Source organism: Mixophyes fleayi, chromosome 6 (assembly GCF_038048845.1).
Source record: "Mixophyes fleayi isolate aMixFle1 chromosome 6, aMixFle1.hap1, whole genome shotgun sequence".
NCBI lineage: Eukaryota > Metazoa > Chordata > Amphibia > Anura > Limnodynastidae > Mixophyes > Mixophyes fleayi.
In genome coordinates, this window is record NC_134407.1 from 167,245,141 (window position 1) to 167,316,776 (window position 71,636).

General features: G+C 43.2%; 3 protein-coding genes across 3 annotated transcripts; all 3 read right to left on the reverse strand.

Moving 5' to 3' along the window:
* Positions 1-13,485: 13,485 nt before the first annotated feature.
* On the reverse strand, positions 13,486-33,079 carry LOC142160467 (uncharacterized). The gene is made up of 2 exons (XM_075215350.1): positions 32,752-33,079; positions 13,486-14,808 (listed from the first exon to the last, which is right to left on the reverse strand). Exon 2 carries the CDS (start codon positions 14,588-14,590, stop codon positions 14,021-14,023), a length of 570 nt encoding a protein of 189 aa, XP_075071451.1. The 5' UTR covers positions 14,591-14,808; positions 32,752-33,079; the 3' UTR covers positions 13,486-14,020.
* Positions 29,058-30,308, reverse strand: LOC142160466 (uncharacterized). The gene has a single exon (XM_075215349.1). It carries the CDS (start codon positions 30,117-30,119, stop codon positions 29,550-29,552), a length of 570 nt encoding a protein of 189 aa, XP_075071450.1. The 5' UTR covers positions 30,120-30,308; the 3' UTR covers positions 29,058-29,549.
* Positions 33,080-51,811: 18,732 nt separating the features above from the next.
* On the reverse strand, positions 51,812-53,016 carry LOC142160468 (uncharacterized). The gene has a single exon (XM_075215351.1). The coding sequence runs from the start codon at positions 52,803-52,805 to the stop codon at positions 52,050-52,052; it is 756 nt and encodes a 251-aa protein (XP_075071452.1). The 5' UTR covers positions 52,806-53,016; the 3' UTR covers positions 51,812-52,049.
* Positions 53,017-71,636: the final 18,620 nt, after the last annotated feature.

Consider the following 71,636-nt stretch of genomic DNA (forward strand, 5'->3'; position numbering starts at 1 on the left):
TTTTTACTGTTTCCACCCTGTGTTGAAATATAGGAGCGCCACGCTTCGTCTCCTACACTGTGCAGCCTGTTTCCCTGGTGATCTAGTGCATATGTCCCCGCTAGACACCCTATAGGAATCACACAATATTCCCAAAATTGGATTAGATAGATATATATATATAAGGGTGTTTCAGCGCTGCTGACTGTAATCACATAACTATATCCTATACTATCACAATGAGAAAAAAATAAAATAAAATACTTATATGTGGGGGTAGATCCTTAGGTCACCTTGTTCTTCCCTCATCATCATCCTCATCACTGATGTCATATAATCACCACACAATATTAGTTCATCCCCACTGGAATCCACTGTTGCAGATTCTGTTTGTTATCGGTGGCAACAACTGTTTTCCTGATATAATTTGTAGGTCCTTTTGATGAACACCAGTTTTTCAACATGTTGCCTCCTACGATGATCATTCACAATATTTCCAGCTGTCGTAAACACTCTTTTCGACTACACCTTAAGTACACCATACCTAGTTTGTACCTGGGGCTCCAAATTGCCTTTTTATTCTCCCAGAATTCAAAGGCACTGTCTGAGAGTCTAATTTTTCGTTTAAGCCTGACCAGATTTCATAATAACCTTTCACATGCTGTACTGTGTTGACTCATCTACAGTGTGCAGGGCCTGATCAACCACTAGGCTGACCAGGCTGCAGCCTGGGGCACTGGGTCCCGGGGGGCGGGGCGCGGCGCTGCGGGTATTTTTTTTTTTTCATTTTTGACTTCCTATCTGCTGATCTGAGGAGAGGAGCGACGCTGGCACAACTACAGGTAAGTGAAGGGGGGGAACTGCCCTGCATATCTATAGGGAGGGTGGGGACTGCCCTGCATATCTATAGGGAGGGGGGGAACTGCCCTGCATATCTATAGGGAGGGGGGGGGAACTGCCCTGCATATCTATAGGGAGGGGGGGGGGAACTGCCCTGCATATCTATAGGGAGGGGGGGGAACTGCCCTGCATATCTATAGGGAGGGGGGGGAACTGCCCTGCATATCTATAGGGAGGGGGGGAACTGCCCTGCATATCTATAGGGAGGGGGGGAACTGCCCTGCATATCTATAGGGAGGGGGGGAACTGCCCTGCATATCTATAGGGAGGGGGGGGAACTGCCCTGCATATCTATAGGGAGGGGGGGAACTGCCCTGCATATCTATAGGGAGGGGGGGGGGAACTGCCCTGCATATCTATAGGGAGGGGGGGGAACTGCCCTGCATATCTATAGGGAGGGGAGGGGGAACTGCCCTGCATATCTATAGGGAGGGGAGGGGGAACTGCCCTGCATATCTATAGGGAGGGGGGGGGAACTGCCCTGCATATCTATAGGGAGGGGGGGGAACTGCCCTGCATATCTATAGGGAGGGGGGGGGGAACTGCCCTGCATATCTATAGAGAGGGGGGAACTGCCCTGCATATCTATAAGGAGGGGGGGAACTGCCCTGCATATCTATAGGGAGGGGGGGGGGGGAACTGCCCTGCATATCCATAGGGAGGGGGGGAACTTCCCTGCATATCTATAGGGAGGGGGGGGGGGGGAACTGCCCTGCATATCTATAGGGAGGGGGGGTGAACTGCCCTGCATATCTATAGGGAGGGGGGGGAACTGCCCTGCATATCTATAGGGAGGGGGGGGGGGAACTGCCCTGCATATCTATAGGGAGGGGGGGGGGAACTGCCCTGCATATCTATAGGGAGGGGGGGAACTGCCCTGCATATCTATAGGGAGGGGGGGGAACTGCCCTGCATATCTATAGGGAGGGGGGGGGGGGAACTGCCCTGCATATCTATAGGGAGGGGGGGGGAACTGCCCTGCATATCTATAGAGAGGGGGGAACTGCCCTGCATATCTATAAGGAGGGGGGGGAACTGCCCTGCATATCTATAAGGAGGGGGGGGAACTGCCCTGCATATCTACAAGGAGGGGGGGGGGAACTGCCCTGCATATCTATAAGGAGGGGGGAGCTTCCTTGCATATCTATAGGGAGGAGGGGGGGGGAACTGCCCTGCATATCTATAGGGAGGGGGGGGAACTGCCCTGCATATCTATAGGGAGGGGGGGGGGAACTGCCCTGCATATCTATAAGGAGGGGGGGGAACTGCCCTGCATATCTACAAGGAGGGGGGGGGAACTGCCCTGCATATCTATAAGGAGGGGGGAGCTTCCTTGCATATCTATAGGGAGGAGGGAACTGCCCTGCATATCTATAGGGAGGGGGGGGGAACTGCCCTGCATATCTATAGAGAGGGGGGAACTGCCCTGCATATCTATAAGGAGGGGGGGGGAACTGCCCTGCATATCTATAAGGAGGGGGGGGGAACTGCCCTGCATATCTACAAGGAGGGGGGGGGGGGAACTGCCCTGCATATCTATAAGGAGGGGGGAGCTTCCTTGCATATCTATAGGGAGGAGGGGGGGGGAACTGCCCTGCATATCTATAGGGAGGGGGGGGGGGAACTGCCCTGCATATCTATAGGGAGGGGGGAACTGCCCTGCATATCTATAAGGAGGGGGGGGAACTGCCCTGCATATCTATAAGGAGGGGGGGGGAACTGCCCTGCATATCTACAAGGAGGGGGGGGGAACTGCCCTGCATATCTATAAGGAGGGGGGAGCTTCCTTGCATATCTATAGGGAGGAGGGGGGGGGAACTGCCCTGCATATCTATAGGGAGGGGGGGGAACTGCCCTGCATATCTATAGGGAGGGGGGAACTGCCCTGCATATCTATAGGGAGGGGGGGGAACTGCCCTGCATATCTATAGGGAGGGGGGAACTGCCCTGCATATCTATAGGGAGGGGGGGAACTGCCCTGCATATCTATAGGGAGGGGGGGGTGAACTGCCCTGCATATCTATAGGGAGGGGGGGGAACTGCCCTGCATATCTATAGGGAGGGGGGGGGGAACTGCCCTGCATATCTATAGGGAGGGGGGGGGGGAACTGCCCTGCATATCTATAGGGAGGGGGGGAACTGCCCTGCATATCTATAGGGAGGGGGGGAACTGCCCTGCATATCTATAGGGAGGGGGGGGGGAACTGCCCTGCATATCTATAGGGAGGGGGGGGAACTGCCCTGCATATCTATAGAGAGGGGGGAACTGCCCTGCATATCTATAAGGAGGGGGGGGAACTGCCCTGCATATCTATAAGGAGGGGGGGGAACTGCCCTGCATATCTACAAGGAGGGGGGGGGAACTGCCCTGCATATCTACAAGGAGGGGGGAGCTTCCTTGCATATCTATAGGGAGGAGGGGGGGGGAACTGCCCTGCATATCTATAGGGAGGGGGGGGGAACTGCCCTGCATATCTATAGGGAGGGGGGAACTGCCCTGCATATCTATAGGGAGGGGGGGAACTGCCCTGCATATCTATAGGGAGGGGGGGAACTGCCCTGCATATCTATAGGGAGGGGGGAACTGCCCTGCATATCTATAGGGAGGGGGGGAACTGCCCTGCATATCTATAGGGGGGGGGGGGAACTGCCCTGCATATCTATAGGGAGGGGGGGAACTGCCCTGCATATCTATAGGGAGGGGGGGGGAACTGCCCTGCATATCTATAGGGAGGGGGGGGGACTGCCCTGCATATCTATAGGGAGGGGGGGGGGGAACTGCCCTGCATATCTATAGGGAGGGGGGGAACTGCCCTGCATATCTATAGGGAGGGGGGGGAACTGCCCTGCATATCTATAGGGAGGGGGGGGGAACTGCCCTGCATATCTATAGGGAGGGGGGGGAACTGCCCTGCATATCTATAGAGAGGGGGGAACTGCCCTGCATATCTATAGAGAGGGGGGAACTGCCCTGCATATCTATAAGGAGGGGGGGGGGACTGCCCTGCATATCTATAAGGAGGGGGGGGGAACTGCCCTGCATATCTATAAGGAGGGGGGGAACTTCCCTGCATATCTATAGGGAGTAGGGGGGGGGAACTGCCCTGCATATCTATAGGGAGGGGAGGGGGAACTGCCCTGCATATCTATAGGGAGGGGGGGGAACTGCCCTGCATATCTATAGGGAGGGGGGGAACTGCCCTGCATATCTATAGGGAGGGGGGAACTGCCCTGCATATCTATAGGGAGGGGCGGAACTGCCCTGCATATCTATAGGGAGGGGGGGAACTACCCTGCATATCTATAGGGAGGGGGGAACTACCTTGCATATCTATAGGGAGGGGGGAACTACCCTGCATATCTATAGGGAGGGGGGGACTACCCTGCATATCTATAGGGAGGGGGGGGGACTACCCTGCATATCTATAGGGAGGGAGAAGGGGGACTTGCATGCATATGTATAGTGAGGGAGAGGGGGACTGTCATACAAATCTATAGGGTGGGAGGGGGGGGGCTGCCATGAAAATCTATAGGGAGGGAGAGAGGTTGATATGTATGAAGGAGGGCAGAGGAGGGGGGCTGATATATGTAACTGGGGGAGTTTTGATGTGACGGGGGGGATAGCTACAGAGTGGAGGTAAGGAAAATAGCTGCAAGGGGGATGGATGCAGGGTGGGAGGTAAAGAAAATGGCTGCAGCAGGGGTTAAGGAAAATGGCTGTTGGGGGGTGTTGTGGTTAAGGAAAATGGCTGCAGGGGGTATTTAAAAAATAGAGCAGCTTTGGGGGGCAGAATCTCATGATTGTGTGGTGGTCACATGGGTGGTCTCAGCAATCACTAGAATACTAAATATTAGTGAGATGGGGCTGGTAGAGGTTTGTATTTGATTGACAACAAATATTCAGATGTTGCTTATATATGCCTGTCCAATGGGGTACTTTTAGCTGGCCATAATGGAGTGTTTTGTTTTAACTAAAGGGCCTAATCATTCAGGGTTTGCATTATAATACATTTTTGCATTTTCAAAACAGGACGCCAACTTTCCAGAAGCCAGCGAGAGGATAACAAAGTTGCAAGAGAGAAGAGCAAGAACATGTAAGAGACAGTGGCACAATCTGTCTAAATTTGAATGCTGGAGAATACACCTGATCATTCATATTCAGGAGTGTTCCTATACACCTATATATTCAGAGGAGGGGGGGGGGGCGCTGCGGCCGTATTAGCCTAGGGCGGCCAGAACCCTCAATCAGGCCCTGTCAGTGTGACTCCTAGAAAAGGTAAGATTTCTTCTGGCAGTAGTATTTTTAGGAGAAACTGAAGCTGGTGATGTGTCATGTGTAACTTGAACCGACAACTTGCTCACAAGGAGCTGTTTGCATCTGTGAAGATTTCGGTCAATGGGAAAAAAGACATTACATATGACTTAAACCTAGAATAAAACATGGTTGCCAAAATGAAGTGATCCGATTTCAAGATGCTGCAAATTCTTGGGTCCAGGCAAAGTGATTAAATAACTTTAACTACAAGGAAAACACATTTAGCATAGTTGCATAATTTTATCTCCTTCAGCTTCTGCTGCAGTCAATAGTTAACAGTATGCATAGATCATAGAAACAGCAGGTACCATGGAAACTGCAGCAGAAAAAACTGGTGTCCAGATGTAGTGTAGGCACAAGTAGTCACTGGATATCAGGCAAAAATGGTGAAGTGCAGATGTAGGTTACCATGTTTAGCAGATGACAGAAGAAGACACTGGAAGTCAGGTACAAATGGTGAAGTGCAGATGCTGGTTACCAAGTAGCAGATGACAGGAGCTACCAGATGATCTACGGGAGAATAAGGCAAAGGAGTGTCAGACAAGCCAGGGGTCAGATGCAGGCAGATCCATAATAATACCAGGGAATAAACGAGCACATTCAAATAAAGCTGGTGTCTTGGTCACAAGAGGAAATGCAGGGAGAAGTCAGGATCCAAATAACAGTTTCACAGGGAGACCAGCAGCAGCAAAACACTTGATGAACTGGCTCAGATTGCTAGGAAAGGCAGTCTTATAATGGCCAGAGACAGGTGTCTGGTATCTAGGAGTTATGATGAAGGCTTAACCCCTTGCAGGCAGGAACAGATGAAGGCAAAGCAGCATCCACAGAACAGATGCTACAGTGCAGCTGGAAGCAAATTGTGATACAGGAATTCCATTAGGGGAGTCAGTTGGAATTGGAAAACTACCAAGTTCCAAAGTAGCATCCTCAATTTCTATGTCTAAACAATCATCATTATTACTCATCCTCACATTTATATATGGTTGAGGAATTTTGGAAGGAGGCTGCTTTATAATTACAGTGTTATGATCTGAAATGTCAGACTCAAATATAGCAATCTTGGAAACCCTTAAATTCTCCTCTGTTTTTCAATGGGCATTCTAGTACATGTAACAATAATAGCATGACCTTTGTTATAAAACATGGCCATGGTCTGAGCCTTTTCATACCAGTGTGGATAGTGAATGGAGTATGTTAGCTATATTATCTTTTTAGACAAATCACCACATTCATCAGAAACGTTTCCCTTAATCCTTACATCAAGAGCTGATGTTTTCTTTGAGATTGACCAACAGGGTTTGGATTTTGAGCACACTTTATTACACTTTCTTCCCTCGTGACCTTTTTTTACTAGTAGAGGTTGAAACAGCACTACTACAGCCAATACTAGTACTGGGATGCTCCTGATCTGTAAACTGATCCATGATTGACAAGAGGAGTAAAGCTACTTGAAGTTGGAGCTACTTGTACCTGCCACCATACCAGGTAAACACCTTCACAATAAGAGAAGAGAACCCTGTTTTTTCTCCACTAAACACAGAAGTTCAGATGTTACTGATACTGCTCTTCACATTGTATTCAGATTGAAACACTCAGGATTTTAAAAGCAAGAAATAAATATATATATATATATATATATATATATATATATATATATATATATATATATATGTATATATATGTATAGTGTAACATTTTTGCTGCAGTGCACCTAATTTAAAGGTAAACAGCTGGAAGACACATGTATAACAAAATAATAGTTTAAAGTCTGGTTTACTTGCATGGTTTGTGCCTTGTTACCACAGCTGCAGGGCCTGTCTGCCGGAAGATTAGTCAAACAGTGCAACTGAGAGTATTCCCTTTTAAAGAGATGTTGGTTGTGTCATCTGCCTATCAAGCTAGGGGTGTGGGAAGAGTGTCAGGTATAAAAAAACACTTTGTTTTACTATTCAGCGTTGTCAGCTGGTCTTTGTCTAGCTAGTGTTTAGGGTTACAAGAAAGTTTGTGGAATCTGTATGGTGTCAAATACCTGACATTAAAAACTAAGTAAAAAAGCAAACAGATGGCTCCTTACACCAGCTTCTCCTGAAACACTTTGACGTTTATTTACTTGTCAGAATGGATAAACAGTCTTGGCAATTCCTACAGCAATCAAATATTCACAGAAATAAACAGTCCCATAGCCCTAAACTCTAGCTATCACAATTAGGTCCCTTACTGGTAACTAGCCACTTTTTGGCAGCAGTCTCCCACACACAGTTCAAACCCAGCTTTTTAAGCTTCCTGCCAGGCATTGCTCTGGTTGACCCCTTGATTGTTTAGACCAGGTGCTCCACCCGGTTTCGTGGTGTGTGTCTGTGTGTGTGCAGATTTAACCCTCCCTGCACCTTTAGGCTGTGGTCACCCAGGGAAACAACCACTATTTACACACACATATATATATATATATATATATATATATATATTATATGGACAAAAGTATTCAGATGTCGGATCATTACACCAACAGAGACTGTAGTGCCATTGTATTCAAATACATATACTTTAATATGGAGTTGTTCCCCCTTTTGCAGCAATAACAGCTTCCACTCTTGTTGGAATACTTTCCACAAGATGTTGGAGTGTTTCTGTATGAATTTGTGCCCTTTCATTCTGTAGAGTGTTTATGAGGTCAGGCACCAATGCTGGTCGAGAAGGCCTGGCTCGCAATCTCTGTTCCAGTTCATCCCAAAGGTGTTTGATGGGATTGAGGTCAGGGCTCTGTGCGGCAGGGCCCTCTTAACAACATTTGGGGCCCCCGGGCAAAGCAGTGCACCGGGGCTCCTATATATATATATATATATATATATATATATATATATAAAAAAGATTATATATATGGGCCCTGCAGCCCAGGGGGCCGTCAGAGGCACGAGAGAAAAAAGTTCCTGAAAAAAAAAGAAGAAAATACTTACCTTGCTCTCAGCTGGCGATCCGGCTCCCTCCCTGGTCTCCTCATCCGTGCTGCGCTCCGCAATGGATGTCGGGCGGGCGTGATAATATCACGCCTGACATGCACTGCGAGCGCGACGGAGGAGGAGACCAGGGAGGGAGCCGGATCGGCAGCTGAGAGCAAGGTAAGTATTTTCTTCTTTTTTTTTCAGGAACTTTTTTCTCTCGCTGCCTCTGACGGGCCCCTTGGGCTGCAGGGCCCCCGGGCACCTGCCCATCGTGCCCTATTGAAGAGACGGCCCTGCTGTGCGGGCCAGTCAAGTTCTTCCACACCGAACTCATCAAACCATGTCTTTGTAGTCCTTGCTTTGTGCACTGGAGCACAGTCATGTTGCAATAGAAAAGTACCTTCCCCAAACTGTTGTCACAAACTTGGAAGCATAGCATTGTCCAAAATGACTTAGTATGCTGAAGCATTAAGATTGCCCTTCACTGGAGATAAGGGGCCTAGCCCAAACCCTGAAAAACAGCCCAATACCATTATCCTTCCTCCACCAAACTTCACAGTTGGCATAATGCAGTCAGGCTGGTAACATTCTCCCAGCATCCACCAAGCCCAGACTCGCCCATCTGAATACCAAACAGAGAAGCGTGATTCGTCACCCCACAGAACACATTTCCACTGCTCCACAGTCCAGTGTCAGTGTGCTTTACACCACTCCATCTGATGCTTGGAATTGGTCTTGGTGATATGAGGCTTGCATGCAGCTGCTCGGCCATGGAAACCCATTCCATTTGGCTCCCCTCGCACAGTTTTTGTGCTTATATTAATGTCAGTGAAAGTTCTGTAATTTTTAGCTATGGAATCAGCAGAGTGCTGGCGATTTTACCCAATAAGCTGTCATTGACCCTGCTCTGTGACTTTACTTGGTCTTCCGCTTTGTGGCTCAGTTGCTGTTGTTCCTAAACACTTCCACAGCAGCACGGCTATGTGCTTGATTTTATACACCTCTGGCAACTGGTCTGAATGAAATAACTCAATTCAATAATTAACAGATGTGGCCAAATACTTTTGTCCATTTAGTGTATATACCGATTAGCTACAATATTAAAATCACTGACTAGTGAAGTGAATAGCATTGATTATCTTGTTAAAATGCACCTGTCAAGGAATGGGACATATTAGGCACGTAGTGTACAGTCAGTAATTGAAGTTGATGTGTTGGAAGCAGGATAAATGGGCAAGCGTAAGGATCTCAGCAACATTGACAATGGCCAAATTCTGATGGCTAGACAACTGGGTCAGAGCATCTCCAAAATGACAGGTCTTGTGGGGTGTTCCCGATATGCAGCGGTTAGTACCTACAAAAGTGGTCCAAGGAAGGACAAACAGTGAACTGACAACAGGATTATGGGCGCCCAAGGCTCATTGATGCACATGGGCAGCAAAGGCTAGCCTGTCTCATTCAATTCCACAGAAGAGCTACTGTAGTACAAATTGCTGAAGAAGTTAATGCTGGCTGTGATAAAAAGGTGTCAGAAAACACAGTGCATCGCAGATTCCTGCGTATGGGACGTTGTAGCCGCAGACTACTCAGAGTGCCGATGCTGACACCTGTCCACCACCGAAAGCGCCTGCAAAGGTTATGTGAGTGCAAGAAGTGGACCATGGAGAAATGGAATAAGGTGTCCTGGTCTGATGAACCATGTTTTCTTTAGCATCACGTGAACTGCTTATTGTGTGCGGAGCATTTACCTGGGAAAGTGATGGCATCAGAATGCACTATGGGAAGAAGGGAAGCCGACAGAGGTAGTGTGATACTCTAGGAAATGTTCTGCTGGGAAATCTTGGGTCCTGGTATTCATTTGGATGTTACTTTCACACATGCCACCTACCTAAACATAGTTGTAGACCAAGTACACCCTTTCATGGAAACGGTAATCCCTGATGGCAGTAGTCTCTTGCAGCAGGATAAAATGCGCCTTACCATACATCATTGTTTAGAAATGTTTTTAGGAACATGACAATGATTTCAAGGTGTTAACTTGGCCTCTAAATCCCCCAGATATCTATCCGATTGAGCATCTGTGGGATGTGCTGGCAAAACAAGTCTGTGCCATGGAGGCCCCACCTTTCAATTTAAAGAACATAAAGGATCTGCTGCTAACGTCTTGGTGCCAGATACCACAGAAAACCTTTAGAGTTCTTGTGGAGTCCATACATTGAATGGTCAGAGCTGTTTTGGAACTACTCAATATTATGCAGATGATTTTAATGTTGTGGCTGACCGGTGTATATATATATATATATTTTCACACAATCAAACAGCACCCTATTTTTTCTCCACTAAATAGTACAGATGTCACTGATACTGCCCCACACACAATTGCATTCAGATTGAAACACTTGGGGTTTGAAAAGCAACAAATACATATATTTTATTTAGGAGTGTACTGCTTATTGTCAAACAACACCCTGTTTTTTGGCCGCTTAGTAGTACAAATGTCAGTGATACTGTCCCTCACACAATCGATTTCAGATTTAAACACTTGGAATTTTTTTTTTCAAAATATTTTTTATTGTGGCATTGAAAAGTACAAGCAAAGGAACACTTTGCATGCAATAATGTGATGCTAAATATAGATAGGTATAGTGAGGCATAGTATGGTTTCCAAATGCTAATGGATCAATTGGTCATAATAAAGAACGGTACAGGCATATGAACAGTAAAAGTCCCAGGAAGTGAATAGTCATCCACATTTTCATTTATATATGAAAACAGTACATACATATGTACACCATTCAGCTGAGAAGCTGGAAATGCTGAGAAAAACTAGACAAAATCTACACTTACATCTGAAAACTAACATTAAAACTAAAACCAGAAACTAGTGCTCATCTGAATTTTGAGATCAGTGATCCATCCACTGGGCTGTCAAAAGAACATGTGAGGAAAGTGAAGAAAGCAAGTGTAGTGTAACTGTACATAGTGGAGATAGGGCATTAAATAACGATGCGGACGCGATCCGCCAAAAGTTGATGAGAATACCAAGAGGTATACTGGAAGCACTTCTCAGTTGCAAATTTCGTATATGATGGAAGGGTGTGTATAAATTGTCCCCAACACTGGAAAAGTGCTGGTGTCAGGAGTTTCTTGTTGTGTGTGGTTTCCAACCAGTTTATTTGTAATATCAGATTTATGCTCTCATCCTGACACCCAGTGAAACAGGAAAGATTCACACCAGCTCAGCTTTGTCCAATTGTGTATTGCTAAGGCCTCGGATTTGTCATAATTTATGGAGAAGCCGGCAAACAAAGTGAATCTACTAATTGTGTTTATTATCAGTGGTATAAATTGGCGAGGGTTAGAAGTAAATATATGAAGATCATTTGCAAAAGCTGTGATTTTTACCTCTCTCTTTCCTACATTGATGACATGGATATTGCTTTGAGAGAGGAACTGTCTAATATGGGGTTCTAAGCTAGAGTAAAAAGGAGTGGGGACAAAGGGCAACCCTGCCTGGTGTCTCTATATAAAGGGAAAATATCAGAATTATTGTTATAAACCGTAAAGTGTGTGAAGGGGCTAGGGTATGTAGTACATATAAAGTTTCAAAAGATAGGTCCAAAATGTTGAAATTTCAACAAGCGGATAATGTAGGGCCAAGCAATTTTGTCACAGGCCTTTTCACCGTCCTAATTAATAATAATGTTATTCTGGACTTTAGACAACTGTGTGGCCTGAATGGCAGCAAGGGGAGCTCTTATCCCCATCACCGACAGCCTATGTTTAACAAATCTCAACTGGCCTGTTGAAATCATATACGGCATGGCATGTTGCAAACGGGTTGCCAATATTTTAAAATCCTATTGAGGAGGGAGATACAAGTGCGGGATTCTTGCTTGGTTTTGGTAGGCCAATGATTCTGGTGCTATTGAAGTTATGTGGAGTAGTGCCATTGGGTATATGGTTAAACAGTGAGGTAAGTATTGGAGTGAAATGGGCTTTTAAAAGTTTGTAATATTCGGATCCAAACCCATCAGGTCCAGGGGATTCGTCATTATCTAGTGAATTTATAGTGTGTGACATTGGTCTCTGTGATGGGCTCTTCCAGGATTGACCTCTCCTCAGGCTAGAGATTACGCAAGGCTGCTAGAACCTTATGCCCTCTTCCTTGCAGTTTGGCTCAGCTGTATACAATGATTTATGGTAACGCATAAAGGAATTGCAAACTGTGGCTGGGTTAGACACCAATATGTTGTTCTGATTCAAAAGTGTGATTCAAGTTTTGGATCGCAACATTTAGTATTTTAAAAGCAAGTAATACATATATTTTTATTTGGAAGTTTGCTGCTCACAGTTAAACTGCACAATGTTTTTTGTCCATTAAAAAGTTCAGTTATCACTGATACTGCCCCGCACACATCAAATTCAGATTAAAACACTTTAGCTTTTAAAAGTAATAAATATATATTTTAATTTGGGGTGGGGGATAGGGTGTTACTCAGAGACAAACAGCACCCTGTTTTTTGACCTCTTAGTGGTAGAGATGTCACTGATACTGCCCCTTACACAATTGCTTTCAGATTTAAATACTTGGGGGGAATTCAATTCCCCCCGAATTAGTGCGGCGTTAAATGTATTACCGTTATTACGGTAATTTTAACCCGGCTTTCTGCTCACAGCTCAGGGAGCTGCGAGCAAAACGCAGGCGTTGAAATTACCGTAATAACGGTAATAATGCGCAGGCCGCGTTACTTTTACCAGTAACGCGGCCAATTGAAACCCCCCCTTGGAATTTTAAAAGCAAAAAATATATAATCTATCTATCTATCTAAATATATATATTTTTGTAATGTGCTGCTCAGTCAAACAGCACTCTGTGTTTTGGCCGCTTACTAGTAAAGATGTCACTGATACTGCCCCTCACACAATTGCTTTCAGATTGAAACACTTAATATTTTAAAAGCAATAAATATTCTTTTATTGGGGTGTGCCGTCCAGAGTCAAACAACACCTAGTTTCTTGTCCACTAAATAGTTCAGAGATACTAATACCGATTTTCTACTCTTCACTCTCTTACACCCAATTTATCAGCACACATTTTCAGCAGACTGATCTGTAAAAAAAATTGTTAAGATTTGTTCCTTTATTCTACTTGCTTTTGTCTGTATTCCCTTGTCGTGGAAATAGAATTTTTTCAAATTCTCTTTTAGCACACAGAAAAAGAAAATAAAAGAATGAGAGATGAAATTGCGCTAAAAAGTTAAACTCTAGATTCTGGTACAATGCAGTAGTTGGGAGAAAAAATAAATGATGCAGACAATTACTTTCACACATAGGCAAATAAAGTTGACCCTACTGCAAACGGTTTATTCAAGAACAGTTACGTTTTAATTGTATACATGTATTTTATTACAAAATAAGACCAAACTAACACATATGCAGAGTTTTCAAAATAATTAATTGTTAGGATTAGATTACTGTGGTATACTTAGTATACAGTATTAAATATTGACACAATATGAACTTCTGTTACCATAGCGAGGCCATGAAATCAGAAAGTTATGTCAAATATGAAACCATTCATTGCAAATATTGTGAGATCCCCAAAGAGTCTTCTGTACTCAGCTTGTAATGTGAATGGAAGCTTGAAATTCTGTCACTAATAATATAATATGTTATATAAAGCAAAACCAGCAGGGGGAGCCAGACAACCATCCTGCAGCAGAATCCTTGAATCATGATGCAAAGGTATATGCACTTTTTCTACCACATGCCTTGAAAGTGGACAAAGCAGTCACAATTTTCTAACAGGGTGATTGTCCCATACACATGTAGTTCCAAGTCTGTATACTTAGAAGGATGGTTAGAACCGGGTCTGCTCAGGTCAGAATGGTTTGTTCTTTTGAAACTTTTTCACCATGCCAGTCAAGATTTCAAACCCCTCCACAAGTCCATCCCCGTTGGCTGCACAGCACCCTTGGATGTGCCACTGGTGTCCATGTATCTTCATCAGCCCCAACTCCTTTGTCAACTCTGCGGGGCTCTTGGCACCTGGAAGATCTTGCTTATTGGCCATAACCAAGAAGGGAACGCCTCTCATTTCATCATTTTCCAAGATAGCATTGAGCTCTGACTTTGCCTCCAGAAATCTCTCTGGGTCAGCACTGTTCACCACAAAAACAAGCCCATCTGTATTTTTGAAGTAATGTTTCCACAGGGCTCTGAGCTTGTCTTGACTTCCTACGTCCCACACAGTAAAGGTCACATTACGGATGGGTTCTACAGTCTCTACATTGAATCCAATGGTGGGTATCGTACAGACGGTCTCATTCAACTTCAGCCTATACAGGACCGTGGTTTTTCCAGCAGCATCTAGACCCAGCATCAGGATCCGAGCCTTGGTACCAGAGAAGTTCATTAGAGCTTGGTAGAGGCTGCTCAGGAGACCACCCATGGATGCAGTAGATGTTCTTGTTCCTTTCTGTAAAATTCTGTTTGCTCTCTGCAGCTGTGCATGGATTTTGAAAACTTCATTACTATATATACAGGTTTCCTTCACTGGCCAAACCCATGTTACTTAGTAACAAGGGAAGCCTGAAAAAAACTTCCTGGTTGCTTTGTCACTCTGTGCTGTGTTGGAAGATTTCTGCACAACCTGCTGTGACAGCGACACTGGTGAGAGATCAGAGGAAATGACCTCAGAATAAAACAATACTGCTGTGAGATAGTTGATATAGACACATATATATTAAGTCATAAATCATTTATTATAACAGCACAAATAAGGTGCATTATACTCTTATTTTTGCTTGCATAATGTGACATATTAGCAGTCGCCTACTCCTGCAGTTACACAGAAATAAAGATCTGTATTAACCCCTTCACCACTGAGGATTTTCTCGCTCCTGTACTGAGACTATTTTGACACTTTTTGGGCTGGTCACACTTTAACATCAGTATCAGTAATATTTTATGCAGTACCCCAAATTATACTTAGTTTTTTCAAAAAACTTTGCATTTTCAGAAAATACCATTAGTCTGCTTATGCATCCTGTCACAACAAAGACATTCTCCAAGAAATGGCTAAGTATTTTTTTTAATAAAAATAACAAGAAAGTTAACTTAAAGCAAATGTGTATATCTGTTTAAACACCACTAAGAAATACTTTGTGTTTCTTGCTTTAGCATCAATCCACCTTTGCAAAACATCAAAAAGCAGCATTCTACATATAGGTTTTCATAATAAATAGTAATACAAATCTGCATGGTCTTGAATGAAATACATAAAAAGTGTAGGAATAATATAGATAGCCCATGTTTAAAAATAAACAATCTAATCCATTAAATGAGGGTACCCCTGTGTTTATTGCTGCCAAGATAGGGGACATCTGAGCATTAGAACACCACCCACCTTACTGGACTTACTAATGGTTTCTGTAGTATAGGGTGTTAATGACTGGTGATCACCAAACATTAACTATAAAGAGAGTACATTTTTGGAAAGAGAGGAATATCCAATTTCAAATGAGGAGTCATCATAGTTTCTTGGAGCCAGGATGGACATTACAAATCCCCTCCCTCACTCTGTGCTCATTAATGATTGAATGATGAAGGGTATTAATTAGAGATGAGTGGTTCAGATTCGTAGAAATTTGCCAAATCCGAGATTTGGGGTTCCAAATAGATATAAAACACAACTCGATTCTTTGCACCAAAACCGGATCTGAAAAGGAGGCAAAACATCACTTCCAGGAAAATATGGAACCAAAATGCCTGCTATAAAGAATGTGCATCATTGCACTTCCGGTTAATGCATTCCAAGCTGGAATGCCTACCGCTGGAGTGTGCATTTTAAAGTGGAGCTACGTTATTGCACCTCCCTGCTACATGTCTTAAGTACTCATGGGGAATACACACCTGCTAAGTCGCTGTGTTTGGTTGTTATAGTCAGGGCTTTTTTTTGTCATAGAACACTCAGAACGGCGTTCCGGCACCTTTTTTCCATGGGTTTTCAAAGTTTAATACATTTTTTAACATTTTAATCTTTTTTTCTCTGCGGTGCTGCTACAGTGCAGCACCACATCTTAGTGTGGGTCCTGCTTCTGGCTCTGGCAGCGTTATGACATCACAACGCTGCCAGTGAGAGGAGCCGCAATCAAGCAGAGAAGCGAGAAAAGAAGCATAGAAGGTAAAAACACACTACAGAAAGTGGGGAAGGGGTAGCAGAAAGAGAGGGCTGCTGAAAAATGAGGGGGCAGAAAGAGTGGGCTACAGAAAAAAACAAGGGGGGGCAGAAAGAGAGGGCTACAGAAAAATGAGGAGGCTACAGAAAAACGAGGGGGGCAGAAAGAGAGGGCTATAGAAAAATGAGAGGGCAGAAAGAGAGGGCTACCAAAAAATGAGGGGGGCTGAAAGAGAGGGCTACAGAAAAATGAGGGGGCAGAAAGAGAGGGATACAGAAAAATGATGGGGCAGAAAGAGGTGAGTCCTGGCACCTTTTTCTTACAAAAAAAGCACTGGTTATAGTGATAACCCATTTGTGTACTTGTGGCTTTGGCACTTCGGTTATGCGTTAAAGGGTGGAATGCACAGGGCTGCCAAGAAGAATTCAGGGCCCGGGTACAACAAATTCATGGGGCCCCCCTCATATTCAAGTAAGACCCAAAATTTTTTTGCGCCGCCTTACGGCGGCGCAAAAAAATTTAGGTGTATGGTCATACATTCAGGGGCGTGGCTAGCCAAATGGCGGTGCAAAAATTTTGGGAGGTGTGGTCATGCATTTGGGGGCGTGGCAAACGTGCCATTGGGGCGTGGCTAACATAAAAACCACTAGGCTCTCAATTCGCCAGAGCGTCACATATGTTCAAGCACTCCTGACTTTCAGGACATCTACCACCACAGTGTAGTATACAAACAATGCAGTGTGTACACAAACAGTTCAGTCTTGGCCTACACCTTACATTGGGCACAACATTCACCAAAAATTGGTATTGTCCTTACTAGAATCACAACATTTCACACACTGTGCTGCTCTCTCCTACCTGTTCTTCTCACTTTCTCCACCTGTGGCTGCTGGTTTCTTTAGTTGTGGCTTGTCCGGATCCAGGAATGTTGAAGGACCTATTTTGAAAAAAAAATGGCTACATTTAGAAAATTACAGCCAGCCCCGGCCTTAAATCAATAGCACTCACGATTAATAATTAGGCCTTCCTCCAGCCCCAACATTAAAATAATAGTATTCACATTTAATAAATAAACCTATTTCACTTCCTGCAAACAGCCCCAGCAATACCTATTTCCCGCAACCATCACTGCCATTAAATAATTCATAGTCACATTTAATAAATAGACCTCATTCTCCCTAAACTCACCCCAAGATTCAATAGCCCCCAAACCACCCCATCTTAAATTAATAGTCCCTACTATTAAATTGCCTCACCATCACCCTACAAACAAAATAGCGCCCATTAATTAGCCGCCACCTACCTCACACACACTACATTGCAACAAGCCCCCTGTGCCATCACACACATTACTGTGCCCCTTCATCACAACTACACTGTACCCCCTTATGCTCACACTGCGACCTCCATGCTGCTTTTCCCCCTTCTTTTTTACTTTGTGCCTCTCTCCCACTTTTTTTATTCCTCTGTTCCTCTCTCCCACTTTTTTTCCTCCTCTGTTCCTCTCTCCCACTTTTTTTTCCTCCTCTGTTCCTCTCTCCCACTTTTTTTCCCTCCTCTGTTCCTCTCTCCCCAATTTTTTTTTATTCCTCTGTGGCTCTCTCCTTTTTTTTCCTCCTCTGTTCCTCTCTCCCACTTTTTTTCCCTCCTCTGTTCCTCTCTCCCCAATTTTTTTTTTATTCATCTGTGGCTCTCTCCTTTTTTTCCTCCTCTGTTCCTCTCTCCCACTTTTTTTTTATTCCCCTGTGGCTCTCTCCTTTTTTTCCTCCTCTGTTCCTCTCTCCCACTTTTTTTTTTATTACTCTGTGGCTCTCTCCTTTTTTTCCTCCTCTGTTTCTCTGTCCCCTTTCTTTATAGTACTGTCCCTCCCTGTTTTCCTCCCCTAGCCTCTCCGTTTCTTTACTTACCTTTTGTCAACTTCTTTCTTTTCTTTTCTGCTCTTCTGTCTCCTCTTCTGTCTTCTTTCTTCCTGCTGGCTGCGGCGCTCCTCACTGACTGACAGGCGTGACTTGATGACGTCACGCCCGGCAGTCAGTGTGAATGGAGGAGAGGAGGGACACGGCGCCGCGCAATCACGTGAGTATTTTTTTTACTGGGAGAAACAGATTTTGTAAGAAGAGAACAATGAAATATGCAGGGTATTTTTAAAGAAGGTAGTAGTTTAAGCCTGAGCGAACTGGATTTATCTTTTTCTCAATCGAAAATGGTCCAATGTATCAGGGCCCCAGTTTCTTGCAGGGTTGCCTCAATTTGATGTTCCGTGTGGACAACCAGACTCTATCCCCCACTTTCAATGAACACGGACCACGATGGCGATCAGCGAAGGATTTGGCTTTGTGAGAGGTTTGACCTAGTGCGGAGTGCACCTTTTTCCAGACAGACCTTAACCTAGCTGTGTTAAGGTTAAGCAGGTGTCCCGGAATCACCAACGGAAACAGCAGAAGAGAAAGAGTTAGATTTCGGGTGGAACCCAAGGTTACAGAAGAATGGGGATGTATGTGTTGCGGAATGGCAGGAATTGTTGTATGCGAATTCCGCCGAAGGCAAGAGAGAGGACCAGTTATCGTGGAAATTAGAAACATAGATGCGCAGGAACTATTCCAGAAACTGGTTGGTTCTTTCCGTCTGACCATTCGACTGAGGGTGGTAAGCTGAGGACAGACTGATTCTGATTCCGAGAGAATTGCAAAAGGACCTCCAAAATTGTGCAATAAACTGGGACCCTCGGTCCGAGACGATGTCCTCTGTAAGGCCGTGGAGACGCAAGATATGTGTAAGAAACTAGGTGGCCAAGCTTCTGGCATCTGGTAGTTTGGGTAAGGGTACGAAGTGTGCCATCTTACTGAATCGATCAATGACTACCCAAATGGTGTTATCACCCGAGGAAAATGGAAGGTCAACAATAAAATCAATAGAAAGATAGGTCCAAGGTCTGCTTGTTGTTGGCAAGGGTAACAGTAGACCAGGAGCACGGTTTCTAGAAGGTTTGTTTCTGGCACATTCTGGGCAAGCACGGACGTATGCCTCCACATCGGTAGACAAGGTGGGCCACCAAAGTCAGCGGGAAAGTATCTCAATGGTCCTATGAATTCCAGGATGACCGGCTGAGCGGTTGTCATGGCATTCCATGAGGACAGATTTCCTCAGATGAACCGGGACAAATAATTTATTATCGGGTGTCTGAACTGGAGCAATTTTCTGGAACTGGGGAAGTGTGGCCCCAAGGTCCTGAGTTAGTCCGATATGAATGGAGGTCGAGGGAACAATAGGCTGCGGGTCAGGAGACTGAGGATGACGTGCCATGAAACTTCGGGACAATGCATTGGCTTTGGTGTTTTTTGAACCTGGACGGAGCGTGATCAAGAATTTAAACCTGGTGAAAAACAAAGCCCAGCGGGCCTGCCTGGAATTCAAGGTTTTCGTGGTCTGGATATACTGGAGATTTTTATGGTCAGTGAAGATAGTAATGCCATGTGTGGCTCCTTCTAACCAGTGCCGCCATTCTTCAAAGGTCCACTTGACGGTTACCAACGTCTTAATTAATTTCGGCGGGTGAAAATTTTCTAGACATGTAAGTACATGGATGCAATTTCTTACTCTGAGGGTCTCTCTGAGAGAGAATGGCTCCTCCACCAACATCTGAGGCTTCTACCTCTACAATGAATGGGAGTTCCGGGTCTGGGTGTCTAAGAACTGGTGCAGAAATGAATGCGGCCTTGAGGGTTGAAAAACTCGCCAAAGCTTCCGGGGACCACTCAGCTGGGTTAGCTCCTTTTCGGGTGAGGGCGGTGATAGGAGCCACCAAGGAGGAAAATGAGCCTATAAATCTTTGATAATAATTAGCGAAGCCAAGGAATCTTTGGATCGCCTTCAAGTTAGTAGGGAGCATCCAGTCTTAAATTGCCTGAACCTTATTGGGATCCATCGCGAATCCTGATGAAGAGATGATGTACCCCAGGAAGGCCACAGTGGAAACCTTGAACTCACATTTCTCCCATTTTGCGTAGAGATGATGTTCACGTAATTTCAGTAGGACCTCGCGAACATTCTGACGGTGCTGAGACAAGGATTGTGAATAAATTAGGATATCATCCAGATAGACGACAACTGTTTTTCCAATGAATTCCCATAACACATTGTTGATTAGGTCTTGGAAGACTGCCAGAACGTTACATAAACCGAATGGCATAACAAGATACTCGTAGTGTCCTGACTGAGTGTTGAAGGCTGTTTTCCACTCATCCACTTTTTTGATTCGGATGAGATTGTAGGCACCTCTGAGTTTGATCTTTGAGAAAATGGTGGCTGCTTTAAGCTGGTCGAACAAGATGGAAATCAACGGCAGATGATACGTGTTCTTAACAGTGATATTATTCAGACCACGAAAATCAATGCAAGGCCTAAGGCTGCCACCTTTTTTAGATACGAAGAAGCAACCAGCTCCTATGGGAGACTTAGAAGGGCGAATAAATCCTTTTTGCAAGTTTTCCTCCACATACTGCTCCATGGCCTGGGTCTCAGGGATAGATAGAGAATATAGACGCCCCTTGGCCAATTTGGAACCCAGTACAAGATCTATCGCACAGTCATAATCCCGATGTGGCGGAAGGGAGTCAGCTTTCTTCTTGCAAAATACATCACTGAAATCCTGATAGGGTGTGGGTAGCAATTCTGGACTAACCTGGAGAGCTCTAAGATGTAGAGTCAGACAGGAAGCAGGAAACACTCTGGGCTCCAATGGATGATCTCCCCCTTTTTCCAATCAATAAGGGGATTATGGCTGCGAAGCCAAGTATACCCCAGAACCAACAGAGCAGAGGAACAAGTAATCAGGAAGAATGAGAGCTCCTCCACATGGAGGGCTCCTACAGATAACCGAACCACTGGAGTCTTCGCAAGTATTCTACCCCCAGGCAAGGGGTTACATCCAGGCCGCAGGTGGTAATGCTTGATCCTAACTTGATATCCGAAATGTCAAGCGTCCGAGCCAAGTGGATATCCAGGAAGTTACCTGCTGCATCACTATCGAGGAAGGTTGTCACCTCTGCGGACTTATCGCGGAAGACTAGACAACCAGGGACCAACAAAGAGTTTTCTGAAGAGACAATTTGAAGACCTAAGCACACCTCTTCGCCAGCGCTTAGGTTTTGGCGTTTCCCGACTTGCTAGGACAGGAACGAACTAGGTGGCCTGATTGGCCACAATACAAACAAAGACCTAGTGAGCATCGTCTGGAGCGTTTCTCCGGAGGCAGCGTCCAACTGCATGGGTTCAGGGGAATCCAGAAGAGTAGAACCAGACCTGGGTGGTGAGCAAGGAGGTATTGCTGACTCTCGTTCAGTTTTCCCCTCTCTGATTCGACGGTCAATCTTGATGACCAGCTGCATCAAATCTTCAAGAGAGGCAGGTACAGGATACTGAACTAGGGAGTCCTTGATTTGATCGGTAAGGCCCAAGCGGAATTGACTCCGCAGTGCCGGATCATTCCAGTCACTGTCAGTTGACCATCATCGGAATTCCGCACAATATTCCTCAGCAGAACGACGTCCTTGCCTTAATGCCTTGAGATGGGACTCAGCTGAGGCCACTCTGTCTGGGTCGTCGTATAGCAGACCCAAGGCCTGGAAAAAGGCATCCACGGTTTGTAAGGATGGACTCGTTAGTGGAAGGGAGAAGACCCAGGACTGGGGATCACTCTGGAGTAGAGAGATTACAATCCCGACTCTTTGCTGTTCAGAGCCAGAGGAACGTGGTCTCAGGCGAAAGTATAACCTGCAACTCTCATTAAAGTTGCAGAAGGCGGACCTGCTTCCCGAGAATCGATCGGGTAAGTTCAACTTTGGCTCTGGAGAGACGCCAGAGGAGGTTTGCTGAGGCTGCAAGTTTCTGGAGGCCTCTTCTTGAGCTGACAAGCGATGATATAGGCCCTGTACCACTTGAGAAATTGCCTGGATCTGATTAGCCAGGACCTGGCCTGGAGAAAGGTTCGGGTCACTGTTGTCCATGGCAGAATTACCTCCAATCTTCACTGGCCAGTTATAATGTTATGGCAAACAGTGCGGTATAAACTTATAGAACTAGCCGCCTTTCCCATAGAGACTGGTTATGCTCACAGGTACTCAGATGCTCCCAGGACTTAAACTCAAAGTAGTATAAGTTTATACTCACCCACAGCGTACAGGTACAGGAGATAGCATAGGATAAGAGACAGGCCAGAGATCTGCGGACCGGACGGAGCACCAGTAGAAATGTTAGGTACCAGCAGGGTCACCGGCAAAGGTACGGAATCTGGGTACAGGCAATAGGTCAGGGTTAAAGGCAACGGTTCAGAATTTGGGTACAGGCAATAAATCAAGGTCACGGGCAACAGTTCAGAATCCGGGTACAAGCAAAGGTCGGGGTCACAGGCAAGGTTCAGAATCCAGGGACAGGCAAAGGTCATACACAGGCAATCAATCTAAGGTTCAACACTAAACAATAGCACAGGAGCAGGCAGCAGTACTGGGACAGAACGCTATAACCGGCAGTGAGGCTCAGTCCTCACTGCCTTAAATAGTCCCATAAGACAATCAGGGAAGAGCCCTGACAGAAAACCCAGGAGCAGCCTAATTAATACATGACCCTGCCAGCTAATGAAGAGAGAGTGTGCAGCTGCCTAATTAAGTCACAGCCCTGAGTGGCTGGCCCTGCACAGACCTATGCATACGCCCCCAGCTGTTTGACAGCTGGCCGGGCGCGGCGACAGGAAATTTCCAGCATCCCGGTTGTTGCCCAGGCAACCGGGACAAAGACACCGGAAGTGACGTCCCGGTCGTCATAGCGACGGCCGGGACGCCCGTGGACGGAAGGTAAGAGTCGTGGCGATGCCCACGGCCACCGCGACTAACAATAGTATAGTTTAATATAAAATACTAGCCATATACCTTGCATGTCCACTTTGGTGGCATGGCGTGGAATCCCCTCTCTAGAAATCCTGTGTTTTCCCAAGTCTTACTCTCTTTACATACTGGTGCAGTCTCTACAATAATAGTGACAAGCTGTCACATATCAGACCCTCTGGCTGACTCACTGGGGTCCGATGTGCAGGCCTGACCTCCTCCGTTGGGCCTTCTCACTGTAGTTCTGGTGCTCGCCACATGCGCAGTCCAGTCTTTTGCAATCCTCTCTGTTCAGCCATTGGCTGATTAATTGTCACTCCCCCTCATCCAGCAGACTATTTAAGGCTCCTATTCTGGCAATATGGTGCCAGATCTTCATGTCCTGTAGCCTGCTAAGCTGCTGGATTCTTTGGCTCCTGTGTATTCCACTGGTATACCGTGTTCGTTGCTATTCAGCAGATCCTGGTATCCAGTACTATATGATTCTTAGCTAAATCCGGGTATCCTGGTATTCTGTCTTGTTCCTATTCAGTGGTACCCTGTACGCTCATAGTCTTGTCTGTCTTTATATGCTTATAACATCTCCTGTCAGTTTTGCCTGGTACCCATCAGGAGATCCACGACCTGCGGGGTATTAGCAGCAAAGCCCTAACCTCCTTGCAGGGGACCCTGGTGAAAAAACCTTCACCTCGATAGAATCCGCGCCTCCATGGTGGGTAGAGATAAACCAGGCAGATTGCAAAGAATCCAATTGTTCCTGTGTATTCCGTGATTCAAACCAATATCTCTTGTTTTTATAGTGCCAGAATGAGTTCTTACCATGTCTTCTACTAATGCTTATATTTCATGAAATGTGTCTGTAACACCACAGCACTGGGACACATGCACATAATATCCTAATACTTGGTATAAGGAAATTGCTGATAGAGGGGAGAGAAGATCAGTCGGAAGTGAGTGGTAGTTCTAGTTGATGAACTTAGAAATTCAGGGTGGCAAAAATCACTTATTTTTATATTTACATATTTTTTTACGTAAAGGTACCCATATATGCCGCAATTTTGCCAGCTAATAGAACACAATGATAAAAGGATGTTACCTTTAATTGTAATCAACTGGACATGTTTTAAAATTATAGAAGTGCGCAGACCCCCATGGTTTGGTTTTGGTTTTGAACATGAAGATGGTTCTAAAACCATCTTCATGTTTTGGTTTTGGCCACAAATTCTCATGTATTTTGATTTTGGTTCTGGATCTCATGAAGAATTGTGAAAAACAAGTAAAATCATATAATTTTGAGCTGTTTTTGTTTCTACATTAGTATTCATAGCATTAACATTCATTTACAGCCTATTTTCTAATGACCAGCTCACAACTGTCGATATTTTCACTTATATTGGTCAACGGCTTCAGCGAGGTGACTAGTTAGTTTAGTGACAGAGCAGCGGCACATATACATGACAGTTTAATAATAAATACAATTCTTATGAAATAGTGGCAAAGCGCTAGCTGACAGGATGGACATTTTTGAAAAGAAAATAGACCAAGGTGGTCCTGCCCCAGAAGTGAAATGTGGTCGAAAGACCACAGACACAATATTTTAAAAATTAGACAGCATGTGTCACAGAACGCAAAAAAACAGTAATCAAAGCTCATTAGATGGATAGCTGCAGGGCACAGGGGGGGCATGTGTGTGTGTGAAGCTGCAGGGCACAGGGGGGGCATGTGTGTGTGTGTAGCTGCAGGGCACGGGGGGGGGGGCATGTGTGTGTGTGAATCTGCAGGGCACAGGGGGGGGCATGTGTGTGTGTGTAGCTGCAGGGCACAGGGGGGGCATGTGTGTGTGTGAAGCTGCAGGCCACAGGGGGGGCATGTGTGTGTGTGAAGCTGCAGGGCACAGGGGGGGCATGTGTGTGTGAAGCTGCAGGGCACAGGGGGCATGTGTGTGTGAAGCTGCAGGGCATGGGGGGGGCATGTGTCTGTGAAGCTGCAGGGCACAGGGGGGGCATGTGTGTGTGAAGCTGCAGGGCACGGGGGGGCATGTGTGATGGAAGCTGCTCTGGCACAGGGGGGCATGTGTGGTGGAAGCTGCTCTGGCACTAGGTGGGCATGTGTGATGGAAGCTGCTCTGGCACAAGGGGGGCATATGTGATGGAAGCTGCAAAGCACAAAGGGGGCATGTGTGTCTAAACGTGCTGGGCAGAGGGGGGGCATGTGAGTTAGAAGTCTGTTCCCCACACGGCCCCTCCTCAGCCAACAATACCCTTACAACAATCCTGACACCTCTCTTACCTCAAAATGAAAAGAGGCACCCTTTATATTAATATAATATGTGTGTGTGAGGGGCCAGTGTATTTATATTATGTGGGTGTATGAGGGGCTGTTTGTGGGAGGGAAATAGGTTTAATTTTTAAATGGTAACACTATTAATTTAATGTTGGAGCTGGTTGGAGGGAAATAGGTCTATTAAATGTGTATGCTATTAATTTAATGTTTTGGTTGGAGGGAGGTCTACTTATAAAATGTTGGCGCTATATTGATTTAACACTGGGGCTGGTTGGAGTTTACTAAATTTCGTGTACCCATTTTTTTCCCCAAATAGGGCCTCCAACATTCCAGGATCCAGACAGACAGCAGCTGATCTAAACACACCAGTAGCCACAAGCCGTGAAAGTAATGAGAACAGGTAGGAGAGAGCAGGGCAGTCTGCCAACTATCCTGAATCTGGTGGGATTTATATTATGAGGAGCTCTGACTTGTTTAAATGTTGCACTATGGGATTCATGCAGAAGACTGACATATTAACATGATTATTGCATTCCAGCGCTTTTTCATGTTTCTGTAGGTAGAGGGCTGCAGTAAGTAACTGTAGTGGCGGACGGTCTGTGACGTGGTAGTGATACTGGGACCACAGTGTGATGCAGTGTAATGATAAAGGAGGGCACAGTGTGATGAGAGGGACAATAATGAGGGGCCGCATGGTGATGCAGGAGGAGCAGCATGATGTGCGGAAGCACATAGTTTACCCTTCTACTTAACTATAGGAGTATATGCTATGCTAAAAAAAATATAATGCTATAGATTGCTTCAGGGAGGCGGGGGGCCATGTGGGGCTGGTGTGGGGGGCTGGAGGGGGCCGGGGGGGGGGGGCATACCAGTATCTTGCCTAAGGCACCATAAGGTCTAAATCCGGCTCAGCTGCCCACACACACACACACACACAAACACACACACTATATATACTGCCCACACATACACACACACACACTATATATACTGCCCACACACACACACACACACACACACACACACTCACACACACACACACACACACTATATAGCTGCAAGATAAAAATAAAACTTACATTAAATCTAATACTAAATCCAGATACTAGTGATCACCCAAATTTAGAGATAAGCAATCCATCCATGGAGTCGAAGGTGGGATGTCAAAAGTACATGTGGGAAAAATTAAGAAAGTTAGTGCAGTGTATTTGTACATGGGGGACATAAGTATTAAATAATGATGGGGACAAAATCTGCCAAAGTTGATGAGAATACCAAGAGGTGTATCACGAAATCTGAGGATGTTTAAAGGAGCCATGGATTTGCCAGGTTTTGACATGACTCCCTCAGGGGTGCTGAGTCTAATGGATAGTTGGTATTCACCAGGGACCCCCGCAAGGAGGTATGGTCTTAGCAGACCCTATTCTACAGGTTGCGGTCCCCTGAAAAAGCAACCTGCGGAGGAGCAGGTAGGAGGAGCCAGAAGCGGAGGAGACAGGTGATAGCTTGACACTAGGACGTTAATAGGAATCGTGGCAATAGAATCACAGGTACAGTGGTGGTTCAATAACGGCAGTGAAGAAGAGAAATACTACTATAGCTGACAATCTGATGGTAACTCAGGATAATAGTAATAGAGTCACTGGAGCAGTGGTAGTTCAATATAGGCAATGGAGAGAAGATGTAGAACTATAGCTGACATGATGATGGTAACTCAGGTAACGGCAGTAGAGTCACTAGAGCAGCGGTAGTTCAATAGGCGGACCCGCCACCTGCATAATGTAATCCAGGCGGCGGGTCCACCTATTGCCGCCTTAAAACCGGCAATCTCACTCTGGCCATTGTAACAGATGTCATTCATGCTGGAGACATTTTAGAGAGTCGCAATTTACATGTGCCGGGAATAAAGCGTGTGGGGAATGTTGTATGTCTCTTACATGCGATTATTTTTGTAAGTATTTTAGAAACCTGAGTGAGAAGGGCCTATAAGAGATACAAGTGTGGGATCCTTGCCTGGTTTTCGTAGGACAATGATTCTGGGGATATTGAAGTTACGCAGGGTTGTGCCAATTGTGAGTATATGGTTAACAGTGAGGTAAGCATTGGAGTAAAATGGGTTTTTTAAAAGTTTATAATAACCTTATGCCCTCTTCCTTGCAGTGTGGCTCAGCTGTATACAATGATTTATAGTAATGCGTAAAGGATTTATAAACTGTGGCTAGGTCAGATACCAATGTGTTGTTCTGTTTCACAAGTGTGACCCAAGTATTGGATCGCAACACTTGGGATTTTAAAAGCAAGAAATAAATATATTTTTATGGGGGTGTGCTGCTCCTATTTAAACAGCACCCTGTTTTCTGCCCACTAAAAAGTTCATATATCACTGATATTGCCCCTCACACAATCGGATTCAGATTAAAACACTTGAGATTTCAAAAGCAAGAAATATACATTTTTTGTGGGGTGTGCTGCTCAGAGTCAAACAGCACCCTGTTGTTTGTCCGCTTAGTGGTACAGATGTTAGTGATACTGTCCCTCAAACAATTGCATTCAGATTTAAGCACTTGGGATTTTAAAAGTAAGAAAAAGATACATATTTTTTTGGGGTGTGTGCTGCTCAGTCAAACAGTACCCTTTTTTTCTGCAAGTAATAGTTCAGATGTCACTGATACTGACCCTCACATAATTGCTTTCAGATTGAAAGACTTGGGATTTTAAAGGCCATAACTATTCTTTTTTCAGGGTGTGCTGCTCAGTCAAACAACACCCTATTTGTTGTCCACTAAATAGTTCAGATGTCAGTGATACTGACACTTGTCTTCAGATTGAAGCAGTTTGATTTTAAAAGCAAGAGAAGATTTTTGGTCCAGTCCTAATTAGTTTACTAATATACTATTACTACCAGTAGCCACTGATTGTCTACTCTTTACTCTCTCACATCCAAATTATCAGCACACATTTCAGACTGATCTGTAAATAAACTGTTAAGATTTGAAATATACATTGCCTCTTTCACCCTGTCCAAAACTCTATAACCCACTTCATGAGCACAAGATAGCAGCAAACATTCTACCTATATGCATCGAGATCTGACATTTTATTGGAAATTACATTTTGCCTTGTTTTCAAATTCTAATTTAATGCAAGAACTTGAGTCATGAACTTCGTACCCCAAAATTTGGATCTATCGGATGTCTCAGAACCCGAAACACTCATCTCTATTTAAACTATACAACAGCATTTGAAAAACATTTGGTCAGGAAAGAATTAAGTCAGAAAAATGAACATTTATCAGTCAAGTGCCTTCCGGCAGCAGAAGTGATATGTGGCTCCGCAGTAAATAAGTAGGAACTTGATTCCCCGTTCCTTTATTTTCCCTGCTTTTAGAAGAATGAGAGAAGAAATTGCAATAAAAACCTCTAGATTCCGGTACAATGCAGCAATTGGGAGAAAAAAATAAGCCATGCAGACATTTACTTTCACACACAGGAAAGTAAATTTGATCATACTGTTGCTTAGCACTGTTTGAAAATAAATAAAATAAAACAGCAAACTGTTTTTTTCAAGAACAGTTACATTTTAATTGTGTACATGTATTTTATTACAAAATAAGAATGAAGTAACACATATGCATAGTACTCAGATTATGTAATTGATAGGATTACTGTGGTATACTTAGTATACAGTATTAAATATTCACTCAATATGACCTTCTGTTACCATAGTGAGGCCATAAAAACAGAAAGTTATGTCAAATTTAAATCCATTCATTGCAAATATTGTGAGATCCCCAAAGAGTTTTCAGTACTCAGTTTGTAATGTGCATTGAAGTTTGAAATTCTGTCAATAAAAATGTAATATGTTATATAAAGCAGATCCAGCAGGGGGAGCCAGGCAACCATCCAGACAGCAGAATCTTTGGATCATGATGCAGAGGTATATACACTATTTCTACTACTTGCCTTAAAAGTGGAGAATGCAACAATTTTCCAACAGGGTGTTTGCCCCTGATGCATGGAGTTCCAAGTCTGTATACTTGGAAGGATGGTTAGAACCGGGTTTTCTCAGGTCAGAATGATTTGTTCTTTTGAAACTGTTTCACCAAGCCAGTCAGGATTTCAAGCCCCTCCACAAGTCCATCCCCTGTAGCTGCACAGCACCCTTGGACGTGCCACTGGTGCCCATGTATCTTCATCAGCCCCAACTCCTCTGTCAACTCTGCGGGGCTTCTGGAGCCTGGAAGATCTTGCTTATTGGCCATAACCAAGAAGGGAACTCCTCTCATTTCATCAGTTTCCAAGATAGCATTGAGTTCTGACTTTGCCTCCAGAAATCTCTCTGGATCAGCACTGTCCACCACAAAAACAAGCCCATCTGTATTTATGAAGTAATATTTCCACAGGGCTCTGATCTTGTCTTGACCTCCTACGTCCCACACAGTAAAGGTCACATTACGGATGGGTTCCACAGTCTCTACATTGAATCCAATGGTGGGTACCGTACAGACTGTCTCATTTAACTTCAGCTTATATAGGACCGTGGTTTTTCCAGCAGCATCTAGACCCAGCATCAGGATCCGAGCCTTGGTACCAGAGAAGTTCATTAGAGCTTGGTAGAGGCTGCTCAGGAGACCACCCATGGATGCAGTAGAAGTTCTTGTTCCTTTCTGTAAAAATCTGTTTGCTCTCTGCAGCTGTGCATGGATTTTGAAAACTTCATTACTATATATACAGGTTTCCTTCACTGGCCAAACCCATGTTACTTAGTAACAAGGGAAGCCTGAAAAAAAATTCCTGGTTGCTCTGTCACTCTGTGCTGTGTTGGAAGATTTCTGCAGAACCTGTTGTGACAGCGACACTGGTGAGAGATCAGAGGAAGTGACCTCAGAATAAAAACAATACTGCTGTGAGATAGTTGAAATAGACACATATATATTAAGTCATTAATCATTTATTACAACAGCACAAATAAGGTGCATTATACTCAATGCTACTTTTGCTTGCATAAAGTGACATGTTAGCAGTTGCTTACAGTGGTAAAACACTGTTCTACTCCTGCAGTTACACAGAAGCAAAGATCTATATTAACCCCTTCACCACTGAGGCTTTACTCGCTCCTGTACTGAGACTATTTTGACATTTTTTGGGCTAGTCACATTCCAGCATCAATTTCAATAATATTGTATTTACCCCAAATTATACTTAGTTTTTTCAGAAGACTGAATTTTCAGAAAATACCATTAGTCTGCTAATACATTCTGTCACAACAAAGAAATTCTCCAGAAAATCACCAGAAATAAGTTTTTTTTTTAATTAAAATCACAAGAAAGTGAACTAAAAGCAAAAGTGTATATTTCTTCTAACTTTAGCATCAATCCACCTTTCCAAAATATCAAAAAGCAGCATTCTACACATAGGTTTTCATAATAAATAATAATGACAATCTGTACTTCAAAATGCATGGTCTTGAATGAATTGCATAAAAAATATAGGAATAACATAGATAGCCCATGTTTAAAAATAGACAATCTAACGCATCAAATGAGGGTAACCCTGTGTTTACTGAAGCAAGGATAGGGGAGATCTGAGCATTTGACCACCCCCCCATCTTACTGTACTAATAATATTTTTTGTAGTATAGGGCGTTAATGTCTGCTGATCAGAAAATAGTTATTAAGAGAGCATATCATTTGGAAAAAAGGACTATCCTCTTTAAAATGAGGAGTCATCATATTTTCTTGGAGCCAGGATGGACATTATAAAACCCCTCCCTCAATCTGTGCTCATTAATGATTTCTGCAATGTAGGGTATTAAACATATTTACTAACTTTCTTCTGTTTCCCTCCGGGAGATGCTTGAGGGGAGGTGAAGTGTAAGGGTGGAGGGGCGCGATGTGCAGTGAATTCTGTAATTTTAGCTCTGCCCCTACGGCGCAATAGTGAAAATTCACAGCAAATCACGTCATCAAGGCTCCCATCCTGCCCACTGCACTAGCAAGTGAACAGGATGTGGGAGAATGTCCTGCTCTCCCGGGAGTCCAGGAAAACCTCCCAGAATTCAGGAGTCTCCTGAACATTCAGGGAGAGTGGGCAAGTATGGTGATCAAAAAACATTAACTACTAAGGGATCACATTATATGAAAGAAGGGGCTACCCCTTTCAAATCCTTCCCCATCCCTGGGCTTTTGAATGATTTCTGTGGTGTAGGGACTACTGTCTGTAGAAATGAGGATATCCCTGAGTGTGTAGGTGCCAGGATTGGGAAGATACAGCACTTTTAGCCCCCATCACCTACATTACAGATTTTTTATTGTAGTGCAGTGACCTAACTCCACCTCCTCAGTGACATCATAGCGCACCAGCACCTTTGATGTACATGTGCAGGACAGGTCCCACTTGTCCTTAGAAGTGAAGGGGTTAATATAGAGGAAATGTATGAAGGGTAATATTCCATTCTTTGTTCATTGCAAACAATTATCTTGAACAGCCAGTCAGAAAAGTGCTCATGGACATTAGGATAAATTGGGGTAGATTTATCAGATGGCGATAAGTGAACATTGCCCTATATCAAAGAGTTATAGGCAGGCCCGGCGCTCCCATTAGGCAAGGTTAGGCAATTGCCTAGGGCGCCGGGCTCTGCTGGGCGCCTCGAAATTAAAAAAAAATTACTATTGTCATTTAAAACGGAAATCCACGGGGAGGAGAGGAGGGAAGGGGCTATGAATCTTACCTGCATGAAGCTGCTCCTCTCTGCTCTGTCTTCTCCCCTCTGCTCACTGACAGTGACAGGCCGTGATGATGTCATCATCACGGCCTGACAGTGTCTGTGAGTGGAAGGGAGAAGACAGAGCAGAGAGGAGCAGCTTCATGCAGGTAAGTTAAAGAAAGACATGGGGAGCTGAGGGGAGGGAAGCGCAGCGCCGATTTTTAAGGGGGGGGGCGCCGATTTTCACACTGTGCCTAGGGCGCCAAAGACCCTAGCACCGGCGCTGGTTATAGGGCTTCTACATACCTTTGCATGGGGAATCCTATTTAACAAAAATTTCGGCAGCACTTATTCCAGGGTTTTCCAAACCCAGTCCTCACGGCTCCCTACCAGTGCAGGTTTTCCCTATCTCCTTTCTGGAGCACAGGTGTATTCATTACTGACTGACACATTGTAACAGATCCACAGGTGGTCCTAATTATGTCACATGTGATCCAGAAAACCTGCACTGTTAGGGATCCCTGAGGACTGGGTTTGGGAAACCCTGAATTATTCCATTGCAATACCTGTTCTTTTGTCGCCATCTCTGGATAGCTATAACAGCCCCAAGACATTCCTCTTTGAAGAAAGCATATTTTTTCACTCCTGTTTTAATTTTTAAAACAAATAAAAACTCTTTTTAAACTTTTTTTTTTTAATCGGGCTTTCACTTTCACTGCATGTGCTCAAGACTGCAGAAACCAATACCAGTGTCTCCAGGGCAGCTGAGAATTGCTCATATCACTGATATTGAATGAGCATTCTAATCCAATGTAATAGAAATAGGGACATTGATTACGTATGACATTATCTGGCAGACTAGCCCCACAAGATAGGGATTTCCTGCTTGCTCGTCACTCCGTGCCGTGCTGGAGGATTCTTGAATATCTTTTTATTTACAGTAAACAGGAAGTGACTTCATAAAAAAAAACTGCAGCTTTCCAAACACAGGACAAACTTTATTGCAATCTATATTTACACAAAGAATTCAATAATTCCAACACAGACGATATAACACATTCCACTAAATTACATACATGATCGTGCCATTATATGTTAACTATACTCACATTATACCTTTTATTAGAAGAAGAAAGTGGAAGGAATCATCATCATTATTTATTTCTATAGCACCATCAATTCTGTTGCACTGTACAGAGAATATTTGTCATTCATATCACTACTTGTCCAACTGAAGCTTACAGTCTAAATTCCCTAACACACGCCAGTACACCCACAATGCACGCACACTAATTTTATCAGCGGACAGTTCGCCTACTAGTATGTTTTTGGAGTGGGAGAGGAAACCGGAGCACTCAGAGGAGGACGCATGCACAAACTCCACACAGATAAGGCTCTAGTTGGGGATCAAGTGAGGCAGAAATGTTAACCCCCGAGCCACCATTTTGTCCTTTTCACCTATAATTTTTAGCTCTTTTTTTTCCTCTCAGAATTCAAAGGGACTGTCTGAGATGCTAATTTGTACATTGCCAGTAAATTAGCCCCCTACCATTCTACTACTAATACATGGTGTATCAGATTAAGCCACGGTAGAGGTATCAATAAATCATACTTGCCTACTCTCACAGAATTTCTGGGAGGCTCCCGAATTTCAGGTAAACCTCCCGGACTCCAGGAAGAGTAGACAAACCTCCCAGACCCTGTAATATGTCGAAATTTGTGGTTTTGAATAGCTGGGGAAGGGGGGGGGAGGGGGCTTAGTCGCGTCATTAAGTTCCGCCCCCGCTATTCAATACCTTGAGTTTCTGCATTTTCTAGTAGTGGGCAGGGCTATAGTGACGTAATGACGTCGTCACGCCCCCTCCTACCATCTGTCACATGATCTGTACTATGGGATCTCCCGGAATACAGATTTAAAAAGTAGGCAAGTATGCAATATATTTGGGCATTTCTTTTAAACCAAAGCTGATAACGTGTCATGTGCAACTTGAGCTGCAGCTTGCTCATAAGGAGCTGTTGGTGTCTGTGAAGATTGGTGTCGTGTGGAAAGAAAGACATTACAGGCCTGAGTGATTAAGGCACGCATACTGAGCGCATTGTGCGTTTGTTTTAAACCACACGTAAATCAGCTCTGCATACTCAACAAGGAACGGATTTAAAGATATGTGTGGTGATGACTATGGGTGTAGTTTTACTATGCTTTACTAGACCATATACTGCAAGATACGTACAATACCTATGTGGAATATAAAATCTCAAAAGAGCGCACAGGTACAAAAAAAATAAGCAAGTAGGGGTCTATGCATTAAGCTAATTTCACACTTAAAAGGCCGTTTCCGCATCTTTTAAGTATAGTTGCCATGCATTAACTGCCTAATGGAGGAGGTTTCACAGAAATCTCCTCTGTTTAGGCAAATATCGTGCAGCATCGCAGTCCCAATAGATTAATATGAGGACTGCGATGTTCTGCAATGCATCAAGCTTTGAAAAGTTTTGCATTGCGCAGACAGGTAACACCACCTCAGAATGGCGTTAGCTGTCATTTCCTATGGGATTCTGCTAAAGCCTCTCTGGATTTTCAGAATCTGATATAGTAAAAGTGTATGTGCACAGCACTTTCTCCCATCACCGGCATTGCTGAGGGGAGGGTTGGCAAATTTTAGCCTGGGGGGCAAGATTCGACTCAGCAGCCATTTATGAACACTTTAAAGAAAAAAAAATGTAGGTGGCCCAGTGACCCAGCCCAAGGTAGCCAACTGCACCGGGGGGCAGATGCCCCTCTGCTCCCCAGTCCAGCCTGCCCCTGGCAGTGCTGGGCTGCTGGTAAGCGGGAAAAATACTTTGCAGAACAGGGGTTTTGCACAAGTATTGAAAAGAAAGAGGAGGCTTGCTGGATTCTGGTGGAACATCAAGATGTAGCGCAGCGTTCTGCTGTGCTACATATTGATAGATTCCACATCCCCACCGTCACCGATGATGCATAGACCCCCCAAATGCTATTTGTCAATAATATAGTCATTTATGATTATAAATGCAAAATTTAAATTAAATTTTTTTTTTATAATTTTTTTTCTTGGAAAAACATTAGGCTGTCCTTAAATGGCTACTGTACATAAAACACATTTTTACAATTGCTCCTGATTGCAAACACATGTGTTCACACAGGGTCAGACTGGTCCGCCAGTTAGTCGGGTATTCTCCGGTGGGTCCTGATGCCTGATGGATCCGCCCTCTTTGTTGGTGGGGCGGAGCAAGGTACTAAAAAAAACAACTTACCTTATCACACTGCCGGCGCCTCTCCTTCCTTCTCTCTGCTCCGTTCGCACTGAATGTCGGGCATGATGTCATCACATCACGCCCGACATTCAGTGAGGAGCGGCGCAGAGAGGAGCCAGAAAGCAAGAAGACAGAAGACAAGAAGAGAAGAAAAGACATGAAAGAAGCAAATAGAAAGGTAAATAAAGGAAAGGAGGCAATGGGGAAAGCAGAGTGATGAAGGGGGGGGGTTGAGCAGCATGGCACAGAGTGATGAAGGGGGGGCAGCAAAGCACAGAGTGATGAAGGGGAGAGAGCAGCATGGCACAGAGTGATTAAGGGAGGAGGTTAGCAGCATGGCACAGAATAATGAAGGTGGGGGAGGAGAGCAGCATGACACAGAGTGATAAAGGTAGGGGCAGAAGAGCAGCATGACACAGAGTGATAAATGGGGGGGAAGCAGCATGGCACAAAGTGATGAAGGGGGGGGAATCAACATGGCACAGAGTGATAAAGGGGGGAGGAAAGCAGCATGGCACAGAGTGATGAAAGGGTGGTGGTGAGCAGCATGACACAGAGTGATGAAGGGGGGGAGCAACATGGTACAGAGTGTTGAAGGGGGGAGGAAAGCAGCATGGCACAGTATGATGAAGGGGGGAAGCAGCATGGCACAGTATGAAAAAGGGGGGGAAGCTGCATAGCACAATGTGATGAAGGGGGCCTTGAGAAGGGGGGAGCAAGAGCAGCATGGCACAGTGTGATGAATGGAGGCCAGGAGAAAGGGAGAGCAAAAGCAGCATGGCACAGAGTGATGAAGGGGGCCAGGAAAAGGGGGGAGCAAAAGCAGCATGGCACAGTGTGATGAAGGGGGGCCTGCAATAGGGCGGAGCAAAAGCAGCATGGCACAGTGTGATGAAGGGGGGCCTGCAGAAGGGCAGAGCAAAAGCAGCATGGCACAGTGTGATTAAGGGGGGCCTGGAGAAGGGGGGGGCAGCAAGGAGGGTGTAGTGTGATCATAAAGGGGCACCGCGTGATGATCATAAGGGGGCACAGCGTGGGGATCATAAGGGGGCACAGTAATGTGTGTGTGATGGCACAGGGGGCTTGTGGCAATGCAATGTGTGTGGCACCGGGGGCTTGTGGCAATGTAGTGTGCGTGTGTGATGGCACAAGGAGCTTGTGGCAATGTAATGTGTGGTGTGTGTGATGGCACAAGGGGCTTATGGAAATGTAGTGTGTGATGGCACAGGTGGCTTATGGCAATGTAATGTGTGTGTGTGATGACACAGGGGGCTTGTGGAAATGTAATGTGTGGTGTGTCTGTATGAGGGGAGGGGGCTTGTGGCAATGTAATGTGTGTGTTTATGTGTGTGTGTGTGTGCATGCGTGTGTGTGTGTGTGAGAGAGGTATGTGGTGGCTAATTAATGGATGCTCCTTTATTTGTGGGGTGATGGTGGGGCAATTTAATTTAATAGTGGGGAATATTAATTTAAGATGGAGTGCTTTGGGGGCTATTAATTGAATGTGGGGGTGAGTTTGGCTAGAATGAGGTCTATTTATTAAATATGAATCTGAATTATTTAATGGCAGTGATGGTTGTGGGAAATAGGCATATTTCTTAAATATAAATACTATTAATTTATTGCTGGAACTGTTTGGAGGGAGGGAAATAGGTTTATTTATTAAATGGGAATACTATTATTTTAATGTTGGGGCTAGAGGAAGGCCTAATTATTAATCATTGGTGCTATTGATTTAATGCCAAGGCTGGTTGGCATTTTCTAAATGTACCAATTTTTTTTTTTTCCAAATAGGGACCCCGACATTCCAGAATCCAGACAAGCCGCAACTAAAGAAATTAGCAGCCACAGGTGGTGAAAGTGACAAGAACAGGTAAGAGAGAGCAGGACAGTCTGCCAAATATTCTGATTCTAGTGGAACAATCACAATTTTTGGTTCTGCCCAATCTAAGGGACAGGCCAAGATAGTGTACTCTTTATATACACACTGCATTCTTTATATACTACACTATGGTACTAGCTGTCTTTCGTGGGCTTGCCAGAACCCCTCTAGTAGTCTGGTTATGCCTCTCTAGTGGTTGGCCACACCCCCTCTAGTGGGCCTCTACCATTGTATTCCCCCTGTGGGCCCTTCATGTCCCAGTCCAACACTGTTTTCACATACGTACTCAGTCGTCAGCACTAGTATTCGTAACTTAAACTAGCCCATCAGTTAGAGCATTAAATATGGCAGAAAACCAGCATACTTCTGGGTGCACCTGAGTTTGACATGGATGTGGCTGCACGGAAACGCCCTTACTGTACATTGCCTACGTGAATCTGCCTATTCCCAACCTCATTCGCTCACCTAAATCATAGCCTGTAAAAAGTGTCACTTGTGCTCGAAGCTGACTTGGACGTGGCTGCGTCCTGTTGCCTATTGTCTAGTTCTGAGCATGCGTAGCATGATTTTTGTGAACGATACAAACAAAATTGGCAGATACGTTCCTTGATAACTCAGACCATGCATCCGACTTAAACCTAGGATTAAGTATGGTTGCCAAAATGTAGTGATCCGATTTCAAGATGCTGCAAACCTTTGGGTTCTGGCGAATCGAATAAAGAACTTGATCTACAAGGCAAACATACATAGCAGAATTGTATACTTTCATCTCCTCCTTCAGCTTCTCTAGCTGCTTTTCCAGTAATTTGATTAGGGTTATGACTTGACTCAGGCTGCCAGTGTCTGAGCTCACTTAATTTGTTATAATTTCAAATGGTTTGAGTAGCTTGCATAAAATTTAAAGGATTCTTCAGTGTGTAGGAAGTAAGGTAACATGTCCCCACTCTCCCAATCTCATGACTTTATATATAGGTCTTGATGGCTTATTGCTATTCTTCTAGACACTGAAGCATATAAAGTATGGAATTTCATCTTGTTATTACCTCTTGCTTCAGTTGGTGTCATGGCAGATGATATTTTTTTGCAGCTGCTGCAATGTTCTACATGTGGTCACTGAATGTCGAAAATGCCCAGACATTTAAAAGGCCACAGACAGCATCTCTTGCACTGAGTTCTCCTTTTTTAAGAAATTCTGAACCACCAAATTTATTGTGTGTACAAAGCATGGTACGTGTTGAAATTCACCCCATAATGCACAGACAATGTTAGCTCCCTTATTGTAAATGAGAAATCCTGAGGAGAGTTTTATCAGGGTGAGTCATTTTGCGATGACATTCCTGAGTTTTTCCAATAGATTGACATGGTATGATTCTTAGTGAAACCGGAGATACACAGAGTTGACCTGGCATTGTGTGCTAGTACTGTAATACCCCGTGTGGTGTTATTCAGAGTAATACGTTGAAATTGCACCTTACCAGTATTAGATAGTCCTCTTTCTGGTTTGAACACTTCAGATTTTCTATGCACCAGAGAGGTAAGGAAATTTATCCAGAGATTTAAAATGACACAAGTGTATTCTTAATAGAGATGGGCGGGCTCGGTTCCCCGAGATCCGAATTCATCCGAATTTAGCCTATCCGAGTACCGAGCCGAGCACGCTCGGTACTCTCCCGCCCATTCGGATTCGAAATGGAGGCAAAACGTCATCATGACATATTCGTATTTCTGAGCTCGGTTCTCGCGAGATTTAAAAAAGCATAAATACCAGCCTCCACAGCAATCCATCGCCATTTGACAGAGGGAGAAAGCAGGGTTAGGTCACACTGGCTATATCAGCGCAGGGACAGAGCAGTAATTGGACACATTATTGTTTGTATGGAGTAACATTGTAATCTTAATACCAGTTGTTACAGCAGTAAGAGGAGGATAGAGGAGGGTTTTTTGTGTGCAGTTTCTGGCACTCCAAGTGCTTTTGGGGTGTTCCCCATTATTTTGCTTTACTTTTTCTGGCTGTCAAAAGTCCTATTTGTCAGCAGTCTAAAAAAATAATATTTAGCACTCCAAGTGCTTTTGGGGTTTCCCCCATTCTTTTGCATTAATATTTCTGGCTGTCAAAAGTCCTGTTTGTCAGCAGTCTAAAAAAATAAAAAAATAATATTTAGCACTCCAAGTGCTTTTGGGGTTTCCCCCATTCTTTTGCATTCATTTTTCTGGCTGTCAAAACTAAAGTCCTATTTGGCAGGAGTGTCCAAAAAATAAATTTAGCACTCCCAAGTGCTTTTGGGGTGTCCCTCATTCTTTTGCATTAATTTTTCTGGCTGTCAAAAGTCATATTTGTCAGCAGTATCTAAAACAATTTGTAGCACTACAAGTGCTTTGGGCTCAGAATGGATTCAAAGCAGTCCACATATAAGCAGAATGAGCAACCAGGTTCTGTCACCAGTCCTGATGGTAGTGTTTTTTAATCCATTCTCTCTACGTGTTGCAGTGATCTATCGTCCCCCTGGAGCACACCAACAATTTATTGAGATTTTCTCTGCATGGCTCCCTCACTTCTTATCTTCAGACATCCCCACCATCGTCATGGGTGATTTCAACATCCCCTTTGATAACCCACCTTCCAAAGCTGCTTCCAAACTACTCTCTCTAACCTCCTCACTTGACCTCTCCCAGTGGATTAAGTCAGCTACTCATAAGGATGGCCACTGCCTTGATCTTGTTTTCTCTAGACCAGGGTTGTCCAACCCGCGGGCCGCAGGCCGCATGCGACCCAGCACCCCTGTAAATGTGGCCCAGAAGGAGTTTTGGTTGTGGCAAGGGGGCAGCACTGTTAATGGAAAAAAAAAATCCTGCAAAAAAAAGAAAAGAAAATACTTACCTTGCGGTCACACGGTCACGTCAACTGGTACTCCGGCTCCCTCCCTTGTCTCCTCCTCCGTGCGGTGCTCGCAGTGAATGTCGGGCGTGATGTCATCACGCCCAACATCCATTGCGGAGCGCAGCACAGAGGAGTCACCCGCGCGAGAAGAACAATCAGCAGCACAGAATTGGAGAAAAGAAGAGAAGAGGACAGGAGAACAAGCCGATTAAAAGGTAAGTTAAGGGGGATTTTTTTCATTATTTCAAGGGACGCTGACCAGTGAATAAAAGTCACCTGGTCCTGGAGCATCATGGACCTTATCTCCCTGCTACATACTTCTACTTGTAATACTAATGGGGCATTATATATTATTCTCTTTGGCCCATTATAAGTTGTTATCCCTTAACTAACATAGTGGTGTAATTAGCAAAACAGGTCACAATTTGGAGTCACAGTGATGTATATGTCAGGTACCGCAGGCCTGGTCAGGGCACCCTGATATACAATGCCTGGCTTAAATGCAGTTTATTGATATTGCATCGAAACAATACAAAAAGTGATTATAGTATAATAACTAGAGAGGATTTTTTGAACAGGGCGATTGAAAGGTAAGTATAGGGGGATTTGAAAAAAAAGTGATATATATATATATATATATATCACTTTTTTTCTCATATATATATGTTAACTATGTTTTCTATGGTTTTTTGGATGATCTGCTATCGTTATTGTTAGTGTATCTTATGTGCGGCCCAAACCAACTCGTCGTCTTCCAATGTGGCCCAGGGAAGCTAAAAGGTTGGACACCCCTGCTCTAGACTATGTTCAGTTTCTAATTTTCTTAATACACCCTTCCCCCTCTCGGATCATCACCTTATCAGCTACACACTCACCCCAACTGCTCTAACCTCTCTACTGTCTAACTCTACCAAGCCTCCTCATACCCGCAGAAATCTGAATTCTATTAATCTTCAACAATTTTCCACCTCTCTCCAACACCTTCTCTCCCCTATCTCTACATTCTCATCCCCTGAGATGGCAGTACCTCATTTTCATCTAACCTTAGCAACAGCCCTTGATCAAGTGGCTCCAGCGACACTACATACTACACGTCGACTTCGATGTCAACCGTGGCACACTAAAGCAACACGAAATCTTCAAAAACTGTCCTGTAAAGCAGAACGTCACTGGCGTAAATCTCGCACCTCTAATGACTTCTTCACATATCCTTCTATCTACCGCTCCTATCGAAATGCTCTGGACACTGCAAAACAAACATACTTCCAATCTCTTATCTATGCTCAGGCTTCTAACCCCAAATGCCTTTTCAATACATTTAAATATCTTCTCAATCCTCCCACCCCGAACCCTACATCTACTATCAGTGCTCAGGATCTTGCTTCCTACTTCAAGGACAAGATTGACAAGATCAGACTAGAAATGGTATCCTCTTCCTCGACAAGCAATCTGCTCAATTCCTTCCCACTACCCTCTGACACCTTCTCTTCATTTGACCCCACAAATGAAGAGGAAATTTCTACTCTCTTCTTATGTTCCTACTCTACCTCCTGTCCTCTTGATCCTATTCCCTCGCAAATTGGTAGATCCCTGTCTTCTGTGCTCATTTCACCTCTAACTCAAATCTGTAATCTCTCACTCTCTACTGACATCTTTCCATCACTATACAAGCACGCAGTGATTACTCCTATTCTAAAAAAACAAAACTCCGACCCAAACTCTCTCTCAAATTACCGTCCCATCTCTCAGCTCCCCTGCCCCTCCACGCTCCTAGAGAGACTTGCCTACACTCGCCTCACACGCTTTCTTTCCGCTAACAACCTGTTGGATCCTCTTCAGTCTGGCTTTCGCTCTCAACACTCCACAGAGACTGCATTGACCAAGGTTGTCAATGATCTGATCACTGCTAAAACTGAATGCTACTACTCTCTCCTAATCCTCCTGGATCTCTCGGCTGCATTTGACACCGTTGACCACTCTCTTCTCATACAAACGCTGCAATCCATAGGGCTTCAAGACACTGTTCTATCCTGGTTCTCATCCTACCTCTCTAATCGCTCTTTCACTGTTAATTTCTCTGGAGCCATCTCTGCTCCGCTTCCCCTATCAGTTGGAGTACCACAAGGCTCAGTGCTAGGTCCTCTGCTGTTCTCTATCTATACCGCTTCTCTTGGAAATCTAATAAGTTCCTTTGGCTTTCAGTATCATCTCTATGCGGATGATACCCAAATCTATCTATCCTCTCCTGATCTCTCGACATCTGTGTTGTCCCGTGTAACTGACTGTCTTTCTGCCATATCATCTTGGATGTCCTCTCGCCAACTCAAACTTAATCTTTCTAAAACAGAGTTAATAATATTCCCACCCACCAACAAGAGCATACCTGACATTTCTATCTCTGTTGATAACATGACCATAAATCCCACCCCACAAGCTCGCTGCCTAGATGTAATCCTTGACTCACACCTATCCTTTGTTCCCCACATTGACTTTATATCTAAATCCTGCTACATACATCTAAAGAACATTTCCAAAATTTGCACATATCTCACGCAAGACACTGCAAAAACCTTAATTCATGCACTTATTATCTCCCGCATTGACTATTGCAATTCCCTCCTTACTGGTCTTCCCAAAAACAGACTCAAACCCCTACAATCTATTTTGCACGCTGCGGCAAGACTGATTTTCCTTGCAAATCATTTTTCCTCTGTTGAATCACTCTGTATGTCTCTACACTGGCTGCCTGTTTTGTACCGAATCCAATATAAAATACTCTTACTAACCTACAAGACCATCAACAATGCTGCACCAACATACATCTCCTCTCTTGTCTCAAAATATCTCCCAAAATATCTCCCAACTCGGCAACTCCGTTCTACACAAGATCTGCGTCTCTCATCCACCCTCATTACATCCTCCCATTCCCGGTTACAGGACTCTTTTCGGTCTGCACCCACTCTATGGAATTCTCTCCCTCACACAGTAAGACTCTCCTTTGGTCTACAAACTTTCAAGCGTTCTCTGAAAACCTACCTCTTCAGACAAGCTTATAATATTCCTCAGCCACCCTCTTAACCTCGCTACCTTTAGCCTGTTACACAATTTCACACAAGACAACTACCCCCTGACCAACATTGTTGTGTGACGGGATCATTTAGCTTATGAGTCACTTTTACCTTTGCAGTCTGGCTGGGCCAAAAAGGAAAATTTAGACTTATCCTCATGTGTCAACTCCCATTGTCCCATAGATTGTAAGCTTGCGAGCAGGGCCTTCTCACCTCTTTGTCTGTTTTATTACAGTGTTGAAGCGAAAAAGAAGTGTAACTGAGGAAAAGTTAAGTGCCAATAAAAAAAATTATTGCCAACACGCAATGGCAAAGAGAGAATGAGGCCTTCACCTTTGTCTATTAGTGGCAGATCAAAAAATGTTACCGAGCCTACAAGTGGTGCACAACTACTGTTACGCGTCAAAGCCGAGCTGCAAGATAACAGTAAGGCATTAGAGGATAATGTTTGCTCTGAATCACAAATGACACCAATCCCTGTGGAGAGTCCATCCAACAGTGGGATGTCTAATCGTGAGCATTCTGTTAGTGTACCTATAAAGAAGGGTCCTTTCAGCAGTTCTGCTGATGTGTGCCTGAACAGCCCGAGTGTAGCCGGTGATACACAAATTGAGGATGCCACTTTGAAAATAGAAGAGGATGAGGGGGAGATTTGTGTAGGCGATGAGGGCACTAATGATGATGATGATTATGATGCAGACAGATACCAAATTGCCTTTCTCAATTTCTATTTATATTCTAGACTCTATAACGGCTGAATAGTTTTCTATTTTACTCCTAGTGGAGAGGGGGTCTGATGCAGACAGATACCAAACTACCTTGGTCCATTTATTTTTACATTCTAATTCAACAGTCTATGCAGGCTGCTTTTTTTCTATTCAACTACAAGTGGAGGGCGGGGGGGGGGGCATAGATAGCCACCAAACTACCTTGGTCCATTTATTTTTACTTTCTAATTCTACAGTCTATGCAGGCTGCTTTTTTCAATTCAACTACAAGTGGAGGGCGGGGGGGAGGGGCATAAATAGCCACCAAACTACCTTGGTCCATTTATTTTTACATTCTAATTCAACAGTCTATGCAGGCTGCTTTTTTTCTATTCAACTACAAGTGGAGGGCGGGGGGGGGGGCATAGATAGCCACCAAACTACCTTGGTCCATTTATTTTTACTTTCTAATTCTACAGTCTATGCAGGCTGCTTTTTTTTCTATTCAACTACAAGTGGAGGGCGGGTGGGGGGGCATAGATAGCCACCAAACTACCTTGGTCCATTTATTTTTACTTTCTAATTCTTCAGTTTATGCAGGCTGCTTTTTTTATATTCAACTACAAGTGGAGGGTGTAATATACACCAAAAGATGATGGCTACATTGCCAATAATCAAAGATGGAGGGGGAAGACAACCAGGTTTGTCTGTATAATTTGCAGGCAAGTGTTAGAATTAAGGACTACCAGGGATTAAACTGTTTTTTCATAATTTATTAGCTTTAGAATTACCTCACTTATCCAAGAAACTGGTGGAGCACTAAATTAGGTTATTTTAGACTAAAAAAAATTTATTTTTTCAAAAATAGCAAAACAAAACCAAAACCAAAACACGACGCTAATCCAGATCCAAAACCAAAACCAAAACACGGGGGTCAGTGAGCATCTCTAATTCTTAACTAACTTCCTTTTATTATTATTAATAATTATTCTGATATTTATTTTAGAAGCAAACAATTATTTTTAAACAATATCTTATCACTTTAAAACTATTTACAATTGACAAACCTTTAAATTCACCATACTAATAACACTGACATCTCTAATAATAATATATATATATATATATATATAACTTAATTTCTCAATACAACTTTAAGATCTACATCGAATATTTCAATAACTATTGGAAGAAGTGGTGCACGTGGTTGGGGCGCATAAATTTCTTTTTTTTTTTAGTAAGCAGTTCGAGTATATATAACATGTATCTAAGTAACTGCTGATGTTTCCAGTTGCAGTGATGTAATGATAGAGTTATACTGATCTGTGTCTGCTTAAGTGTTATTATACAACTCCAACTTGTCTCTGTCCTCTCACACTGTCCTCAGTACATAGCTCAGTCTCTGTTGTGTACTCACAGATCTCTATACTGCTTAGTCATTTTCAGCACTTTCCTTTTTCCTCACACCTCTCTTTTGCTCACTTCTTCTCTTCTTACACTTTCTTCACTATTAATCTGCTTATATATCACTTTGTCCAATTTTCATTCTGTTCCTATCTTTTCACTCTCCGTTTATCAGACCCAGGGATCTCTCTCAGCGGTCCTGAGTATCACACTCCTCTCTCCTGTCACCCCCGGCAACCACCAACCACTCCCAACTGTCATTTCTCCCTCAGAAATTCTTTTTTTTTTTTTTTTAAATCTTTATAAACACTTATAACAATTAACAAATTAAATTAACAAATTAAAAACATATAGATACACCCCAGGGTACTCAGGTTTTGGCGTATCACAGTACTACTATACTGAAAGGATAAGGAGGATGTCGCTGAAGCTAAAGGCCCTGCTGCTACTGACAATACACCTACCCAGTGGGTTGTCATGGTCATGTAGTCTTTCGTTTGACCAGTATCGGTAACTATGTGGATAGAATGGAATGGAATTTTCTAGGGACTGAATAACTTTTTGCTTAACCTCCTGGTAAAGCTGAGGAATTGCTGTTCGGTAGAAATGGAATTGAGTTGGAATTTGGTAGCATGGACACGTGACCTCAACTAAGATAACAAGACAATTGTTTAAAACTATGCTTACTCTTCTTGGTCCCTTTCTGCATAGATGTATCAGTAGCAGCAGCAGCTGAAGATTGCATCAGGTGTCTCTCGGGGTGTGGTACGTTAAAGCGAGCATGATAAAACCCATACTGCTTACCCGACAGGGATTAGGCGACCGCGAGTTTTCCTACAGACTTGTCGATCCGAATGTTTATTATAGTGACTTTGAAGAATTGCTATCAGCTGACAGGGCGTCAGCTGTAAATGACGTTACTTTTAAAGCCGACAGTATTATTTGTGCTCTTAAAGGGATAATTTAATGAAGCGCTGGCTCTATAATGTAAAAGTCTTACTAAAATACATTGTGGACCCGGCGCCTCCTTAAATTCAGTCTCAGTGTGCTTTTCAAGTACTGATGTGACAGTGTTTTGGAGGTGACAGACCTACATCTTGATCAGGAAGGTGGTGCATGGGAAGACACAAAACATGCATGACCATGTTGGGCACTCTCCTTGCAATGGGCATTCTAGTATGTGTAACAGTAGTAGCATAACCACTATTATCAAAAGTGGGCATGGCATTTTCTTGCCACTGCGGATGGTTTATGGAATATGTTGGTGTCACACATTGAGCTGTTACTTTTCAAACCCACTGTCCAGCACGCTCACTCTACTCTTCCCTCTGCTTCAGGCACAGAACCTTGTGCCATAGTACTATATAGTACTTTGTCCAACTGAAGGTGATGGCCCTTTAAGAGCTCTGAACCTGTGATCATGTGTTCAGACCTGAGACCTGCCCTATTCATCAGCTCAGCTATTTAAACCTGCTCAGTGCACAGGTCTGTGCCAAAGTATTAGGTTTCAAACCTTTACTCCAGCGTAACCAGTACTTCTTGTGGCTAATCCCTGTGAATTCTGAATCGGACCATTCCTGACCTCTCTTCTGCCAGTCGTTTGGTACTGTTTATGCTCTTGATTATTGCTGACTCGACTTGTTTTGGCACTCCTTCCATTTGCTGATATAGCACCCTGCAGTCTGTTTGTGTACCAGTCCCGGCTATGTTGACCAGTCTTTTGTTGCTGTTGATACCAGCTCATCACACCTGGAGGCAACACAGAGGGCCGCAACCTGTGAACCTATCTGCAGCAACGCCCAAACCTCCTTGCGTGGGTCCTTGGTGAAAACCGGGAGTTTGTTAGACTCTGCACCTCTGTTACAGCCAGTGCGAAAGTGAATCCACGTTATCCGCTAGATTGTGGAAGTTAGCTATTTTCATTTTTTTTAGACAAATCACAACGTTCATCAGAATTTTTTTTCCGTAATCCTTACATCAAGAGCTGATGTTTTCTTTGAGATTGACAAACAGTGTTTGGATTTTGAGCATGCTTTATTCACTTTCTTCCCATGTGGTCTTTTTTACTAGTAGAGTTGGAAAAGTACTACTAATGTCAGTACTAGTACTGGGACGCTCCCGATCTGTAGACTGATCTATGATTGACAAAAGGAGTAACACTACATGAAGTTGGAGCTACTTGTAGCTGCCACCACACCAGGTGAATGCGCAGTGAGATATTGCTCCACATCATCGTGCAAATTTATACACACACACACATATATATCATATATATATATATATATTTATGCGCTGAACAGCTACAACATTAAAACCACTGACAAGTGAAGTGAATAGCATTGATTGTCTCATTACAATGACACCATTCAAGTGGTGGGATATATTAGGCATGGATATATTAGGCAAGAAGTGAATAGTCAGTTCTTGAAGTTGATGTGTTGAAAACAGGTAAAATGTTCAAGCGTAAAACCAGATTGTGATGGTTAGACAAAAGAGCATCTTCAAAACGACAAGTCTTGTGGGGTGTTCCCAGTATGCAGTGGTTAGTACCTACTAAAAGTGGTCCAAGGAAGCACAACCAGCAACAGCATCATGAGTGCCCAAGGCTCATTGCTGTGCATGGGGAGCGAAGCCTATCCCGTCAGGTCCACTCCCATAGAAGAGCTATTGTAGCACAAATTACTGAAAAGGTTAATGCTGGCTATGATAAAAAGGTGCAGAACACACAGTGCAAAGCAGCCTGTTGCGAATGGGTACTGTGTAGCCGCAGACTGGTCAGAGTGCCCATGCTGACCACTGTCCACCACCAAAAGCAGCACCTACAATGGTCATATGAGTGCAAGAAGTGGACCATGGAGTATTTTTACTTTGATCCCTCTCATGCTCTCATTTAAATTTTTATATCTGTATTTCCATATCTGTTCTCACCTCTATCTATCTGTTCTCACCTCTATCTATCATTATATTTGGCAACATCCTACCACTTGTACTGTCACTCTAATATACACACGTTTTCATTTTCACTTTTACCCGCATTACTTATATTCCCACTCCTCTAAACCCACTTCCTATTGGTATCCCCACCATCACAATCATCTTCCCACACCACTCATTCATACTTCTAATAGATCACACACATCCCCTCAATGACACCTCTCCTTACGAACTGCCGCAGCTCTCCACTCATCCAGCACAAACTGGGCATGCACAGTAACGCACCCGGGAACTGTAACACAGAGATGGCACCCGTATCCGAGACAGGAGATGTGCGTACATCTCCCCACTATACCACCAAAGTTATTAAGACATAGACCAATTATAACTGTCATGCTTCAAAGTAAATCCCTCTCTTCCCCATTCCCCGTCTCAGTTTCCGTTCTCCCCCTTTTCCTCCTCCTACCCTTGCGTCTCTGTCCGTCATACTTTCCCCTTAGATTGTACGCTCCTTCGAGCAGGGCCTCCTCTCCTCCTGTTCTCCTCCACCTTAACTCTGCTCTCCAGCTACTTGTCTCCTCCGTGAGGTCCTCCTGCCCTTCTGCCCCTCTAGCTTCACCGCTGGGGGCTCTCACCTTTCATCTAGCTGTACTTTGAGCTTCCGAGTTACTGTGATTTTTGTTAACTGTACCGTGCTGTCTCACCCTGTACTGTGATTCTGTCTGTCCCTGTACGGCACTACGGATACCTAGTGGCGCCCTATAAATAAAAATTAATAATAATAATTAATAATAAATCACAGCTATGAAGTCCGGGATGTGATGAAGCATAAGGTGTTTATTGCTTAGAAAATACAAATAAATAGTACAAACCAATATAGTTGAAACTGCACAGGGATTTCTGATCAGACTGAATTTTAGTTGAATGGAATACCGCAGACATAGGTAGCAAGGTAAGTGAAGAGAGATCCGGACAAGTGGAATTAGCAGCAAAATGTGAAGATCTTAGGGTGCAGGAGCAGCAGCAGAACAAACACATAGGAAGGGCAACAAAACAACAATGACCAGCACAAGAGAGGCAGGTATAAATAGGAAATACCCAGGTGCAGGAGATAATTAGTGACACAGGTTAACACCTGGTAATAACAAAGGAAAAAGGCACAATAGCAGCACCTCTTGTGAACAGAGGTACTTCCAGATAAACATAATATAACAAGTCCAAAGTCCAGTAGGCAAAGCAGCATGCAATGCAGAGGGCTGCAGGCAGATCCTGACAATAACACACTCTACCACCAACAATAACAGCAACCAATGAAATTTAAGAATTTTTGTCGCTAAAATTGGCCAGAGAATTTAAATAGATGATGTCCCAAGATGGCCGACTACTCTGCATGCAGAACCCACTTACAAAGCCACTACGCGTGGTATAACGCGTAAGGGACCTACCTACACTACAGAAAACAGTTTGCTTCTATTTTGTATCCTTTTATCTATATTCTTCTATTTAAAAAATGTGTTACCATTTTGTTTTTTTCAATATTTTAATTTTATTATTTTTATTTTTTTCTATTTGTACACGGAGATCCTTACTTATACTGTTTTCTGTATATTATTTTTTATTTTTATTTGCATTTCATCTATGGTCCTTTGTCTATATACCCTCTAAATTACTTCTATTTTTACCTGTATTCAATATCTATACCCTTTTAATCGTATAGTTCTATCTAGTTTACATATATATCTTTATTACTATTTATTCCTATTTGTTTACTTATTTATCTACTTATTTTTTCCAATCATTTCTGTCTCCAATTTCATTCCCACCTTTCACTACCTCAGCAACTCTTCACTTTCCTCTGTTTATCCCTAGTTTCCTCTTACGTTGCATAGTTGCACCCTGCCCATAACTACTAGTCTTTCCCCATGATCCCATCTGATGTCTTGGCCTCGTCTTATATTCTCTAACCCATCATTTTATACAATATTATGTTCACCATCTACTATCTGTTAATTATTTTTTGCCATTTGCTTCCCCAACCCACACTTTAGTCTCTTTTTACACATTTTTACCCCCACTCTCTATAACATATCCAAATTCCCACACTCGCTCCCTCTTCCCCTTTCCTCCATTCCTATTGCCTCCACAGGCACTCTTACCATACACCTTTTTATCCATTTGAATATTCTAACCCCCCACAATCCTACCCACACTATTCAATCTCCCACACACCTGCTCCTCTAGCTTACTTACATACACACTTACACACTCCTTTCTGACTCCCTCTTCCCTACACACCTCTTCTCCCACTTAACCCTCTCCATGTTTCTCTTCTCCACAAATATAACACCCAACAAACAACCTTTTACATACTCACTATTCTACTCTATCTACCCCTAGCTCTATGTCCACAGTCAAACAGCACCTTGTTTTTGTCCACTAAATAGTTAGATATTACTGATACTGCTCCTCACACAAACAGATTCAGATTGAAACGCTTGGGATTTGAAAAACAAGAAATAGATTTTTGTGGGGAGTGTGCTGCTCAGAGTCAAAGAGCACCCTGTTTTTTTGTGACTTAGTAGTATGAATATAAGTGATACTGCCCCTCACACAATAGCTTTCAGATTTAAACACTTGGGATTTTAAAAGCTAAAAATATATCTTGTCCATTAAAAAGTTCAGATGTCAGTGATTCTGACACTCGCACAACTGCCTTCAGACTGAAACACCTTGATGTTACAAGCAAGAAAAGATTTTTGGTTTTTGGTCTACAAAGATTTTTGGTCCACAAATAATTAGTTTACTAATATACTATTACTACCAGTAGCCACTGATTGTCTACTCTTCATTCTCTTACACCTAATTTATCAGCACACATTTACAGCAGACTGATCTGTAAATAAACTGTTAAAATTTGTGCATCAAATCACAGCTATTTCAATAAACATTGCCTCTTTCACCCTGTCCAACCCTCTACAAGCCACTTTATGAGTACAGAGTTTGGAGTGAAAAACTCAGTACGACTCCATTCCCCAAAATTTGGATCTCTCAGAAGCCAAACGCTCATCTCTATTTAAATTATACAACAGCATTTGAAAAACATTTTGATCAGGAACGAATTTAGTCAGAAAAATGAACATTTATCAGTGGCTCTGCGGTAAATAGGCAGAAATTGAATTCCCCCTTCCTTTATTATCTCTGCTTTTGTCTGTATTCCCTTTTTAGTGGAAATAGACTTTTTTTCAAATTCATCTTTTAGCACACAGAAAAAGAAAGTAGAAGAATGAGTAGGAAAATTTAAATAAAAAGAGGGGAAAAAAAAATAAGCCATGCAGACATTTACTTTCACACATAAATTTCATCATACTGTCGCTTTGCACTGTTTGAAAATAAAACAGCAAACTGCTTTTTCAAGAACAGTTATGTTTTAATTATATACACATGTATTTTATTACAAAATAAGAATTCAGTAACACATATGCATAATATTCATATTAAATAATTGTTAGGATAAGATTACTGTGGTATACTTAGTATACAACATTAAATATTCACTCAATATGACCTTCTGTTACCATAGTGAGGTCATGAAATCAGAAAGTTATGTCAAATATAAAACCATTCATTGCATATTTTATGAGATCCCGAAAGAGTCTTCTGTACTCAGTTTGTAATGTGCATTGAAGTTTGAAATTCTGTCACTAAACATATAATGTTATATAAAGCAGATCCAGCAGGGGGAGCCAGGCAACCATCCTGACAGCAGAATCCTTGAATCATGATACAGAGTTATATACAAGTGGACAAAACAGTCACAATTTTCTAACGGGGTGTTTGCCCCATACGCATGTGGTTCCAAGTCTGTATACTTGGAAGGATGGTCACAACCGGGTCTTCTCAGGTCAGAATGATTTGTTCTTTTGAAACTTTTCACCAAGCCAGTCAGGATTTCAAGTCCATCCACAAGTCCATCCCCTGTGGCTGCACAGCACCCTTGGACGTGCCACTGGTGTCCATGTATCTTCATCAGCCCCAACTCCTTTGTCAACTCTGCGGGGCTCCTGGCACCTGGAAGATCTTGCTTATTGGCCATAACCAAGAAGGGAACTCCTCTCATTTCATCATTTTCCAAGATAGCATTGAGCTCTGAGTTTGCCTCCAGAAATCTCTCTGGGTCAGCACTGTCCACCACAAAAACAAGCCCATCTGTATTCATGAAGTAATGTTTCCACAGGGTTCTGATCTTGTCTTGACCTCCTACGTCCCACACAGTAAAGGTCACATTACGGATGGGTTCCACAGTTTCTACATTGAATCCAATGGTGGGTATCGTACAGACTGTCTCATTGAGCTTCAGCTTATACAGGACCGTGGTTTTTCCAGCAGCATCTAGACCCAGCATCAGGATCCGAGCCTTGGTACCAGAGAAGTTCATTAGAGCTTGGTAGAGGCTGCTCAGGAGACCACCCATGGATGCAGTAGATGTTCTTGTTCCTTTCTGTAAAAATCTGTTTGCTCTCTGCAGCTGTGCATGGATTTTGAAAACTTCATTACTATATATACAGGTTTCCTTCACTGGCCAAACCCATGTTACTTAGTAACAAGGGAAGCCTGAAAAAAACTTCCTGGTTGCTTTGTCACTCTGTGCTGTGTTGGAAGATTTCTGCACAACCTGCTGTGACAGTGACACTGGTGAGAGATCACAGGAAGTGACCTCAGAATGAAAACAATACTGCTGTGAGATAGTTGATATAGACACATATATATTAAGTCATTAATCATTTATTACAACAGCACAAATATGGGGCATTATACTCAATGTTATATTTGCTTGCATAAAGTGACATATTAGCAATATTAGTGGTAAAACTCTGTTCTACTCCTGCAGTTACACAGAAGCAAAGATCTATATTAACCCCTTCACCACTGAGGTTTTTTCGCTCCTGTACTGAGACTATTTTGACACTTTTTGGGCTGGTCACATTCCAGCATCAATATCAATAATATTTTATTTGGTAGCCCAAATTATACTTAGTTTTTTTCAGAAGACTTAGAAATATCAGGAAATACCCTTAAACTGCCTATACATCCTGTCACAGCAAAGAAATTCTGCAGAAAATGACCAGAAATAAGTTTTTTTCAATTAAAATCACAAGAAAGTGAACTAAAAGCAAAAGTGTATATTTCTTCTAACTTTAGCATCAATTCACCTTTCCAAAACATTAAAAAGCAGCATTCTACACATAGGTTTTCATAATAAATAATAATGTAAATCTGCACTTAAAAATGTATGGTTTTGAATGAAATACATAAAAAGACTTACTATTGATTTCTGTAGTATAGGGTGTTAATGACTGGTGATCAGATAATAACTATTAAGAGAGCATATAATTTGAAAGAGAGGAACTATCCTCTTTCAAATGAGGAGTCATAGTTTCTTGGAGCCAGGAGGAATTAAAAAACCCCTCCCTCACTCTGAGCTCATTGATGATTTCTGCAGTATAGGGAATTAATCATATTTACCAACATTTTTCTCTTTCCCTGTGGGAGATCCTGGAGGGACGAGAAGAGGAAACCGGAGCACCCGGAGGATACATTCACAAACTCCACATTGATAAGGTCTTAGTTGGGAATCAAGTGAGACAGAAATATTTATTCCACCGTGCTGCACTTTCACCTATAATGTCTAGTTGTCCCTCCATTAGAAAGAGCAAATTATTGCATATAAACAGCATTATTAACATTTATTTATATAGCACCAGTAAATTTCGTAGCACTTTATATTTGGGAACAAACAGCAATAAAACAATACTGGGTAATACATACAGACAGAGAGGTAAGAGGGCCCTGCTCGCAAGCTTACAATCTACGAGACAATGGGAGTTTGATACATAAGGGTAAATGCTGCATCATATTGCATATTTTTCCAGCTGGAAGGCAAAGGTAAAAAATTATTGAATGAGCTGTATGATCAGTTACACAGCAATGTTGGTCAGAGGGTTGTTGTCTTGTGTTAGCTGAGTAGAGTGTGGTAATAGTGTAACCTAGGGAGATTAAGATGGTGATTAAGGAATATCATAAGCTTGCCTGAAGAGGTGGGTTTTTGGAGAACACTTGAAGGTTTGAAGATTCAAGGAAATTCTTATCGTGCGAGGGAGGGAATTCCACAAAGTCGGTGCATACCACCCAATTGTCCCGATTTAGGCGGGACACCACTGATTTGAGGGCTCTGTCCCGCCATCCCAATCGGGACAGCTATGTCTTGTGAGTGGGAATTTTGGGAGGTATGTCTCATTCACTGCTACTCTGCTGTTCTGAAGGAGCTACGTGCACAATGGTTTACACGTTGATGAAGGTTTTTGGAATGTAGGGGAAGGGGAGGACAGTATGGGACAGCCTAGCACTTCAAAAAAGGAGGTATGCATATGTACTAACTAATAAAAGTTATTACCTGACCTTTATCATCATGTTGTTAAAACCATATATGCAGATATCCCAGTTGTTTAATTTTGTGTCTTATTCTTCAATTTACACACTATATAACACTGTAATATTGTGAAATCATGTTCACGTTTGTTGCCTAGAGGATCTCTAAACCTTGTAACATCTAATATATAAATGCTTAGTGGCGTCTGTCTGTCTGTGTGTGTGTGAAAAAAAAAAAAACAAGTTGCAGCGCCACCTGCAGGGCAGAGTTATACACTGACCTACTAAATTCTTAGTGTGTGTGGGAAAAAAAATTCAAAAAGGGCTGAAATTTGGTAGGGCTCAAACTCATTTTCGTGAGGTAATTTTACCTCATGAACACACATGTGTAGAGGCGTGCGTTAGTGTGTGTGTGTGTGTGCGTGTGTGTGTGTGTGGAAAAAACTATTTTCTCAGAAAGGGCTCATCCAATTGACCTGAAATTTGGTATACTGACATTATTTGACAAAAAAATTACAATAGTCAAGTCAGTTAACTTCCATCATCCCCCCTTCCCCCCGTGGGAGGGGTAGTAAAGGCTAAATTTACGAGTTGAGGGGTCAAACTCATTTTCGTGAGGTAATTTTACCTCATGAACACACATTAAAAAGGGCGCTTGCGTCGGGAAGTAACGATCTTCCCCTGAGGACGCCTGGGCTAGGCCCAAATGCATGACAAGAACCTTTTTAAGACCTTAAGTATCTTGATTTGACTAGAATGCATGAGTATCATGCACGGGTTAACTTGTTATAAATATATTTACAATGACGTCAAAAGCGCTTCCTTTTAACAAGTGTAAAACTTACCTTAGCTCACTTCCAGCTAGTTAATAAACAAGGTAATATCAGGTAAAAGACTAATGAATGGTTCACAGTCTCAGCAGCATTATGCAGGGTGAGGACAGAGGGAGGGAAACTGTGTGATAGATATTTTAATTGACTCTTTCAAAAGAAGTGTTAACATAGTGGAAGAAGCAACTGAGGTGAGAGGGGGCTATGGTGCATGTAGAGTTGGACGTATGCTTGTTTTTTTGTGTGTAAAATAAGCATTTCAGTACTACGCATGCTCACAAAAAACCTTAAGCTTGCATACATATGAAGATTCGATCGAATCTTACACTTGTAGGATTGTACCCCACTGATCCGGAGCAGGGTAAAAAGGAGAACAGGATGGCACTCACCCAACAAGCGATCTAGTGCAGTTAAGCACTTCTTTTCAACAGCGTTCCTCTGTGCTGTTGACAGCGAATTGAAACCGAACCGCTGTTAATCAATCAGTGGCCAATGCGATGAGCCAACCAGGGCTCACTTCCGGCCATTTGAATTTGACGTCAAAAGGACATGAGGAGCAGCAAAGGCACAGGAGCGCTGTGACAGGCCAAACAAAATGGCCACTGAGCTCCATTTTATTATGCTTGTACTTTTATTGTGTTTATTATAAAATGCTATGTAACCAAGGCAAAGCCGGGATATGTCTATATACATATATCAGCTAGGCGTTGTCCCAGTGCTAACTGCGCATGTACTGGAAAGTTCCGTGTAGCTTCACTGCTTTGCACCTGCGTAGAATATGTGAAACTGTTTATTACTCATAGCTGTACCAATAAGAAGTTCTTAATTCTGTTTGTACCTTATATGTTTGTAATATTCGTCAGCCTTAGTTCCCTCTCTATAACAGCGATTTTTCTGCGACACAAGTTGCCTCGTCCTGGACCGTCGGTAATGGCGCCAGTCATTTGTCTGTCCAGCTCGAGAGAGAGTTGGGCCCTTGATAATTGCTGATTAAACATATTTCTAAGAGAACTATCAAAGGTAAGTATATGATTATTATATATTTAGTTGTTTGCAATAAAAGATTGATATTTGAACTTTGTGGTCACGACTCTTTAACTCCTTGCAACCTGAACCTGTCACCACAAACAAGCCCAAAGAAAGAAGAGAACAGATACCAGAGCTTAAAAAAGATAGAGCCTCTTCAAGCAAGCACCATGCCGAACTGGAGAAGAGGCGCCCGCTATTTGAAGAAACTGGAGAAGACAAAAATGTCAGGAAGAAGGTCTGTTTCCTGCACGGAGCAGGTAAGTTTGGTTCCCATGCTCTGCTCCACTGCCACCTGTGTCGGGCACAAGGCCCATGGGCACAATTTGGGCACTAGATCCATGCTGCATTAGAGGGCACAAGGGCCAGGGAGGTTAGGTGTGTTTTTCTAGGACCCTTAGTCATTTATTTAGGGAACAGTTTGGTAAGGCTTACAAGTCTGTGGCACTAGTATCAGGAGTACAAACCTGTGGACACATTTAAACAGGAATAGCTTGTGGAGACAAACTTTGGCACCAGGCCTGGCAACAGTATGAGGTAGCCCTGTGATTGTGAGACCGTGCCCGGTCTGACCCCATTTGCCTGTTTAAATCATGGTGGCCATTTTGTGGTGGTTTCTTATAGACCTGTGAAAACACCTTCATTGTGCCTTTGCCCTCAATTGTCAGTCTCACATTATTTGTTGTGGTTTCTCCGCTAGACTGAAGTGGTGTGTGGGGAGCTATGCTGAGGGGTCAGCACATATGGTAGGTGTACTGATCGTGATCAGCTAAGGACTCTTTGTGCGATTTCCCGTATACACCACACACTTACAACTTCCTACACTTAGAGAGGTGGAATGGGGGTCGGAAGGGGACGGCAAGCACTTCCAGCTGCAGCTTATACACAATTCTTCCCTGTATCCTTCAGCCATATGGAAGAGCGTCACAAACATACAGATATTGCTGCTTCATTGTTGCTAGCTCCACTAGTTGCTTTGCTTAGTTTCTACTTTAGCATTCCTGCCTTCTGTTTGGACCCTGTCTTGTTCTGGTTTTGGCTCCTATAGAGATTTCCTTTTTCATGTTCTGTGATCTCTGCCTATCTCAGATATTTTCTTTTTTTGTTGTACCTGTTTGTCCATTGTCCTTGAGGTGACTATGACCAACCAGCAGCAAAATACCAGAGTGTTTTTTCTGAAGTGAAAAGAGGCTTCATTCATCTGTTTAAATGTGTCCACAGACACCTGAAGTATCTCATAGATCACTGTAGTATCTGTTTTCAGTCAGTTAAAATTAGTTATTCGAAAATTAAAATTTGAAAATGCTTCATGCATGCAAGCAATACTACTCACTCATGGATGCATTTCTAAAAGAGGTAACCTGCAGCAAGTTTTGGGGACAATGAAATAAGGACAATTCATTTTGAAAATGTACATTTCCATAACGCAAAAGTCTAAATTAGTGATATTTACCTTTTTGATATCAAGCCTAAAATATTTGTAAGGGATGTGAAGGACAGCGTTTTAGTTGCGCCTCAGGCAGGAGAACGACTTTTTCCTCATCCCATCAACATGTGCTGATGAAGGCCCCGCCTCCTTGCTCTAAAATGTGCCAAAGCAGCTAACATGGAGCTGTATTGCCTGAATGTATCTTTTGTAAACTGCATTAAATTGGAAGCTGAATCTTATTATTAAAAAAGGCTATCTTAGTTTGCTCTACCTGCTGTAAGCTACTCAACCAGCCTACTGGGCATATTCTACCATCAAGGTGCTCATAGAGTGAAATCCAAGCTCACTGCTGGTCTGTCTTGTATCTGTTCTTGCTACTGATGAATCTGTCGTTGATGATGACATTCCTAAATAACATAATTGACATTTTAAACATTTTTGATGCCACATCCAAGTAGTAGGAGCTAATACTTTTCTTAAAAGGGTATCTATTCTGGCTTGACAATCTGCCAAATATAGTTAAACACACTTGCTATGCACTGAGGGCAGCAAGCCTGAATGCCTATAATTGAATATGTAATCCCTGGTCACTGTGTGTTGATAAAGGTGCATGGATTAGGCAGTGTACCTCCTTCTGTAGACCTGGCAAGCTTGTGGGCATGGGTGTAAATGACCAGAGGGTTCTGGCACACAATAGTTTTTTGTTCAACAAAGTCTGTTTGATGGTGTAGGGACACAGTTGTGGTAATTTAGGGTGCAGAGCAAACAGATGTCTAAATAATTTGTGCACCAGACCATTTCTATAAAAATAATCTATTTTATTTAAAGTACTTCTTCAATCCAGCATACTACTTGGTTTCAAACCAATAAAGAAAATATTTACTGTATCATTAAATTTTATTTTGCACAGGACAGTTGTTTTTCAAGCAGCATCAATACCCAGGATCAGTATCCAATCCAAGCTTGGTATCCACAGAATTCTGTCAGAATTTGCTTGCTGGTATTTCTGTGCATGCGTCTTTATCCACAGTCCTTTTAGAGCCCTGTGCTGTATTTCCTGGTTGCTCTGTCCCTCGATGTAGTGTTGGAAGATTACTCTAAAACCTTTTCTGACAGTGACACTAATGCTGAGAGCAACACAGGGATTAATCTCCTTGAGAATTTGTAGGTTTGAATAAGAGCAACTTTATTGCAATTTGACATTAACTAAAGCTGCAAATGCTTTTCAATAGCCAATTTCCTTTACTGCGCCTATATGTAAATATTCCTGTACTTTCATAATACATACAACATGCTTACCAATTGAGGTAAACAGTAAACTGTATTTAATTCATACTTGCCTACTTTTCAAACTTCTCCTCTGGGAGATCTCATATGAGAAACCAGGAAATGGCAAAATTCACGGAATTTCATAACAGGGGCGGGACTTAATGATGCAAAATCACATCATTAAGCCCCGCCGCCACCACATTCGGGAGGTTGCATACTCGCCCGGAAGGACTCCCCGAAATCGGGAGAGTAGGCAAGTATGATTTAATTAACAGATCCAAATCTTACAGCTGAACTTGTGAATCACATTTTGTTCATTTTGTGTAAAGTAGCATCAAAAGCAATACTCTTTTCTCTTGCTATAATAGTATATACTGTAATAAATGCTTATGAATCAAATGAATCAAATGTTGGTAAGTATTTATTTTATTAGCGGCTGACTTCTTGAGTGGCACACATTGGAAGACATTTATGCAAACTGTTTGTTCTACAAGTGTAAAAGAGGAACAAAGTAGATGGTAATTATAATTCTACTGCAGTTAAGAAAACAAAAGCAAATGTCTGCTTGCTATGGGCAACACCACCTTTTCTACAGTTAGTTGTAGAACTCTTTTCATATATGTCCCTGTTTTTATTCACAATTTACAAAGTTGAGTCGTATTCATTTGGTTTGCTCCTGTATACTCATACTCACCTACTTTCTTCAGCTCTCTTCCGGGAGCCAGCCAGTGGAGGTGGGTGTGAGGGGGCGGGGCGCCAAAATCGAGGCATTTTGGCCCCGCCCCCTGTGATGTAATGACGCAAATTGCGTCATTTGACAGCGGGGCCAAATGCCGCAATTCACCGGGAATCGCGGCGTTTGGGATCTAATTCTGCCCACTTCTGGGGCACTTCCTAGTGAAGTGGGCAGAATTCGGGAGATTGCCACACTCACCCGGGAGTCCGGGAGACTCTCGCAAAATGCGGGAGTCTCCCAGACATTCCGGGAGAGTTGGCAGGTATGTGTATACTGTACTGTGTGACACATTTTTGTATTTCATAGATAACATGTCAGTAAACATTCGAGATGCTCAATGACCCCCGTGAAGTGGTTTTGCTTTTGGATCTGGATTAGCTTCGTGTTTTGGTTTTGGTTTTGGCAAAACCGCCCTCGTGTGTTTTGGGAAAATTGGAAACTTATACTAAAAAAATAACAACAAGCAGTCCAGCGTCAGCTAGGTCCCTTCTCTCAGCTAGATCCTGACACCTGCAATCTATACCCACAATACCGTCCTCATTAATATCCTCAGTAGTGATCGGAGTTGGTCCTGCATTAAAGTTGCTAAGTGGGTGGTAGAGACCCTTTTGGGAGGGCTTACCTGGGACGTCTGCGCTTTGTTTTGATGTTTTGAGGGTTGGTGCTGCCGTGACGGATGTTCCGGTTGTTCCAGTTCCGGTTTTTGTTGGTTGTTTCCTTGTTTCTTCCGTGGCGCAACCTGTGAGGAGATAAGATGGGGAGTGGGGGGGGGGGGGGGGGGGGAGAGAGAGAACAGGCGAGACAGTATACACGATAGTGGCCAGTCCTGGTGGCTCTTCTGGAGTGGGAAATGTTTATAGCTTGTTTTGCAGTTTTGGTTTACAGCTCTTTTGCCTTGTTTATAGCTCTAGTGCCGTGTATACTGGGGTGATCGTAGGGGTTCTCAGAGTAAGTAGCTCTTGGGGATGTGGCGGGCAGGGGGGTTAAAGTGCCCTGTTTGAAGCCTGGGTTAGAGGCTTGGCAGAAAATCTGCTAATTGGTATTTACGCTTGCTTTTCTCTAGAAGTAAAATGTACGGCTAGTGGTTGAGGTAGCGGTGCAAGCTTAAACGACTTAAAGATATAAATTTGGTTTGATTCCCTTTAAGGGATTGGGTGTGGGGATGTGGTGAATAAAAAGTGTAGGTATTAACTTGGATGATATGTGCTGAATATGGGGGTTATATTTTATAAGGGATACCTGTGGTGGGTGAATATGCTGGATGTTAAGGAGATATATGTGGTATATGGTCTATATTAGGTGTAGGTTGGTGGATGCTTGCAGGATGTAACAGCATTTTTGCTTTGATGCTCTAAAAAGGGCAGTTCGTGTGGTGAGTGGCTTGTATTGGCAAGTTACCGTGGGTGGGCGAGTTGCTGCTGACGTTAGATGTTGACTTGTAGCGCTGGACGAATGGTCGGGGTGGCTGCGGCCGAGCGGCTTCCTTCCTTTGTCCTTGGAACGCAAAAGCGTTCCAAAAGCCTCACTTCCGGTGTTAGTGTGGAACGCACAGGCGCCTGTGCGTTCCACTGCAGAGTTGAGTTCTCTGCGTGTGTTATTCTTGCCCTTGCTGTGGTAAACCTTTTGTCGGGGAGCTTGATGTATCGTAGATCTTCTCTGAGTGCAAGATCTTCTAGTCTTGTGTGTAGACGGGTCTTGTGAAGTTTTTAACCAACGCGTTTCGTCCGGAAACTTCATCAGGGATGTCCGCGATTCCTCAGAAGAATTCTTGAGCATTAGTCCCACTGCTGCTGCTGCTGCAAAGCGGATCACAGACACCATGGCGACTATGCTAGTATTAGATCTGCGTCTAATATCCACTATTAATACAGCTGGTTTTAGACAGTTACTTGAGGTCTAGTGATCCTGTTACCAAATTCCATCAAAACACCATTTTACTAGAAAAGCCATTCCTCACCTCTACCAGAAGGTTCGTAAAAAAATTTAATTATTGGGCTCCAAAATGCCATTCTACCATTCTACTACACTTAACCACAGATATGGGGACAAGCGGAACTGGACAAACTAAAAATTAAATAACTGTGACAGCCCACTGGGTCAGTGATTCGCCTTCACCAGCAGGAACAGCAGCAGCATGTACCCAAGTACGTCACATTTTTCTAAGGCAGGCTACTCTGTGTATCATTTGTTTCACTAAGAGGCATATTATTGTTATTATATATATATTATTATTATTAGTGTCAATAGTGTTATCGAGGATAAGGTCACCTCTAGCTCCCCACTATATTTGCCCACATATTAGGAGAGTCTGCATGTCCACAACAAGTACCTGTGCAGTATGTATTACAACCTGCCTGCATATCTACATAAGAGTGCATCACCACCAGCATACATCTACAAGAGCATATAAGCAAGACTGCATATATAATCTGTATTGCCTGATTGCTGCAACTGTTGTTACTGCTGAATACTGCTGTACAACAAGCAACTGTGAGTAACTGTATTCATCTGTTGTTATCATCTTTAAATAAATAGCAACCTGTTTAAATTACAAATGCATTGTGGCTTAACATCCAAATTAACACAGCTGAACACCTTTAGTAACATCAGAAGGTATAACCAACACAAATTAATCAGAGAATTTAGTACCTTTTCACGCACGATAAGGCTTGATAATTTAACAGGGATTCTACAAATGTACTGGCTTTTTTGTGGCTGCAATTAATTTCTTATTAAAAAAAATATGGTTGTGAGGTTAATGCTTTTTGCTTGTTTTGCTTTAAAAATATAGGACTTTAGGTGAAAAAATGTTTGCTTTTCATGGGAAAATCACAACCTCTAAAATGGTAAATTAGCACCTAATTGAATCACACCCCCTAAATGTTATTTATGTAGTTCAAATCTTGTTGGATCTATCAAATAGAATCCAGTAGGTGGCAGCAAGCTTCAATATATGGTTCATGAATGATGACTGCTTAGACCAAATGAGCCGTCGATCTGATTGTAATGTACACTGTAAATTCAGCAGCCTGGGTAAAGCTGGTGAGAATACGCTGAAGTCTGTTTTTGATTTGCAAAGGGCACACAGCGTTACCTATATTATGACGTGCTGGGGAATTCACTTTCCCGACTATGTGGCTGTTCTCATCTTGCTTGCACAGTTCACCCTATAAATTGTCTAATCCTGAACCATTGGCTAAGATCATGTTCTTTAAAGGTGCTCTTATACACTGGAATATCACCAGTGTTCAGGTGGTGAGGACCTTGTCTGAGGTCAGGGGCGCACGCAGGGGGGGTTTCTGGGTCTCCAGAAACCACTCACCTCCGCTAAAGAAGTGCCCCTACATAGCGGCACTGTCAGCGCTGCGGAATCAGTGGCGCTATATAAATAAATGGTGATGATGATGATGATACTATATAACAGCCGCGTCGCTGTCAAAGAAGCGTCCGCGGCGGTATACAGCACCGCCGCGGACGCTTCTTTGACAGCGCCGCGGCTGCTGTAAAGTACAGTGCTGCCGAAACGGAGCTTCTGCGCATGCACAGCAGCTGTCTCGCGTTTTTTTTTTTTGGGTGGGGGGGGGAAATCCTGCGTGCGCCCCTGAAGGGGGCCGCATGTTTGGGACAGTTAGGGGTGGTGGCAGAAGCCAGGGGAATATTTTCCACAAAATCCCCAAAAAGTTTTTTTAACTTTTAGCTGGTTACATCTATAAGAAAATTGTTCCTCTTCTTCCTTCCACATGCAGCTAGATACTGGCTGGGGTCCTCACTGATTGCAGCAAGATGTGCACCATTATTTTGATTTTTGTGATCACAGTGCATTTCATCCTTTACTTACTGTACTCCTGTTATCTATGAGTGCTTCCTTCCTCAGTCATATGTGAGGGGCAAGGTAGACAGTACTACTGATGTTACCACACTTCTCACACGTGAGTTAAGGAGGAAGTGTATAATAATTGATCACTCTGTGAGGAGAATGTCTGTCCAGTAAAGAGAGAAGTTGACATCCACGAATGTCCCTGCCAGTAATATCAGGCTATGGCCCCTGTTTATTAATGTCTGCGTTTTTAACATAATCCCTTTCAATACTTATCGCAAAGATAAGGATTGAAAATTTGTGTGTATTTATGAAAAAAACTTCAACATGAACAGCAGTCGCGAAAAACTGCTGTTCCTGCAAAGACCCCTCTCCTATCTTTCTTATGGTCACTTTCGCAAGGTGACAACCTTTGCTATAGTGACCGAAGGGGAAAGCAGTAAGATGCAGTGAGGGATCCGAAGATCCCCCCACCGCAATGTTCTCCCCATACAGCAGAGCTGAAAAATTACACATACAGTAAAGTATGTGTAATTACAAGTATATTACTGTATGTGTAAATGCCTTTTCATCACTTGTTAAATTGCGTAATAGAGCAGTTCCCATAGACATTTATGGGGACTGCTCTGAATTTCGAAAAAAATTGCAATGCTTTATTAATAAATGTGCAGGATACTTGGATATGTGTCTATTCCCAGTTTTCCACCGGTTTTCAGGGAATTTACAGGAAAATGATGATTAATAAATAGGCCCCTATAAGTCCCCATATAGTGTAGAGTGCATTATTTGATAATAATCTGGTAGGATGGGATAATTATTTAGGCATGCATATCAATCAATCAGTTGTGTACGGTCATCCTCCTAATGTATTAACAAGACCCTATTGGCCATACATACCGCTACATCAGCCATTGTAGTGATATGTATGGCCATCTTGTTTCCTAACTTGGAGGTAAGTTCGAAATTATGGAGGGTTTTACAGACAGAATTACTGTGCTGGTCATGTAGTGACAAAGCTACTGTAAACAAGTTGTCTATACTGACAAACTAGTGATAAGGTAATCTGTAATTTTTTAATAAAATAATTATCTATATCAATTTTTACACTTCTCAGCCTTTTTAACTAGTCTTGTTGTCCGTCCAAGTTTTATTGACTTGTACTATTTTGGTCAGCCAGAAACCGTCTAAGCAGTATATGAAATAGTATAGATGTTGTGGTCTTCCCTGTTCAATCCAGTTTTTCTGTATTTTAGAAACTTTGATTTTCATGCAGATCTAAAAGAAAAATAAATCGGATAATCTAACACATTAGCTTCCAAATTCAAAACCTCAGAGTGAAATGACAAAAGTCATGGCCACTGCTGTTGCCTGATAATATCTTCTAATCCAAAACCACATTCTTGAAAATAAAAGTGACACACTTGCTGCTTCTTGCCTGCCAATCTCTGTTAATCCAGAACCTCATATTTGCCAGAACCTCTTCTTTTAAACTAACAAACTGTTTCTTCTCTGCCAATCTCTGTTAATCCAGAACATGGTATCTGCCAGGACTTTGTTCTCTAAAATAATAGAAACGATTGAAGTCTCTTGCTTTTCAATCTGTTAGAGAAGAGCTAGTCATGCTCACAGGTACTCGGATGCCCCCAGAACTTCAATCTAGTGTAGTAAAAAAAAAATTAACGGCCACCATAGTACAGATGAGGAGGATAACCAGGGAAACTGAAGACAATGTCAGAAACAGTCTGAAGGTCGTGGGTCAGTAGCAAACAGGATAAACGGACAGGCCAGAGTCACGGCAGGTTGCAAGCAAGGATAATCCAATAGACAGGCAGAGATCATGGGCAATTAAAGTTCAACCAGGGTTCAAAAACGAGCCAAGCGTCACAACAGGAATGAGTAAGTAAACACAGTATCCACAAGAGTAGAGCAGGTCAGCAATGTGTTGCCCACAGGACGCTATAACTGGCAGGGAGGTTAAGCCCTGCCTGCCTTAAATACTAGAATTGACCAATTAGGAGTCAGGCACTCAGGGCATGGGAATCAGCCACAGGAGGCTGCCTAATTAATCTATAGTCATTGAGCATGCACCTGGCTGTCCACACTTGCCAGGACACAGCGCTGATTAACTGCGCATTCAGGCATCTGCACTGGTGACCAGGGCCGGATTTATCACTAGGCAACCTAGGCAATTGCCTAGGGCCCAGCGGTCCCCAGAGGGCCCTCCCAGGGCCGGAGGTGAGACCAACCTTTAAAAATGGGCCGCTACTAATGGGCCAGTGCTATTTGCTTGCCCCCCTGGGCTAAAGTCTGCCAGCCAGCCCCTAAATAGGGGTATATGTTATGCTAAAAACTATAGTGCTATGGATTTTTTCAGGGAGGGGGCCCCAAACCATTTTCTTGCCTAGCGCCCCATGAGGTCTAAATCCGTCTCTGCTGGTGACAGGCGTGGTGAGTAGGGTGAAAGTGACGTCCCGACTGTCATGGCGACGCAGCCCGAAGAAAAAAGAAGCAAGCCACTGCAATCTTTGTTAATCCAGGACCTGATATCTGTTGGTACAGTATATTACCTATAAAGCAGTAGCATTCACCTTATTTGACCCTAGGGACCAGTTGGTAAATTTCAAAAGGCCAACAAATCAGGGCTGTAAGTAGGGATTGCTGGGTCACATTACAAATATAAGGTCTAACTAGACCCCATTGTGACAAAACGATTTTGATAACACTTTAACCAGCCTGCCTCTCGTGTCTGACATAGTGTGGATTATAACAAGTACTTTTTATAGCCCTTGCTTTTGTTCCACAGCTCAACAGAGTACAACTGCAGTGTCTAATTACATGTGGATAAGGGGACATTGTAGCTCATTGTAAATATGTATATTGTTTATTGTGTATTGTTGATGTGGCAGTGAGGTTGTTATTCATTGTCCTTAAAGTGAAGCCAGGTGGGTTATGGGTAGGGATCAGGTTGCAAGATACTGGTGAGGCAGAAGGCTAATTAGTATCCATTGTTCTTACAAGACTACTCCAGACTTTTGATCTACAATCTGGCAGGGGAGTTTCTGTGGAAGTACAGCTCATCTCCACTCCCCTCTCCAACCCTCTTAGTCCAGGACTCCCCAATGTTTAACAAGGAGAGGCCCAGGGGTTTGCAGAGGAAGGGGAAAGCACTGTGGAAATTTGACCTTAGATATAAGGAGCCACTCCAGGGGGGGGCGGTGATATATTCATTCTGAGAATTGATTCATGGAAGGTGCAGTGTAGCTGGTTTTGAGTTTTCGATCTCTACCAATGGACTACAGCTTCAGCTAAGAGAAGAACTCCATGGGTCTCTTCAAGTCAGGACATCCAGGTGACTGTAACTCCTTAAGCTAGTGGTGTAAGGGACAGATGAACAGATGATGTGGAAAACCTGCCTGGCATTTATTTACTGTGTGTACATAATATTCTAGTGTTGTTTTTATTACAATAATTGTACTGTTGTACTTTTCTAACTGCATTTTGCCTGAGTGGCTAATAAGAACCTTAGAAGTTACTGGGTAAGCCTCCCTGGCTCAGGAAGGCACCCATTGGTGGCCAGCCAGAGTGACGTGGGTAGAATTGGGCCAGAAAAATCGGTATCTTCACACCTATCAATACAGCTCACCTTTATAGAGATCCCAGTGCCTATTATACATAGCACAACCCCTTCCCCAGCAGAAAAGTTCCTAATCTGCAGTTATCAAAATCTTTGCACCTCTATAGATGCCACTATCTTGATCTGTAGATTCATGCACTTCTACCCAAAACTAATAGCACTTCATGTACCTTGAAAGAACATTTGCTCTGTGAGTTTGTACTTTTGGTATTTGCAAATTACCTTTCCAAGAAAATATTTTACACATTTTATCATAATCTACATGTATATCGGCTAAACCATGCCTTTAAAATGTTAGAATACACATTAATGTATGCTTTGGAGGTTTATTATCATTTATATAGCACCAATAATATTATGCAGCGCTGTACATAGAATATGTTCTCATACCCATTAGTCCCTGTCCCATTGCAGCTTAAATTCACAAACACATGTCTATTTTGTAAGGAGCCAAATAATTTACCAGTATGTTGTTGAACTGTGGGAGGAAACCGGAGCACCCGGATTAAACTCATGCAAACACAGTTTTTTTTTAACCTATATAATGCTCATAAATTAAGATATTTACTTGAAAATGGTAATCCCCAGGTGTGTGTTTGTAACTTTGTGTGTCCCTCTCTAAGGGGTTAACGTGAGCAGGTACGCCCATTGCTGTGTCACTGTGGGGGGTAACTTATGCCTCAGTATAAATTTCCCTGGCTAATGGAGTTCTGCCTGTAGTCTGCAATACAAGTTGCCCACGCTCCCTCATTGTTTATGGTTCTTTGCAGGTGCTTTGGGTGCCAACAGCTGCTTGGAGTATTTTTTATTGGTTGCCCTTGTGGGGCAGTTATGGTTTGGGTTACAATACCCTTTGATTTCCATGTGCTAGGTTTACTTTCAGTGCGGGACTTTTTAACAAGTGCAACATCGATTGGTCTGAGGAATGTGTTTAGCCTGAAAACATTGAGCAGTAGGCAGCCTATGCTTGGTGGGCACATATTAGCTTTATTTATGTAATGGCTGAACCAGCTTCCCTTCGAAGAGTTGGCTTTGGTTTTGATACAGGCACCGCCCTTGGGGCAGATTTGTTAGTTGCGTTCTGTCAGCCCAGAAGGGAAACAGATTTTTGGATACTTGGATTAAGGGCAAGGGATACCCAAGTTTAAGTATAAGGGTGCGCCCATGTGAAATGGTTCCCCATGTATTGATATCGAGAGTGTAAATGGCCCTCACCGTGATATTAGGGGCACTGGTCGTAGCCGAACTGCTTATTGTTTTTCTCCTCCATTATACAATGTTTGCATTTTAGTTAACTCCTTTAATTGTGAAGCTCTGTTTTGTGTCCTTCATTATTAATAGATTATTAAGAAGGGAGGGGGGACTGATTATTATGTGAGAACATAAACCTCTGACCTGCTGCTTGTCTCGTCTCTGGTAACCACCTCTCTCTTGTGCCTACAAGACTTCTCCCGTGCTGTTCCCCACAGGTTTTCCCACGGCCTTTAATTCTTTAGAGGTTCTCTAAAAACCCATCTCGTTCTTAAAGCTTACCTTATCCCTGATGATACTATTCACACTAATAGATCCTCACAGCTGTCCCAATCTCCACTCTAAGATACACTCACCCCTCTTGTTTCAGCTGTGCTCTCTTCCACTTAGAATGTAAGCTCTCTAATGAGCAGGGTCCTCCATACCCTTTGTTTTCATGTCTGTATTTATTTTATCTGCCTTGTATGTCCTTGTTTTATGTATGTCCTTGTTTTATGTATGTCCTGTTTTGCCTACTGTACAGCGCTGCAGAGCACTGTGGCGCCTTACAAATCTAATGTCATGGCCAAAAGTTTTGAGAATGACAGTATTTGTCAGATGTTACTATAGTATACTGAAGTAAAATTACAAGCATTTCATGAGTGTCAAAGGCTTTTATTGACAATTACATTAAGATTATGCAAAGAGTCAATATTTGCAGTGTTGACCCTTCTGTTTGAAGACCTTTGCAATTCGTACTGGCATGCTGTCAATCAACTGCTGGGCCACATACTGACTGATGGCCACCCACGCTCGCCTAATCAATGCTTGTAGTTTGTCAGAATTTGTGGGTTTTTGTTTGTTCACCCGCCTCTTGAGGATTGACCACAAGTTCTCAATGGGATTAAGGTCTGAGGAGTTTCCTGGCCATGGACCAAAAATTTTGATGGTTTGATCCCCGAGCCACTTAGTTATTACTTTTGCCTTATGGCACGGTGCTCCATCATGCTGGAAAAAGTCATTGTTCATCACCAAACTGTTCTTCGATGGTTGGGAGGACTTGCTCTTGGAGGATGTTTTGGTACAATTCTTTATTCATGGCTGTGTTCTTAGGCAAAATTGTGAGTGAGCCCACTCCTTTGGCTGAGAAGCACCCCACACATGAATGGTCTCAGGATGCTTTACTGTTGGCATGACACAGGACTGATGGTAGCGCTCACCTTTCCTTCTCCGGTCAAGTGTTTTTCCAAACGCTCCAAACAATCTGAAAGGGGATTTATCAGAGAAAATGACTTTACCCCAGTCCTCAGCAGTCTAATCCCAGTACCTTTTGCAGAAAATCAGTCTGTTCCTGATGTTTTTCCTGGAGAGAAGTGGCTACTTTGCTGGCCTTCTTGACACCAGGCCATCCTGCAAAAGTCTTTGCCTCTCTATGCGTGCAGATGCCCTCACACCTGCCTGCTGCCATTCATGAACAAGCTCTGCACTGGTGGTGCCCCGATCCCGCAGCTGAACCAACTTTAGGAGACGGCCCTGACACTTGCTGGATGTTCTTGGATGCCCTGAAGCCTTTTCACAGCTATTGAACCTCTCTCCTTGAAATTCTTGATAATCTGATAAATGGTTGATTTAGGTGCAATCTTACTTGCAGCAATATCCTTGCCTGTTAAGCCCTTTTTGTGCAAAGCAATGATGACTGCTCATGTTTCTTTGCAGGTAACCATGGTTAATAGAGGAATAACAATGATTTCAAGCAACAATCTCCTTTTAAAGCTTCCAGTCTGTTATTTTTACTCAATCAGCATGACAGAGTGATCTCCAGCTTTTTTCTCGTCAACACTCTCACCTGTGTTAACGAGAGAATCACTAACCTGATGTCTGCTCGTCCTTATGTGTTAGGGCTGAAATGCAGTGAAAATTTTGTTTTTGGGATAAAGTTCATTGTCATGGCAAAGAGGGACTTTGAAATTAATTGCAATTCATCTGATAATTTTTCATGACATTCTGGAGTATATGCAAATTGCCATAATAAAAACTGAAGCAGCAGACTTTGTGAGAAAATAATATTTGTGTCATTCTCAAAACTTTTGGCCATGCCTGTACGATAATAATAATAGCCATGAAGAATTTGAAGCCCTATTTGGCACCGCATGAGATGTAAAACACATGTAAATAAATTACTGGTTTTATGAGTCTGACTTGCAAGACTAACAGGGATTAAATTAATCCTGAGGGAAACTAAAAGCTGAAGTTTGTGCACATAACTAGTTTGAACCTCACTAAAGGGTTAAGAAACACTGGAGGGTACGGTTTTGGGTATGTCCAGTGTTGGTGTCCTTGGCAGAAAGCTCAGCGAGCAGGCTATAAAGCTCCATGGAAGAGTGAATTTTGCCTCTTGGATTTAGGAAAAGCTACCTTCCCTTCCCATCCCTGTGTGCTGGCTTTGGTATGTGGATTTTGTTTTTAGGTTCTGCCTGCTGTTGGGGGAGGTGCTCCGCTGTTGGTGTGGCCCCATTGGAATCTGGTGCTGCTTGGTGATGAAGCTGTCTGAAACTGGTCATTTCTATATGGCTGGTTGGGTCCTTGGATGCCTGGAGAACACTGTGCAGTTGGCAGGCAAGGTTGGTGGGGCGCACATTTGAGGCATTCGAAGGCCCGGCTTATGTTTCGGTGCAAGTACCACCCTTGGGGGTCGGTTTGTGGGTTGCATCACGTTGGCCCAGAAGGATTTTTGGGTTCTGAAATGCCTGGGATAAATTGACCCTATTTAAAGATAAAGATAAAAACTGCGCTCAGGTAAAAGTGGTGTTCAGGTTATTGATGTCCAGACCGCGATTGAACTTCCAGATTGGCTTTGGGCCTTTGTCGATCTGCTTATGGTGTTCACCCCCCACTATACATTGTT

What these genes read in the sequence shown, in the direction of transcription:
- LOC142160468 (XM_075215351.1), bottom strand. Translation starts at nt 52,805, where the DNA reads ATGGGTGGTCTCCTGAGCAGCCTCTACCAAGCTCTAATGAACTTCTCT.
- LOC142160467 (XM_075215350.1), bottom strand. Translation starts at nt 14,590, where the DNA reads ATGGGTGGTCTCCTGAGCAGCCTCTACCAAGCTCTAATGAACTTCTCT.
- LOC142160466 (XM_075215349.1), bottom strand. Translation starts at nt 30,119, where the DNA reads ATGGGTGGTCTCCTGAGCAGCCTCTACCAAGCTCTAATGAACTTCTCT.